This window comes from Geospiza fortis, unplaced genomic scaffold (assembly GCF_000277835.1).
Source record: "Geospiza fortis unplaced genomic scaffold, GeoFor_1.0 scaffold41, whole genome shotgun sequence".
Classification (NCBI taxonomy): domain Eukaryota; kingdom Metazoa; phylum Chordata; class Aves; order Passeriformes; family Thraupidae; genus Geospiza; species Geospiza fortis.
Window position 1 is genome coordinate 1,183,908 of NW_005054299.1, and position 72,089 is coordinate 1,255,996.

At 38.4% G+C, this 72,089-nt stretch overlaps 1 protein-coding gene across 1 annotated transcript; it reads right to left on the minus strand.

Moving 5' to 3' along the window:
• Positions 1-32,048: 32,048 nt before the first annotated feature.
• LYPLAL1 (lysophospholipase like 1) lies at positions 32,049-54,688 on the minus strand. Its single transcript, XM_005416147.2, has 5 exons — positions 54,679-54,688; positions 54,284-54,383; positions 43,271-43,440; positions 32,929-33,044; positions 32,049-32,307 (listed from the first exon to the last, which is right to left on the minus strand). The coding sequence occupies exons 1-5, from the start codon at positions 54,686-54,688 to the stop codon at positions 32,068-32,070; spliced, it is 636 nt and encodes a 211-aa protein (XP_005416204.2). The 3' UTR covers positions 32,049-32,067.
• Positions 54,689-72,089: the final 17,401 nt, after the last annotated feature.

Genomic DNA, 72,089 nt, shown 5'->3' on the forward strand with positions numbered 1-72,089 from the left:
GGAATTATTTCCCTCAAAGCCCTGACCTTTTTGGATCGTGTTGCCTTCACAGCAGTGCAGCTCTCCCCCTTAGCCCTGAGGCAGGCGTGCTGCCCTGGCAGCAGCTGGCACTGGGAGCCCTGGTTTGGGCAGTGCCACTGCTCCAGCACTCCAAGGCTCGCTTTGAGTTCCAAGAGGGAACTCACTCTGTGCAGAGCAGGCGCTTTTGCAGGACCGCAGACACTGGAACAGCTCTTTGAGCAGAAGCATGCTTGACTCCATAGTCACAGAACCAGAGAGTGGTTTGGGCTGGAAGGGACCTTAAAGGTCATTTAGTTCCAAAAGGCAGAGTACCTCACTGCAGTGTCTGCAGCCTTTGAAAATGAAGAACTAGGGGCCCTAGCCCTAACTTCAAGATGGGTATGAAAATGATTGCAGCATAAGACAATATCTTCTAAAATGTGTTTTTCACCTTTTCATGAATCTGCAGATCACATAGAGGTGCAGAAGAGTGGATTTCTCTATTAGACAGTGCAAATTTTCTTTAATTTATTTGCTTAGGAGAGGTGAAATCTGATTCAAAGATGCTTTTGCCATTAGTAAGTGCTTGGCAGTGGTATTTCAAACAGCTCTTTTCTATCTGTGGCAGCTTTTACCTTTGCTTAAGCTGCACAAACCCAAGATTTACAAGCAAGTGAACACTAACTACAATACATAGATGATACCCTGTGCACTGGCTCTTTGGTGTAGATAACTAAGTCTTGTGAGTTTACTCTCAAACTGACTGCCTAAGCCTGGATATCTGCTGAGATACTTTATCCTTTTATGAGGGTGAATCCAGAGTGCACTGAGTAATGCATAATAAAATTACTTTGAGAGGGGAAAAAAGAGAGCAAAAAGATAAGCACAGTAAAATAAGCTCAAATGACTTCACTGTTCAGTAATGACTCCTACCAAATAACTGCATTGTAGTTTTATCTTTCCAACCAAGACTGTGTTAATGCTCTAAAATTAAATCTCTTGTGAAAGTTATCTGGAATTTCTCAAACAAGTTTTAAAGGGGTTTATTTTTTCATCAGAGGTCATGCCTCAAGAATTCGTAGGAATTCCGCCTGGAAAGTAATAATCAGTGGAAACTGGCAGTCAAAGCTAATTTATATTACTCTTCCAGATAAAAATTCCTTCCGTCTTAGACCTGCATTTCAAAAAAGATGATTATCACTCTTGAGAGAATACATCAGTGAAAAAAGAGAAGCAATGACTTAAGAGATGTCTCTCCTGCATCTGTAGATTTGGGGTTTAGGGTGGCTTTTTTATAATCCTTCCCTCTAAAATGTATGAAGGACAGACAAAAGGGCAGGAAAGGGAGAAGGAGAGGTGTGTATGAGAAGACACCAAAGCAAGCTTAAGAAATCAGCTGTCAGGTAATTCCCCAGGAATTTCAGAACAAGGGACTTCAAAGCAGATTCTAAGACATTTCACCAAATAGAGATAATAGAGCCTATTCTTTGTGGGTTTTTTTTTGGTTCTGCTTGTGGTGTCATACCATGTCTGTCACTACTGTATCTGCCTTTCTGGCAACACTCAGTTGGATAGGTAAACTGCTGCTAGAGGAAAAGTAAAACAATCTCTTTTTGGCTTAAAAAAGATTCCAACTTTGCAGGCTGATGGGACAGTTGTCAGCCACCAGCTCTTGAACTCCCCCTTACACCACTGGCACTGGGCAGAGGCTGAAATGCAAAGCTCCTGATGCATTTGGAGAGCAGATCCTGGGCCGGTCTGACCCTAGGTTGATGAGATTCAAAGGAGTGTGCACTCACAAGAACAGCAGAACAGGTGTTGGGATGAAATCAAAATGAGGGCATCTTTGGCAATGACACCTTAGGTGTCCGTCATGTGCCTTTTCCAAATGCTGGCCCTGCTGGCAGACACTGCTGCCTTCGATGTCCCAGACTGTCATCAAAAGTGGCATTAGTGCATTCTGGTGCTTGATGTTCATCATCTCCTGCAGGGCAGCACAGAGTGATGGGCAGAGCAGCTTGTGCTTGGCTTGTCAGCAGCCTTGCAGCTGAAGCACAGATCAGCTGACAGCAGCACCAGCTTGCAGGATCTGCTTGCAGAAAAGCATTTCAAACAGCCCTCCACAAAGGCAGCACGAGGCTGTTTGTTAGCTGGATCTCAGTCTGAGATGCTGCCAAGTGCTACACAGCCCATATGCACATTACAGAACAACAGGGTTTTGCTGTTCTCCTGCACAGTCATGCTAGATCAGGTATTTCCCTGCTCAATCTCAAAGAAGAATATTTGCAAATATAGGAAGCCATTTATTTATTACAAATTTAATCTTTTTTCTATTGTAATAGTTCAACAGTGTCTTTTTCTTTAAATCTGTCAGTGTCACACACATGTGAATTTGTGTGTATTTATTTTTTTCACAGAATTCCAAATCATAATTTTGGTGTAAGGCCATCAATAACCCCATGAGCTTCAGAGAGTAGGTAATCCTTTAGGAGTGGAAACAGAAGACAGATTTGCTTCCAATGGTGAGCTCATTCCTAGGTCACCATTGAAAGCAGAGAGAGAAACGTGCTCCAAAATAAACAATGGCTTGAACTCGAAAGCATTTTTCTTTTAGGGTGCCCAGCTTTGCATGAAGGAATTCCTGTGAATTCTCCTCAACTGTTTTGAGGGTTGTTTTGGTTTCTCAGGTCATTAGTGTGCATTTCCAAAAAACACTGCAACAATGCACTGACTCTGTGATGCACTTTGAAAAGGAGCATTTAAAAGAAATATGTAAGCAGATCTTTCACAGGTTTGCAGTTGTAGCTACTTGGAGGAGTGGAGAGCAGAGGGTGGACACAAAACTAGTTAAGAACCATGCAAAGAAGGACCATGACATAGTGAATGAGACAAATCCCAATGAGTGCCGGACAGTTTAATTTCTTCTAACCTAGAGTTCAGCAGCACCTATTGGCTAGCAGATTACTGTGTAGACTGCATCTGTAGAATCCTGGAATCCTTTTCCAATAAATAAACTATTAAATAAGCTGTATTAAATAAAATACAGTCCCAGGTAGGCAGCATAGAACCAATTAATGAAAATTCCAATTTGGTTGCTCTTAATAAAGCAAGAAAAGGCACCTGCTTGAGAAGGCCACACATGTGAGGAGTATCAGGTTGAATAGCACCATGTGAGGACTTCCTGGATGGACTCCTTACCAGACTGAGTGATTTCTGTGGCAAAGGAAATCCCAGACATGAAAAAACAGGCAGTTTTCCAGTGACATGGCTTTCATTCAAAGGGTTATGTGCCTTCTGGAATTCCAGGTCAGTGACTGGTAGGATATGGGTTACCTCTGATTTTATGGCAGATAGTTGACAATTATCTGCAGCAAGATGCAGCAGGAGAAACCCCCACCAACAGAATGAAGTATTTGGTTTATAAAGAAGGAGAATAAACAGTTGGATGAGGTCAGCTCTTCCCAGTGGAGTGTATTCTCAAATACAGAAAATGGATGGACTCATCTGCAATGACCAAGCAAACCCATCCTTGGTAAGTGAGGTTAGGCAGGAACCAGGATTCACCTCTAGGCAAGCACATAGAGAGTGATTGTGGTGGAGTTGTGTTCCCTTCTCTGAAGGGACAGAGGATGAAAAGGAATCAACACACAATTAACTGAGTGAAAGGTTTTATACCTGTATTTTTAGGCATTTAAAAATTAGGGCATTTTGCTGCTGTTGGGAAATAAGCAGTCTTTAATTTTTCCTTAGTGTTGGATGCCAAATTATGGGAGAGCTCCCTTCAGAAATAAAAGCAGAGGTTCAATATGATGGTGCTCCGCCAGTTTGCCTCGGCTTTATGAAATTTGTCTTGCTGATTTTTTCTTTGAAGTTGATGTATTTCTTTCCTGCATTTTTTGAATGAAAATGTTCTATTATTTGATAAACTTTTGATTTCAAATATCACCTCCTTTTAATAAACAAACCCCAAAAAAGTGATTTTGAAACAAGAGGAAAAGAAGAGGTCAATGAATAAGAAAAGTTATTCATACATTTGTTTCAGAGACCTGAATTTCAAATTACCCTCCTGATTCATGCTCAGCATTGTCCTGCTTAGGCAAAGGTATGCTCCAGGGGTTGAAATCTGGGTCCACTGGGGGCCTCCTTCCTCCCTCCTGAATGGAGGCACAGGAAACTTGTCTTAAATGCATTTCCTCCCATCCATCCATCTGCCTCAGAGACAAGAGGTGGCCTCCATCCAACTCATTCAGTGATCTGCTCTCAAAGGTCTTTTAAAATATGCTGTCAAATAAAGAAATTATTTAACTCCTGCTAATCAAATAAAAACCCCCTAAGTATCTTTAAAAAAGAAATACTTTCTCACATAGTGATCTTTTCATTCCCAGCTCTCTAACTACACCTACCATCACTATCTAAGACTTTATAACAATAACCGCTTACTGTCTTTACATTAATAATTGCCATGATGAAGATTATTTTAACAAAATAATACAGCTACAGAGAAGAAGTAAATCATGAATGCATAAACATTTAATTTAATAGGCAAGCCCTCACTGGAGAAATTCAGGAACTGTCTGAACAAAATCCTGTGCAATGTGCTCTGGGATGACCCTCTTTGAGCAGGGAAGTTGGACCAGTGACCCACTGTGGCCCCTTCCAGTCTGATCTATTTTGTGAAGAATTGTTTTCTTGCCTACTTGCCTGCTCCCCTTGTTGAGGTACACTGAACTGCTGGGAGGAGAATGGCTTGTCTTTGCAGTCGCTGCTGCGACAGGGATATGTGTCACTGGTGTCATAGCAGTCTGCACTGTCCTGGATGACTTGCCACCTTGTCCTAGACTTTTATTCTTCAGGGCTTCCTTTGTCACCAAGGTTCTGCACATTACTGCTGGTCATGATTAGCTGCTTTTTTAGAGCCTCACTTTAGACAGCAATCAGCCTTCTTTGAATCATTCTGATCACAGGAATGAAAACCTGTCATGGCAGCACTGAGGAGGCACACTTTGAATTTCCCAGTATATGATAATTGGTTGAGTTTTGTATCAGTTGCTGTTCTGTGGGGTTAAATGAAGAGGTCAGCCATGACTGATCTTTGTAGGCTCTTTGTATAGACCGACTTTGGGCTTGAGACCTGGGCTTCAACCCAAGCTCTCATTTCTCATGCTGCTGTGCAAGTCTGGTCTGCACCCCAGTGGGAACAGGCAGAGGAAAGCAGCTTCTCAGACAGGCAAATAAAATGCAGTTTTAGGACATGTTTGAAACAGATTGTTACTGCCACAATCTTGGGATGATCATATAGAGGATTTAAGAAGCCTGGTAAGTCTAACAAGCAGTACAGGCAACATCATGGTGAACACTCAAAACCCCATTTTAAGTATGTTTCTCTGTTTCCACAGAAGACAAAAAGTGGGATTTTTTTGCTTTCTAAATCTTTCTTTCTTCATTCTCTTCCCTGACTACTGTTAAAATACACAGAACTCTTACCTCTGTCTTGTGCTGGCCTCCCTCTCTCCAGAGTGTCCAGCCTCGACATTTGTACCTGCCTTTCAGCAGAAAGCTGGACATCAGCTGAACAACCCATGCTCCATGTTTATTTACTACCAGAGTGCTCTTGGCAAGGTCACCACTCAGGATGAGGGAAGAGAGGTTCACCCTGGAACCTCTGGCAAATGGCTTTATGGGTGATATAATCCAGTTGCAGATCCTGATTTATGGAAGGGAGCTGGGCTGTGATGAACAAATTACAGCTCCCAGCACGTATTCCAACTTCTGTGCTCAGGCAGGGATTTTTAGGGATTAATTTGTACTTTCCTGAAAATGGTAACATTTTCTTGATGGGGAATGGAAGAGGAAGAGAGGACCATTTTCTCTTACATTCAGATTTTTTTGAAAGAGGGCTGGTAAGATGAAGAAAAGTCACTATAGTTCAGTTTTGGGGTTTTTCTTCTGTCTTTTGTAAGTTCCCAACAGTCTGTTATTTTCACTCCTCATTTCTGCCTGTTCCTGAACTGTTCCTGTCTGCCCCAGAAGATGAATCAGGCTTTTCCTTTGTAATTGCATTTTAATAGAGAGTCATGGGTACATTGTCTCATACTGTCCAACATCACTCTGAATCAACTGGCAACACCTTCTGTAAAAACACCTGAGACACCTCTAGGAAATTATGGCATGACAATGATAATAAGGTGATTATGTTCCAGTTCCATTCTGAAAACTGGTGATACATAAGGGGAGGCAGATCAGATCCTGTTTTAACAATTTCTGCAACTTCAAGTTTTTTTCACAATTTGTTTCTATCTAGGTTCATGACCAAAGATGACATTACATCATGTAAAATTAACTTAAAGGTATTTTAGGCAAGGGAAACTACAAAAAAAAAAAATCCAGTCTCTTTTTAGCTCAATTATATATACAGTCTTAAAAAACCAATTCCTGGCTAAGGGCACCTGACTTAAAAGGAGATTTAAAGGGGTGACATAGTGACTACTTCAGGTTAGGGATAAGAGATTAAAAATTAGAATATTTTTTAAGATTAAAAAATCTTGTACATTCACATATTAAAAAAACCCTCTGAGAATTACTTATTGCTAGTTCTGACATCTACAATACCTGAAAAAAATTAAAATTTTCTACATAAATATAAAAATGTCCTTAAATTCAATAGTTATTTTCTGAAAGACAGAATTTGTAATGTGCTATTAAAAGCATACAAATGCAGCCCAAACCAAACCAGCAGAACCAAAGAATTTGTTATTGCCCAACTCACTGTAACTATATTTCAAAGCTTCAGCTTAGCTATTGTACCATTGGAAGGTCAATATCTGGATTACAAAAGAAAAGGAAAAAATTGAATAGTAAACATGGTTCCTTGAATGAAATTTTGCTTCAGATAAGAAAAGATTTTGTACTTTTTTAACATTTCTGTGTAGGAAGAAGTAAAATGATTACTGCAGCACTTGAAAAAAAGCCATATGGTATTTATTTTGAAAAGAATCATAATTTGATTTGAGCAATTAAATTGTGGTGGTAGCTCTGCCTAAGGTTAGTACATGGAGCTGTAACAAAGCTCCTGGTTTAAAAACCTGATTCCTCCTGTGGCTCACAGACAAATCCTCCCTTAGTATTTTTATTCTCTTGGGAAATTTTGTAAAACCTCCCTTGATAACAGCAGCTCTGCTAGCTGAGTTACTGGTATTTCCCAGGAGGCGATGCATCTGTACCTTATTTTCCTTGTCTGCAAATTATTAATATTATCATCTACCTCATGCAAATGCTTTGAAACTCAGCAGATTAATGATGGTATAAAAAAATGAGGCAAAACAGTTTTGAGTAAAGGTCAGATGAAAGCTACCACATGTGAGGTAGAAGGTGTTAATCATGTTTTATCATTAGTACTTCATGATTCACATTAAAGTTTTAATAGTATAGACCCCTCTCACAATCAAGCACACTATGAAGTGTTCAAACTGAGAAAGTCTTGTGAAAAACAGTTCAGGTATCATCTTTAAATGAATGGAAAGGTCTGCAGTGAGTGGCTAAACTGAGACACTCAGCCTGCCTTGCAGACCAGACAAACGCTCAGGAAATGACTAAAGTGGGACATTCCTGCTCACAGGAACTGGCAACAGGGACAGAAGTCAATGGGCAAAGCTTCTGGGGTTTGGATGACTGGCTGTGGTCACTTCACATTGTTTTCCATAGCACTCACCACTTACTTTCAAAATACCCCATGGCAAGCAATAAATAAATAAAAAATTGGGTTCAGAGCCTTTACAATAAATTCTAATGGTTAAACCAGTCCCATGAGGTTAGGAATTCATTCACATTCTTTGGGGGCTGAAAATCTTCAAATGTCACTCTGGTTTTCTGTAATGTCCTCAGAAAGATTATGAAATTGCAATTTCTGTAGGAAGAATGCAGTTTTTTGTTTTGCATTAATCCATTGTTTGTCAATATTGTACCTGTCCCCAGTAAACTATTTCTTTGACTCACTGTCCTTGAAAGGTGCTGGTGAGAAGACAGAACAAATCAAAGAAAATGAATGCTGTTTTTTAAACTTTTTACATTGTAAGAAAATTCATAGCTCTGCATTACCCAAACAGTTTCAGCCTTAATTTTGAGAGTTCTTGAGAGTACTCCATGGGGTGGGTATTTTAGAATCTGTATCACCTAAATGGATTTTTCGTTTACCACAAGCATTATAGAGTTAAACTCCTGCCAAGGCTGTCAGATTTGCATGAAAGTTATGCTGCTTTTTTATCAGACTTTGTAACAGCTCCAACATTTATTTGAGGCATTAAATACATGCTTGCAGCAAATATACTCCCATTGAAACAAAACATGTTCTGTTTGAAAGGTGGCAATTTTCTGATCCTAGAGAAAATCAATGCTACATTTTCATGGAAATATATAGTGTCTGTGGGAAATAGATTTTGAACATATTAGAAGAACATATTAGAATTAAATTTTATTATTTTTAATCATTTTTTAAGGAGGCATGTTGGAGCAGGTTTTTCAAAAGTGTCTAAGCATATAGGATCATTTCTCTGACAGAAAGTTTCATCAGCTAGTTTTCACTATCTCTGTCTCTATTAGTGATTGAACATAAAATTTAATCCATAAAATCTGGATCAACTGGCTCTCCACATAAAATATCTGAAAATATTTTGTAAGATACAAAATATCCTGTTCTCTTCCTCCACCAAAATTTCTTAGCTTCTGTGAACAGCAGAGTGAAATTTTGGGCTGAAAAAGATTTTCGTATTTATTTTATGTTGACTGGGTAAAAATTCTGTTTTTATGAAAAAAAAAGACAGTGGCATTTAAAAGCCTCAGTCTCACATAAATCTTATGTGATTTCAGCCTCTAAGACCTAAGAGAATCAGAGAAGTGAGATGTGGTGTTTTCAAATTTTTGTCTTTAATTCATTAAATTAAACCTATGGGTGCCTGTCTTGAGACATTATGGATGTTTTAGAAATATTTAATCAGGGAAAAAGGTTTGTGGCAATAATCTAACTGGATCTATGACATGTTTTATTGTCTCTTATTTGTCACTGTCTCACTCCTCCTTGGAGCTTAAGCAACACTCTGCAGTGCTTTGTCAAAATCCTGCCTGCACAAAGGCAGCTATGTGCTATTGACTGAGAGGCTGCAGATCTGTTTTGTGTGAAGCTACTAATGAGCTAATGTGTTGTTGCTGCTTTGGAAAGCTGATATATGTGCCCTGACACAGGCTTCAGCAGAACAGCCATGGGACTGAAGCAGCTTTATTGCCCTGAGCAGAGGTTTTCCCAGGAAGGAGGCAGGCACACAATGGGGATGCTAATCTACTGTACCTCTGATCTCCCCTGAATGACCTTACTGCTACAGACAAAACTCTCTGCCTATTAATCCTTGCCTATGCCCAAATCATGCTTGGTTTTGGCTAAAACTGCTTTGAAGGGTAAAAATTAGCATTTTGCAGATAACCGAGTTTGTGATCCTGCTATTTAGCCAATGAGAAAGAGGATTAGGATCATCAGACAGAACGCATCTGCCATACTAGATGGAAACGATCATCATTCACAATGCAAATACAATTTTAGTAATCATAGTGTAGAAAGTTTTCATTTCACACTCTGCAAAAAAACATAGGTCATGTAAATGTCTTTGACTATTTTTTTTTTAATTTCACCTTACTAAAAATTGAGAGCACTTGGCCAACAACACAGGCTCTTGGCAAGTTAACAAATATGCACAAGGAGAAGAAAAACTTGAGGGAAAAGAAAGACAGCATTCCTATCTTTTTTCTTCCTTCTTTCAACAAATACTTTTGTTCATTGTATCCTTATTCAAAAGTTTTGACTGTAAAATAATGAAGTACAGCGATTTTATTAATTTGGTTTTTTTTATTTAATAAAAGATAAAGATACATATGAAAAGCAATGAGAACATTGAAGAATGCAGTAGGCATCACCACCCCTGTTATGACATTGCTGTTGTTATTCTGCTCTCTTTAATACAGACCACAGACTGGGGAGGGACCTCCTGGGCTCTTGGGCCACTCAATAAATACATTATATGAGCTCCTTTCGTAACTAACCATGTTCCCACTGAAAGTAGGTCAGTGTTTCACCCATTTCTCCTGACCAAAAGACTGTTCCAGACCCTGTATTTAAGCTTCTTCCAAAAGCTTCGTTGATTCATGAATTGTTCAAGCTCATTTGTTCATGGGCTAAGAATATCCTCTAAGTAATTCTTTCCTTTCCCCTTAATCCCCATGACTGGCTCACCCAGATCAGTCATCATTCTCATTTTTCTGTGCTGGATAAACCAGGGTTTACCCTCCCTCCCACAACATGCAAGCTGTAATTTAATTAATCCTTCCAGAGCTCTGGAGTGCAATATTGATGTCAACTCACCAGAAATCTTCACGGTGGCGGTGGTGCTTCTCTTATTTTTGAAATCCTGTGAAGCAAATAAGGTTGAAAGCTTCCCAGAAAAAGTTTATCAACAAGGGTATCAATAGCATCCAGCTCCTTACAATCTAGGAAATTTTAGAATTGTGAATCCCTACTTTCTTGAAAATACTTTGCATAGGAAAGGGACATAGTCCTAACCAACCTGTATTTAACTAAATTACTACTCCCATCATAGGCAATTTAACACCTTTTTTCAGTCTTATCTGTCATTTAGCTAGGGGGCCAGGAGCTGGAAGGCAAGATTTGCTTCCTGATTCTGCAATGCTCCAACAGCAGCATTGTTTGGAACAAGTTCAGGGATTCATCTGAACGTAGTTGCACAGCAATACTCAAAATTCTCTTCTGCATCAGCTCTCCTCTTAGGTTAGCAGGTAAAATTAGGGACAAAAAATTAGTTAAAAGGTAAATATATTCCAAGAAAATATTAAAACAATCAAAAAAGTTATTAAATAAAAAATAAGATTCATAAAAATAATCCAAGCTCCACTGAAAACCTTTTCTCTGCATAAGAAGCAATGCATATTGCTTCATTCTTTAGCTAAGTTTTTAAGACATTATTTTCCTCTAAAAGCTGAGATAAAATTTTAATTGAACCTTACTGATGAGTTAGTCATGAAATGTGGCTAGCAATGTAAAATGGAATGTAAAAATACATAGTATTTCAAAAAAGTGACAGAAATGGTCATTTCTCAAAGGAAATCTTGCATTTGCCTGCATTTGAAAATTTCTCATTGTGAAGTACTTGGATGTTTGCTAAATCCTTCCTGTCCTCCTTGGTGTCTAAATAGTGTGTAAAAAATATAGCTGCTCACCTACCAAGAGGGCAGGAAAATGCCACCCAGCTTCAAGGTCATGGAATACACTACCTGACTCCAGGACTGACTTTGCTGCCATTTGAAGACCTCTGCAGCTGGAGAAGTTTGCAAATGTGGTTACAAAGCCCCCGGGCAGCTGCTTCTGCAGGCAGCCTGTACAGCTGGGGGTTACCCAGAGAACATGGGAAAACCACTCACGTTCTGATCAGTGAACTGCTTGCTGAGGCAGGATATGGCTTTTCTTCAAAGCCTGTAATTGAGAGAGCCAATTCTAGCCTATGATGAGAGAGCTAGAAAGATTTCAATTTTTAGTTCATTCAGGGGATTTAAAAATATTTGGAGGGGTCTGAAATTAGGTAGAACCCCATCTGGAAGACAATTTGTTCTTTCATTTCTTTTGGGTAAAAAATTGCATGATGTTCCTCAGTTAAATATGCACCCTTAAGTCCTGCAATCCTTTGTTAACACTCTTCTAATAGATGTATGATAAAAAACACCCCTAACCTGTAACAAGAAAAAAAAAAAACAAAAAAAAACCCCAAACACCCTCCCCCCCAAGTTTTCTATTTGGCTCTCTGGTGTTCATGAACACAGGTTTTATGAAAACTGCTTGGTCAGTATATAAGTCAGGTTTGATTAGGTGTCAATGAACAAATGGAAAAATGAACACAATTTTACACATGTAGAAATCAAAAATACTCACTGGCAAGACTTGTAGTTGCAGTTATGACTAAGAAAAAGAGGTTTAAATCATCCTCATTTGGTTTGGTTTATCTTCATCTTTATTAATCTCCATCTCAGATGAGGCTTAAAAATAGACAGAATTATATTTCTTCATAATTTGTAATTTTTAAAGCATCTTGCCCTTTGCCCCCATCTTTCTGAATTTACTGCAAAAAAAGCCACAGGAGCCATGGAATTCTACTCTGTTTATACTTCCATTATTTTCCTGGAGAGAGGCATTTCAATACAGAAAACTTTTTATAAGTTTCAAAACTTCACATCTTCAACCAAGGTGTTGAAATACCTGCTAAATATTCCTTTGTGGTCCTTGAGGAAAACACAAAACACAGACTTTCAGCCATAAACTCTAACACAAAGTAGGCTATCACAGTTTAAAAATGGAAGAGAAATGAAAGCCAAAATCAACCATGGCTAAACGCATGTCTAAGCTTGCCACTTGGTGAAATGAGGTAAAAGGACACATGACAAATTAAAGTTATGTCCTCCCTCACCATTTTTAAAACACAGGTCCTGATCACTCCTGGAATGATGGGAAAGCAATGGGATGCAAATTCAGCCTGAGGACCATCACCGTTGTATAGTCTATGGTGATGCTTCTGTGGTTGCCAATACTTTCTTGTAAATGTCTATGTGGCATCAGAGCTTAATGATAGAAGGGAGTGTGACTACTTTAACCTAACCAGGAAAGATCCTGTTCCACAAACCTTCATGTTTCGAAGGGTTGTTGTAAGTGGATGAGTGTGTGGTTTTTTTAAAAACACTGTTCCACAGTAATCAATAGATGAAAATTGGTTTTGGCCCAGAAATTAATCATAGAATGGTTTGGTATTGAAGGGACCTTAAACATCATCTAGTTCCAGCCCTCCTGCCATGGGCAGGGACTGCCTTCCACTAGACCAGGTTGCTTCAAACCACCAACCTGGCCTTGAGCACTTGCAGAGATGAAAGAAAACACCCAAGTCTTAGAGTTACCCCACTCGTGCTTAATGCTGGGAAAAGATTTCACTTATGTACATCTGTTTGGTAACATGGCTATTGCTATTAATTAGATTTTATTCTAATTTCTTTATTTGCTGGAGAAATCCTATGCTTAAACCATGACTTTGGCTTATATTTGTAAAACCAATGACAAAGAGAACAAACAATTGCTTCATGCTGACTCAAAGCAATTTAAAAAGTGAGATTCCACCAGTAAGCAAATGATGCAGCTAGAGAGAGCACACAAAATATTCAGTACAGATGGGTGCATGGGAGAAAGGGAACTGATATGGAAAATAGAGGCATTTATAATCCCTGCTTTTCAACAACTTTCAAAAAAAATGTGATGTGTTTACAGTGATGTTTTCTAATTCTTATTAGAAATATTTTTTGCTCAACTTATCCTTCATTTGCGCCACTTGTGTGTAAGTCTGTTTCAAAAATATGCAGAAGCAATGTTCTAGAAAGTTTTTTCTGCATTGTACCAAGCAGTTACAGAATTATGGTAAGGTACAGTGGCAAATCTAATTAATGATTTTGAGGGAACATGTGGATTTCAAAGGAGTCAGAAAGCAATGAGGGCAACCAGCTGGTTCCCAGGGCAACACAAGCTTATTTAGTTTAGAGAAGGTATTGCTGATATTTCAGAAATACAAAATGAAGGTGACTGATTACCAGTAGAGAGATCCACAGAGACTGAAAATTCTGTGAGGTTTCCAGAATTTTCTTTCTTTGGAGAAAGTTATTGAAGCTGCATCAAGTACACAAATCAACAACTGTCTATCACATCCAGGATGAAGTAAAATCCACTGAATATTAACCTAAGAAATACTCAGAACTAGTGAAAGAGATTAAGGAGCCAGTGCACATATTAAGCATTTTCTGAAACATTTCAGGGCATCAAAGCACACATCAGAGGGCAGAGTTTATCAGTGCCTATTGCTGAGGATCCACTTCCAGAACTTTTTTTCTGTTTATTTTGATTTTTGCTCCCTGTTGTCAAGAATGAACTCAAGCTGAGGTGCCATGGTTCTTCTTCACTGGCCTTTGCAGTAAGTCATCCTGTATTTCTTATTCTTCCATTCTGTCAACCCCCCCCATATTTATTTGTTCTCAGCCTTCATTCTGCAACTGAGGGCTCCCCTGTATGAAACTTCTCAGCCTCTACAACCGTATTGTTTCCCTTTCTCCTATGTAGTGCACCCACCTTCATTGCAACAAAATTTGAAATCTGATCCTTTTTCTAGATCATAAGCTTTGTCCTTCCCTCATCAAAAAGGCATTTGGCTGTATGCTACCTAAATTCATTCCTTTCTCAGTGACTGGAATACATACCACTAATTACTGGGAATAATCACAGCTACAATAATTAACTGACATTCCAGTCAGAGTTTGGGTCACCAGACTGTGAGATAACAAAAGACAAGTCTTGTCTGCTGGAGCTGAGTCAAAGAGTTTAGTGAATGACATAAGGTAGCAAAAACTGCAGACAGTAGGTGGAAGCAGAAAAGTGACTAAGATTGTGATGCTGCATTAGAAGCAGTAATCTCAGAATTAACATTTCTGACATAGAAGGACAAATCTTGCTCTTATAGTCACATCCTATGTCAAGACTGATGAACCAAGAAAAAATTTGTGGGAAATTCTATGGAGGAAGGTACTAAAGGGTCCCAGACTAAGCTGGGTGTATCAGCAGAGAAGCTGCAATGGCCACCAGAGCTGAAATGGGAAATGGTGACCTGACACCACATAAAATAAGGAAGCCTAGACACAGACCAAGCTTGCTCTGTTTGGTCTGGAATAAACAAAAGAGATCATTCCAAAGTATCTTACTGCTACCAGGTAAATGCTTTCAAGCCACAAGATCATTCTTTGGAGAGCATAAAGGCAATAAAAAAATAGAGAGAAAACTCTGTTGGCCTGTCCCACTGGTGTCTTAAGCTGACAACAGGCATGCTACAAATACCCACAAATTATATGAATACCACCTTTTATAGAACACCTTTTGCTGTCTGAGGGAAAAGTGAAATCACAATGAGGATCCCCATCATGAATGAAGGGCATTGAAGTGGCCTACACGTGCCCTGGTATTGCCAGATGACATCATAGCATAGCTCAAGATGGATTTCACATTGATGTAAAGCACTGTTTAATTTCAAAAGTGTAGGTATCTAACAGCTCTAAGACTTGCTTCATGGACGTGAAAAGAAATGTTTACTTTTGCTAGCAATTACTTGACTTTCCCAATTATCCAGAAAAAATGACCTCATTGTAGCGCATAAATGTGCATTGGAGACTCTGTATGTAAGCTATAAAAAATATGGCTTTTAAAAACAGATATGCAACAGGACTGAGATACTTGAGCCCTAGACACACTCAGTAGTGCGAATAAAAGGAACTTTTCTAGGGTTGGTACCAATCAAACCACACTGAACACTTACAAAAACATGAGAATATCTCCCAAAATGTTTATAATGGTATCTGGTTTATTTGCAGATAACCAACCAGGAGGGAGGAAAAAGACCAAGCTTTTGCACTGAGAAACAAGTCTTTACTTCCAACTTCCTTCTACAGCCCTTAGACAGCTCTCACTGTCTGCTTTGTGCTGGCACTTTGTTCTGCTTCACCTTGCCAGCACATAGATAAGGTCGTGGGATGGGCCTTCATTGTATCAAAAGAAAATCTAACCTATTGCCTCTCTCAGGCTCTAAACAAAACATAAATAAATAACCTGGGGCTTTCATTAATTCAATTTACCTTTAAAACTTTCTGCAGGTGACATTTAGTCATTCCTTGTTGCAGGTTCAGTAGGAAGGCAACAGCTGTAATGTTCTCCTGTGGAAAGGTATTTGGTGCCTCATACACAGTTTGAAAGGTTGACAGGGCTTCTGTATTTACCATCACAGCAAGCACTGTTTGAAAGTACTTTTTCTGGACAAGTGGCTTGTGATAGAAACTATTATAAGTCTAAGTGAATGCCTGCCTAAAATAAAATGAACTTACCTGCGTGTGAGCTGCCATAAAGTGAAGAGGTTAACAGACATTTCCTATAAATTTCTTTTTCCTTACTTGCAACCCTCCATCCTCCTCCATTCAGCCATGGCCTGTTTTGTAAATCCTATGAATTTAATCTGTGCAAATTAGGAAAGAGTAGGCAAAGGCTGAAAGACAATCAGTGATGCCAGCTACAAACTATTTCTCATGGTCCTCAGCAGCCTGAGAGCCACGTAGGCAGTAGGTGCATGCATGCTCAATACGTGTGTGTGAAAAAAATGGGTTATGAATCAGCCTACTAAATATTTATAGGGTTCAGATCAGTCCTGTAGGTATTCGTTCTTGCATGAGACATTGCATATATTTTCCCAAATAAAATAATACAGTGGAGACTGACGGGATAAACTCATGGGTGGCACTGAAAATATGATGCAAACATAAGCTTTCACTACTGTCACCTTCTAATGCCTCTCTGTAAAATATTAAAGGAAAAATTATCATCAAAAGAAGTTTGCATGCAAGGTTTTGACAGAGCTGGTTAATATGCACAGTTGTCCCAATAAATCATTAAGTGTGTTTGCAGTGAATTCGTAAATCACTATGTGAGGCATTGAAATAACTGGCACTACTGTTTTGGCTCAGTTACCAGTTTTACATCAGGGAATTATTTTCCAGTTTTTTTCCTCTAAGTTGCTGTAATCATGTGCTGCAGTTGAATCTAAACTGAATGGCATGCACAATAAATGTGCTCCCTCAGTGAGATCATGCAAGCACTGTAAAATGTAAAAGAAAACAGTGGAAGGCACTGAAGTGGTTCACACTGTGACCTTTCATAAACCAAGAAGAGAAAAATAGCAGAAGAGCAAAATTTGTCAGATTTATCTGCTCCTTTTGGCTCAGTAACAGAACCTATGTTTGCTTGTCTTCTGAGGACATCTATGGTGCAGGAAGAAACCTTACCTGAGCAGAAAAGAAATCTCAGCTCAAAGTCTTCTTTCATCCACCCACAGATGCAACCCTGCTGTGTCTTTTTTTACAGACTCTTCCATCTAAAGTCATGACCCTTTATGCAAAAGGAGTCACTGGAGAGAGCAGGCACTGACCTGCAAAGTAAGCAACTTGCTTGGAGCCTGAGTTCTGTACCTCAACAGCAATCCTGCCTGTCACAGCTCTGTTATTGCTTGATCTTATGCTATGTAAAATCCACAAATCTTAGAAAACAAAATATCTACAAATGCCAGAAGGGACATTAGCATCTCTCAGTCTCTTCCAAATGTAAACAGCTACAAATCAAAAGCTAATCTTACAAAGTGCCCTTATCAGTGTTTAAAAACAATCAGGATCCTATAACACAAGGTTATCTGCTTTCAGTTGATTTTGGTTCTTGTATTAACAACAAATACACAGAGTAGGCCAGAGGAAAGTGAGTGGGACCAGCACAGAGAAGACCTGGCTTCTGCTCCCAAATATGCTTCCTGGCTTCCTGTACAAGATAGGCTCTACCATGAGCACCACTGAGCAACCATTACTGTCCCCAGTTATTTATTAATCTGGTCAAGCCTGACTGTTTTATAGGACAGGTGATCTCTTTGGCAAGCTTTAGAGTAAAACCAATGCAAAGTGACAAGGCTGATTGCTGTAATGAGGAGGTATTAGCAAAAGCCCAGTTCTCCACGTTTCTTACCCTCCACAACTGTCCTTTAGCTGAAGCAAACAAAAAACCCGACCTTAGCTTTTCATAATGCTATATAATCTTCTGAGAGTTCTATTTACCAAAACATCCTATTTGACATCTCCATGCTCACAATTTTTAAGATGTAAAATTATGTACATTGACTGAAAATGCATACATCAGTTTATTTATATTTAATACACACACATTTACACAAAAGCTTGCAGAGTGTTGCCTTTGTAGTTTTCACTGCATATTAAAGAACATACAATCATTCTCTGCTTTGCAATGAAAATATACTCTTCTAAAATAATGGTTTACTTCTGAAAAACAGGGGCTAAAAATATTAAGCTCTTCTGATTTAACTGTATTTCTCTCTTTCAGACTATTTCTAATTTTATTTTCCAAAGGAAAACTAAACCACTAAAAGTAAATAGTTGGAAGCCTGTTTTTCTCATTTGGTCATATACATACATGCCTGTTTCTCAAATCCTCAATTCTGCTACTTCTTTTTCTTCCATACTGATGCTTCCTTTGGTAAAATGAATTCAGGTTCATAGGAAACAAATAGGTTGGAAGTGACCTAAGGAGGTCACCTGCTCCAACTTCCTCAGAGCAACACCTTCTTCAATGTGGGGTCTGGTCTGGTTGAGGTTCGAAAAGCCCCAAGGAGGGATAGATTTTTCATGGTGCTTTGCCACTCTCATGATGAAGCATACATTCCTTGCGTCCAAACACGATTTCCTTTGCTAGAAATCATGATCATTGCCTCTTGTCTGTCTGCTATGGTGTCTTTCAAAGAGTCTGAAAAAATCTTCAGAAATTCCCTTAGATAATGAAAGATGGCAACTGCACCCCTCTACACCCATAACTAAGCAAACCAGGTTCCATCAGGAATTCCTAGAACCTCTCATTCTCTAGCCTTCTAACCATTGTAGCAGCTCTTCTCTGGACTTGCTCCAGTTCATCACTTTCCTGAGGTCTCAACACTACACAGCTTTTCAGATGCAGCTACTGGAATTCACCTACAAAGTCGGCTGGAATAGCTCAGCTCCTCAGTGAGGGCTAAAGAACTTTTCCTGCAGCAGATTATGCATCTCTCCTACACTTCCATTCAGTGAAGACCTACAGGTACTGTAACTTCTGGCAAAAGGTAGGTACAACTTTCAGCTACGTCTGGACAGGAGTGTTTATCTCCTGATCTGGTTCCTTTTAAAAGGGTCTTTATCTATGATGTTAAGGCTAATTTTCAGGCACCTGTCCCTCATTTTTAAAATCATGAGGTCCCTTGATTTAAAATCATTCCCATTACAGTCCAAGGAAGTTTACCAGCTGCTCAAGGAGAACTCCAGAAGTCCCAACTGCCCCAAGAGTCTGGGGAGTTGTTACAGGGCTGAAGGCAAAACTGCCCATATAAAATAGCTAAATACAAACCAGCTAGGAATATACCATGTCCCTGAGTTTTTCATGCCAGAGAGCACCACAAATCCATTGGAATGCAGTAAAAGCAATAATAATAAACAAAACATCTCATCTTCAAGGAGGGACCCAAACCAGAGAAGCAAGGCTACGTTATTTGCCTGTGCCCTGGCCCCATAATTTGTAACAGGAATACCATGGGGCCAAATGAATGGTGTTGCAAGTCTTGCCCTAAGGACTGAAGTAGCTAAACAGATCATTTGCAAATGGCTATAAATAACCCACATGTTGATCTTCAGCTTCCTGCAGCCTGCGCCAGTATGAGAAATGGCTCCAGGAATAATTCCAAAAAAAAGCCCTGTCCACTTGCTGACTTCCATTCTGCCTTTTGCTTTCACATCTACTTTCAGATAAAATTGCTCCTGTTGGAATACTCTAGCATATTGCAATGCTGTGAAAAATCACATTGCTGCTCTGTTTCTTCTGCCTTGGGAAAGAAAAACAATCCTGATATTACCATCTTGAAGTGCTTTTTCATCCACTTGGTCAATGGGTTTGGATGGAGTCTGACACAATGTTTCTATTCTGCAGAACAATATTGTAAGAACCCTTATCACTTCACAAGTTTTGTGAGTCCCATAACACTCATTCCAACCCCATTTGCTGTAAACTTCCTCCATAAATCTTCAGTGTAACTGTCCTCAAGCCAGTATTACATTCCCCAACACCCTCTGCCGTAGAAAACAACACTTTGAGCATCGCCATTGGTAAATCTACCGATTGAATGAAACCAATTGCGCAGTCAATATGAAAAAGTGCAACGGCAATATAGGAAGTCAGGAAACACTGGACAGATCCACCAGAAATTACTGGGGGGAAAATCAAATGCCTGTATGGAAAGTGTTGTAATTTAGTTTTATTCCAGGTCTAAAAGTGGAAAAACTTAAAGCTTCATACTACTTTACAGCAGTGCCGTTCAGTGTCTGCCAATGTTTCCATTATGAACTGCAATTTTCAGGGGTTTATAACTCAGCCATAAAAATTTGCTTTGGTATGAAGCTAGAAATAAAAGCTCTCCACCCAAAAAAATAATTCTCCTGCCTGCCTCCCAACCCCTTTTTTTAAGCAGAGAGTTAAATTGGATTTTGTTATTCTTAAGCCAATTCATTTTAAAAAAGGTAAATTTTTTTGTTACTTTTTGTACTATCACAAACTATAGATGATCTTGGGGGATTTGGAGTTACACCATATGACAAACCACATACAATTCACAATCAATATGCTGCAAGAGGGCAAAACTCTTTTTGGTTTGCATTAAAAATGTGAACAACATTCCTAAGAGGTGGGCAGTAGTTATTCTGTGCAACTTTGCTATTGCAAGATCTCATCCAGAGACCTCTAACCCAGTTAAACATTGAGCAATAAAAATTATATAGACCTACAAAACATGACATAAGGCAAGGCTGAAGAACTTAGATTTCACCAAAGAACTGAATATCAAGGAATAAGTGACAACCATTTCCCTAATATGAAAAACAGAAAAAAAATTGAGAGGAGGATGGTGATCAGATGCTTTCCAGGTTCACCTCAAAAAGTGTAGTTTAAAAAAAGGTTTATCTGCAAGAATGAAGTTTTAAATTACATGTTGGTAAATTCACATGGCAGTGAAGTCATGCAGTGGAATCACCCTCATATTGACCTGGTTGTATTACTTAGCAAATATTCCTCTTGAGGCTGGATAATCACTTTGAAGTTGGTGACGAAATGTAGCACTCAAATACAGGTTACTCACATATAGCACTCAAGATGCATAACCCCAAGGTTTTATGACCAGCTTAAAAAATCCCCAAATTATCTTTTTTACTAAAGATAATTAGTGTTTTGCTTTTTCTTTGCTTTGGATTTCAAGACTTTTTAGAGCATATTTTCAATGTTCATGCAATTCAGATTAAAAACTTGAAATGCTAATAAGTAAAAATTCTCAGAAAGTCATGACTTTAAATGAGCTACAGCTTTATGAAATACATCACAAAATCATGACATTTGCAATGGAATGGTACAAGCTTTTAGCTCTGCATTTAGTCCGCTCTGCAGCTGGTTTACTTTCCACATTTTATTTGGGACAGAGCAACTAAACAGAGCAGTTTTGGTTGTTTTACAGTGTATCTTTTGTTTCCCTTTGCTAAACTAACATATCTTTCAAGTGTTGTTTTACCAACAACTTCCCAACCTTTCCCCAAAGAATTATACCCTATATATCCAAAGCAGCAGTCATCCACACAAGTTGAACCAAATTTGGGAATCAATTTTTTCAATCTTTTGGGAAAGAATGAAGAACTTCTTCTGAAATTATTAGCAAGAAATATTTGCTGGCTTCTAGTCCTTTATCTGGTGGCTTATCACAAAGGCTGGGAGTTTAATACAGTGTATAAACACTGATTTATAATTTGAAAGATTACAAAGCTTTGAAAAGCTTCTGACCATGTTTAAAATTTGGCTGAGGGATCAGCTGAAAATGCACTTTATTTAATGCACATCACATAAATTTTAAATATTTCTGATTCTTTCCTAAAGAGAAGCTTATTTCCAAGTGGTGACTGGGGAAAAGATTGTAACCTTCCGTCTCTCTCAAAAGCTTCTGACATTTTCTACTGCCCCTCTTGCTCCTTAAGTATTACATCTTCTCTGAAATGTGGTTATGTCCCCCAGAGCCTTTCCTCTGAAGGTTATTCACCATCTCTGCTGTCCTCCCTCACCCCTCCAAGCATGTCTCATTACATTGCATCATGCCTGATATCTCTGATTCCCAAGTACTGACTGCCAGCTTCAAACACTATTCTGGCTCCCCACATTATTCATTGCTTTTGATCCTATAAAACAAACAAATGAACAAGCAAAACAACAACAATCCCCAAACCAACCCACAAAACAAAACAAAACAAAACAGCAGTACATGTCATTTGTCTTCCAAGAAGGTCAAATCCTCTGGGATCCTGTTTTCCATCCGTGCATATTGTTATGACAGCTCACCTTTCGGTGTACCTCAGGTCTCAGGTTGCAACACCAGATCCAAACACTCTCAAGACCTAGAGGTTTTGTCTCTGCATCTGGGCTGTGCAAGGAAAGCCCAGCTTATCTCTGAGTGAATGGGCAACATCTCCACCTACTTGCAGCCACCCAACCTCAAAGCATGCTAACAGGCTAACATTACTCTGGTGCTGACCTCGCATGTAATACCCAGGTCATCCATGCGCCAATCCTGCCCCTGGAGGCAGAAGAAACTTCTTGAACATTTGGCTCCTGCTCTTCCACTCTCAATTCTACCCTGAGTCCAAAACACCGCTCACACAAAACAGCCATGCAGAGCCTGGGCTCCAAGCAGAAAAACACTTTGGGAAGGGACTAGATAACTCTTCCCAGATAAGACCAAAGGGAACCCAGGGTGAGCAGCTAAATAATTTAGCTTAAATGATTTTTGACAGTACAGACTACACTGAAAGTTTGGGTTTGCCTTGAAACAGTTCAGTCAACTGGTCTGAGACCAAAGTTCTTCGGCAAAAACATGTGTTTAAGTATGAGGTGCCAGACTCGGTGCACTTACCTGGTAAAAACAGTGCACAAAGTCCATGTGCCATCAAACATATGGTGACTGAGCTTGGATTTACACAGTGAAGTCACAGAGCTGCACAGATTCCTCTGTTGTGGATCCTGCTCTGGACAGTGCCCCAGAGAGCACAGTGCTGCAGTACAGACACTGCTCCATGCTCCATGCAGGACTCAATGCCCCCAGGCTGCCCCCACTCCTCATTTTCCCCTTCCCACCACGATTTTAACAAAATAGACAGCAGGCTGTAGTAGCTGCACAAAGCTCTGATTTTTAAGTCCAACACTTGAGGTTCCCTGGACCACATCTCGCCTCCAGCTAAGGAATTTTCAAGACAAGTAACAAAATGAAGCAATACTATTATAAGCAGCCTTTGGGTGGGTTACAAGTCATGCTGCTGATGACTGAGTAACTTTAATCACCTTCAGAGCCCTGCAACTTCCCTGAAATAACGCAAAATGTTATTCTGAAATTGAATTTGTATGCAGAAAGCAAGAAAAACAGACTTTCTAATTTACCAGGCTTACAACTATGATTAGGACTATAATGGTGGGTCAGAATGTTCTCATTACATCAGTGGGTCTATAATTAGCCCCTAATTCTGTTTTTGAGGGAGTAAGAATATCTTTCAGCTTGCCAGTAGTGGTTATATGAATTTGAACACAAGTGCCCCCTCTCCAGCTGTCAGTATTATGCCACCATTTCACCTACATTTTTTTGAGGCTTCTAAGAAAATAATAATTAAAAGCATACTACTGAACTTTTTGACATCATCTGTACTATCCAGGAGAAGCAGATCCTCAGATGACATGGGTAAAGCCCCCAGTAAGTCCACTCATGTAAGGACATTGTCTGATGTATTTTGGCACAGTTCAGCTGGTCCTAAATGAGCTCTACTAATTTACAGAAGGAACTGGCACAGACAACTTTGCTCTGCTCTGTGTAGTATTAACACGTCCACCCAATTATTTATTGAAAAACCATTTTATTTTCCTGCTGCTGTCCTAAAACCAAGTCCCTCCAAGGTGGTCTCCATCCAGTGCCTGGCGCTGGATATTAAGCTGCTTTTGAACGCCTCAAAGTTCTGCGTGCCATCATCAGCTAACCTGACCAGGTCTGGCTGGCCAGCCAGAAGCTAAATGTCTTCAAAGCTCTGGAGATTATGTTGGGCACAAATCTAGGAACACAGTTTGTGCCATTTAGTTCTCTCAGTTAGCCAAAACACAGTTTTGACCACAAGAGACATCGGCACATGCAGATGTCCAAGTAAATTGTTATAACACACTCACTTGTGGTTGTAGCACTGGAGGGAATTTGACAAAGTCAAACGAAGCCCATCTTTCTTAGCACCACTTCAGCATTTGATTAAGTATAAAGGGAAGGTTTTAAAGAAAGTGCAGTGAGTTAAATTTAAATTACTTGAGGTAATTACAGTAATATTTAAAACCTACTTTAATAGTGACTACTATGGAGGAACACTGTACTAAGCTTTGACACATGAGTTTCACTACAGGAAGGGAAGGACACATTTCAAATAAGACTACATCCACAAGCAAAGCAAGTACACACAATAGCAAGATCATAGATGAGGATCTATGCTATAACTTCTGCTGTAAGTGTAATGTAACCTGTTGTGGAAGCCCACTAAAGTCCTGTTGTTAAAAATATGATGTCTGAAGCAGCTTTGTCAATACCACTTCCTGTTAAAGAACACAGACTATCACAACTAAAAAAAAGAGCCAATATTTTCTGAAAAAATAACTTTTCCAAAATATATATATTCCTAAAGTAATAATTTTAATTACTGTAAAGATGCAAAGACAAGAATATTTACCTGTATTACTCTGTCTTCCATTTATCTCCCGTTATATCAATTTTCCCTGGTAAAAGGGAAGAACTAGAAGAGAAATGAAGACAAGAATTCCCAAAGGAATCAAGAACCTTTGTGGCTTTTGAAGATAAAAATAAAACTTTTCCACAGTGAAAGGAAGGTTTTTGGGAGGGAGTGAGAGAAGAAAAACTTTAGTGAAACAAATTCTAAAAAAACATCCCAAACTGACAAAACAGAAATTGTTGCACCATTAGCTGCATTTCAAACCTCATATAATAAGGGCAGCCAGCCTGCAAATCTGGAAGGGAATTCGGCCCATGTTATTGGTGGATGATTTCAACACAGCCCCAAGGGAAATGCATTTAAAGATCCATATGTTTGCTTGGCACCAAACCAAGTTCCATTAAATAACACTGTGTTCAGCCACACAACAAATTTACTTACCATACATTTCATATGAGAACTAATTTGTTTGATAGCAATATTGCTGATGTTTATATTGGTTTACTGTAATGAAAACAGTATTTTCCAAACTACGAACAAATGCATACCAGTAGTTTTACAGTGGCTTAACCAAAGTACTGGTAGTACTTCAAGAAGGGAATTTATACAATATGTACATTTCTCAGTGCTTCTCATGCCAAACATAGTAAGGGGGTTCCACTATGAAGATGGAACTTGCTTTTGTCACCAGCAGAGCTGATCTAAGTCCCTTTGTGAGCCATGCGGGGAGCATGAGGCCAGCAGGACTACGGGCAATTCCAGGCTTGACAGCTTGCTGGGTCCAAAAATGACTTCCAAATATTGGAAAACCAAATATTCAGAGCTGGTGGAGCAGAGCATGACACAAGATTCTCACTTCTCATGACATTACAGAAATTATGAAGGCAATCACTTAACCGCTATTTCAACTGAATGTTAAACCCCTAATTGCAAATATGAAACCAAGGGCCTTTATATAAAATGTGAAATTCACATACCATCATCTATCTGGTCAACAAAGCTGCCAAATATTTTCATATACACAAAAACATTGACAACCGAGCTGTGCTATAAAAACACTAAAACATCTTGAGGATTTCACTCAGCAATTCCATGTGGTCTGGCATTAATCAGTTGGACATCTTCAGAAAAAATATATTTCCTTAATGAGGAAAAAATCTAGTTCTTCCAATAAAGTCACCTTCAGTGCTTCACATGTTTATATTTTTGCTTAGAGAAGCATCATTAAAAAAAAAAAAACCAACAACTGAGAAGGAGCCAAGGATGATTTAATGATGCACTTACTGAAACCTCTGCAAATTGCCCTTTTTGTCAGCTTTTGATACACAAAATCTGCCCTGGCACTTCCAATATTAATATCCATTATTTTCACCAGCACAGTTCTGACTTCTGGTTATGATTCATGCTAAATTATAAATACAAACAGAAGCAGAGGCCACATTGTTTCCAAAAAAACATATTAATATATTATTATAAATACTGTCAGCACTATTTGCCATCCAGTTAATTTCTCAGGAAATTATGTTAAATTATCATGTAGCACTCCACACCACCTCTGTACATGCTGGAGGTGGTCACAGTACAAAAATCTGTATGGTTCCAAGCGTAAATCTGATGTGATGTGTCATGAAATGAAATGTTTCTCCACAGGCTGACTGCCTGAAAGGAGAGGGAACCTACTTCTAAACAAGCTTCCTCTCCCTTCCCAAACCAGTGGTGAAGGAAAGGGGGCAGTCAGACCTGTAAGTCTTACAGTAAACTGAAAGTCCTAAATGAAAAATACTCTGCTGCAAACCAAAGAAAAGTTTAATCCCATTTCTAAACCCTGAGTCCCTCACTGACCATTTATTTAGCCAAGTTAGAGTGTAATCTGTTCAGTGGAAACAGTGAAAATGATTAATTTCTCTGAGAAAAGCAGGCTCAAGGCTTAAGTCAAAATAGGTCTATGGGTAAACCTGACTTAAATTGCCATGTATTTGGAAAAATCCTAGTGATGAAAATGCCATAGTTCTTGCCCAGAAGGACATCAGTCAACCATTACTATTTCTGGAGTGCAAAGACAATGAAGGGAAGCTCTGTTTTAAGAGTAGATGAAGTTAGTTGCCTAAATCATGCATTGCATTAACCTGCAAGGTATTCCAACTTCCACTTCATAAAAAGGCAAACACAAAAGAGAGTCTCTCCTCTGATACATAAACATACCTTATGTGGACTAGAGATTAGCAATGCAAACTATGGAAGGGGAGCATGGTTAGCACTCGACCATTCTAATTAGTCTGGAAGCATTAAATCACTTCCTTGGCAATTTTGGCATATTATTATGACTGCTCCTCACAACACCTTGGCTACATTGAGAAATTCACCCCGAATTGTCCAAATTCAAACAAAATAAACTCCATCTTTGAAGCCAGGCTTTCTACATAGATCCATCAGTGGGAACCATAGGCTCTAAGGCAGCAGAGTTCACATTCACATGCTTGAAAATCAGTATTTGGCTGGAACGTGCCCCAGAAAGCATTTTTTCTACTAAGATCAACTATGACAGCAGGTAATGCTTGCAGTCTGATTCATTTCTGCATATTTTAAAAGTCAAGAAGCAGCAGAAGTAATATTTTTATAAATTTTCTACTGTATGCATGACATAAGATCTTGATGGCTTGCTTGATTCAAACTATGATCTGACATACTTGATGCCTATCACTGTACATTGTTTGTGGTGACAAACACCTTCAACCAACCAAGAGAGTACAAGCAAGCAATTAATTCTTCTATGCTTTCATTAGGAGTCGCAGACTATTAGATTATTACTGCTTCATGTTGCATTTAATTTTACACAGTAACTGATTTTAAGAAGGAGGGTAAAACATTCACCAACCACAAAATACTGGCCCTTAGAAGCGGTGGAAGGTTCTAAGCACGCTCTCTGGGTCTATTTTGACAATCTCCACTGTGTATTAAGACTCAGGTTACAAAGCCTTATTGGCTTTGTTGTCTGGAATCATGACAAATGACAAACTCCTTGTCATTAGCAATTAATGGTTCAAGAGTAATGTTTAACACTCATTACACAACTTTTTTTAAGCACTTAATAAGGAGATACCAACTTCTCCTTGCATTCTTAAAGGATCCTACATATTCACACACTGAACCTACAGAAGATTTTAGGTGCCTCCTCACCAGAACAGTGACTACAGCCCTCACATACCTAACAGAAGAGCAGGATTTCTGTCCTTCAAGCTCACAAAACTTACCTTGATGACAGCAGATTTGGAATGGTACTCAGGCTCAATGCCGTGCCATGGGGAATAAGAGGCCTTCCTGGATTGATGCCACTGGCTCTTCTAAATTATGATTTTTTAATCTAACTGTTCAGTAAACACAGAACTCACCCAAGGCACAGCTGGGTGCTGAGGCCCAGTGCAGTGTGCCGAGAAATATTTGACCAGATGTGATATTGAAAATAGAACTGCTAGTTTCTCTTCTGAGTAGTGATATCAGGTTCACACAGTGGAAGAGGATTTGGAAAAGAAAGAGAAGTAGGAAACTGAATTGGTAATTATTATTTCCTTTCTCCAGAGCACCCTTAACCAGTTGCATCTCAAATGAAGATTGAGTCAAGCTGAAAAACTTATGGAACAGATTTCTCTTCTATGATCTCCCAAAGAATCTTCACGGCTGCTCTAGAACATGTGTAAACTGCAAAGTAAACTCATATCCACTTTCCTCCATCTATGTCTTAAAAAATTTTGTTCTAACATTGTCCACTAGGTTTCCATTTCCATGCTTTGCCATTTGGATGTCATAGCTATAAATACAAGTTACTTTCACCCACTTGGCTCACTTCATATGTAGAGCCTTTTCAAATGGCTTTAAAGGTGATTTACTAAAAAAGCAGCGAAAGATCTAACATGAGAAGAGATTAACTTAAGTAGAGAATTTCTTGCTTTAATGACAAAATTATGTTACCAATGACTTCTGGCTTCCCACATTGTTCAGCCAATTTCTGCCTTATTCATATTTGTTCTCTGACTTTATATATCTATACAAGCACATTAATTACTCAGAAGGCACCCACATTCACAACAATGATCTACTCACAAATTTTAAACATCTGAAATACAAATGTGTAGTGTCAGAAAAGTAGAAAGAAAAGGTTGAAACACTACTGCTTTGTTTCTGAAGCACTATGGAACACAGTAACTGAGTCCCAGAGTTAAAGACTTTTAAAATGAGCTTTCTTTTGCCTACTGAATTATGTATTTCACCAAAACAGAACCAAGCTCCAAGAAAATAATATCAATCTGAAAGGACTTAGTCAGTTATTCCAGTTACATTTTTAAATAGTTTTAAAAGTTTCTACTTTAAAGCCAAACTCTTATCTAACTTTGAAAGGAAAGAAAAAAGTACCTCAAAAAGACGTACAGTAAGAACACAAACCAGCATTGCCAGCTAATTGCTCCTGCCTTTTTCCTGGAGCAGGACAGAGCCGCCCTCTTTCTAGTTTATGTGCTCATACCTTCAGTAGGTCAAGTGGTACAGATCCAGGCATGGCTCTTAAATTTTGCAGTATCTTCCTCAAAATGCTGTTCAGGGCTATATCTTTAAACAGTACAAAAACAGGACAAAGCTCATGGACAAAAGGGAAAAAAAAAAAAAGGAAAGCACCTCAAATTGATTCCTCCCAAAAGTGAACGGCATCTTTTGCCTTAAGATTTTTGTATGATCAGGAGTGAAATATTAGGGATGAACCAGAAAGGTTGCATTCTTTATCATTCTCCTCATGTGAATCTAAATTCAGCCAGTAAGACATACCAGTTCAGGGCTCTGTATGCCCTGGCACCTGGTATAGGAAGTCTGTCCCAACAACAGGCAACCATTTAGGCAAAAGAGAAGTCTTTTTGATTCTTACCGTCTCTAAGAAGCACTTTAAACTCTATCCAAAAATTAACAGGCAGCTGCTGGAGCTGCAGTGCCATAAGCATTGCAGAGATGCTGTTTTGGCAAATAAACCCCCACCCTATTTCCAGTATTAAATTAAAAAATCATTTTTAGAAGTGTAGTAAGAAAGGGCCAGGTTAAAAAAGGGGCCAATCAGTCAAAAAGCTGTCTGAATTACTTCTGAAACATGCTGTCAAACAGCTGGGCTAATTTTTGACTATTAAAGTTTTCATTTGACTAGAGATCTAACAACAGGCCCACTGTCTTCAAGGACTAATATTGCCTCTGGATGCTTCTCAATACCAACCAGTAACCCAAATTTTTCTGGGCTAAGCTTCAATCTGTTTGTCCAGTATGAGCTTGGCACCATCTGGAACACAGAGCCACACCATCTTCAGCTAAAGGGACAGGCGAGTCCCACTGTGCTCACTTTCCGCAGACTGAAGGAAATCTATTGAGTTCTCCAACATCCCAAAAGTGACCTCAGAACCTCTGAGATCTGGGGCTCAGTTACAGCATATACCTGATGGATTTCCACTGTTATATCACAATGCATCTCCTGATTGGTTGGTGTTTCACTCACAAGCCAGGAAGATGGAAGAAAATAGATGCAAACTGGGGACTTACTGTTTTCTAAGGATGTCATGACATTTGGAATTCCTTCTCAACCCATAATAAGTGAACTAAGCCAAACCCTGTATCCACTGTATTTGCAATTATTCACATTGCAAAAGCAATAAAAACAGCTGGGTTTGGCTTCGTAGTATTTTCTATTTTCTCCATGGTATTCCTTCAACTGGTTTATGCTCTTCTCTGACCCTGTTAAAAGCCAGCTTGCCAGAAACCTGCCACTTTCCCATGTGAATGCACTTGTCACCAAAATTAATTGCCACCTTGCATTAGTGGTTCAAAGAGCCTCCTGATAGGAGCTCAGGAAGAACAGAAAATGGGGCAAAAGTGATGCATTATCCCTAAAATGCCGCTACTTCACTTGTCAGGGATTGCAATTAGAGTTGGGCCAAGGCAATGTTAGCTCAGCTGCATCTGAACACACCTGTTTCAATTTAATTTGCAGTAATTAGGAAGCCTAGGGCACCAGGAAAAACTGCTGTTCACTCACTCTTTCAAATAGCTGAGTTTTCATGTGCCATTTAAAATGCTGTTTTTCAGAACAGACTGCTGACTTGCTAATGCTAGGAAAATGAAATACAGCAAAATATTTTTAGCAGCAGGAAGTTGTTACTTGCTACTGCCAATTACATGGCTTGTACTTGAACAGTGACATTTTTTCCCCTTGCTTACTCTTCAAGATAGGTAAAAGCTGGCTGAGGTCTCAGGGCATGAGGATTTGAATAAAACTTAGTCCCTGGGAGCTGGCTGATATTTCTGGAGTCATAGTCAGTACTGGCAGCAATCTGCTGTGACAGAGCAAACAACAGTGTCCCAGATCCACTCCTCAAAAATGGGAAAAGGAGAGGATTAAGCAAGAGACTTGGATCTATTGGCTTTGGCAAAAGGTTGAATAGCTTGTCATGCTAAAAAAATTACTGAAATTGGGGAGTAGAAAATGGGGCAGAGGGGGGAGAAATAAAGAAAGCATTACAATTACATAAGAATAGATATTTATACTCTGAGTTAATTTATCAAACTGACAGAGAGATGAATCATCCACCATTAATATAAGGCAATACAAGTTTTCTTTATATCACAATCATTATTTACAACTTTCAAATATTCACGGAGGAGTCAAGCATCCTCATCTTTTAATTTAAAATGTGGCCATGCAGGCCAAAAGAAAACTCTTGGCAAAAATAAGTTTCTACAGGAACAGGGCCCAAAGAATGATTTTTTCAAAAACAGGATAGATCTTAGCAATCATGATGGTACTTCTTTTTTTTCAAATCTACACTGCAAACCACAGAGGGCTCAATAAACTCACACAAACCTAGAGCTCTGTAACAAAACAATGAGAAAGGACAATAACAAGACCCTGTGGTATAGCTAGACACAGCTACTTAGGACTTTTTAAAATATAACACAAACCTATTTTTTTTTCAGGGGACATACAGCTCTGCTTTGAGGCAAATTCATTCCCACATGCGGTGAATCCAGGTGAAGCCAATACAGTCCCTCTCACTAAACTAACTTGAATAGATGCATGCATTTGTACAAGTAAAACTGTATTAAATTGGCCTTTTTGTTGCTACAATGCCATTAGAAACTACCATGCCACTGTATCTTTTTCCATCTTAGAACACTTTCCTGCCCAATCCTCCCCACCCAAAAAAAAAAAATTATCTAGGAGATTCACAGCAATGCTTTCTGAATATTGCTTTGACTATTTTGGAATGCTTTTAATATTATCACTCAGTATTTTTTGTAGACTGGCATGTGCTTCAAAACTGGACAAGAAAACAGAAAAAGAAATCCATATAATAAAGTGAGGTTTAGCGGTCAGCACCTTTTTTCACCTCTTAGGTGAACTTTATGGAATATAAAAGTGTTTGCCTGAAGCTGTGCTTATATAAGGATATGGGACACCCACATATATGTCACACATGATTTTAAAACTATGAAAAATCACAAAGTATGAGGCTGGATCTTCATTTATTCATTAGCCTTTGGTGCTTCAACAGGCAATTTCTTTACAATCCAGGATTTTAATTTTTCTATTTCAGTTCTGTTCAGCTCATGATTGAGGTTTGGGAAAGTATGAAGTGATGCTGATACTCCCAGAGACTTTAACATCTTGTTGGTCTCTTCACCCCATGAGTAGAGAACTAGATCATCAGCAGTTCCATGGCACTGAAATAATTCTGGAAGAGCACTTTCATTTCTTTTCAAAGCCTAGATGGAAAGGAGACACTGTCAGACATACTGCCAAAAATTTAAAATGAATATTTACAATTACATGGTGACAATTATTGCACTTACTGATCTACATTTTAGGGGTCATACTGTACTATCTCTATAGAAGTAAATAAGGAAATACTGGAAAAAATTGCCCTTCAAGAGAGCCTCCTGATAGGCTCAAGTTTCAATACAATAACTCTTGACAAATGGTAGTGTTTACTTTAAGGTCTATACCCCTCTCCAAATAAGAGAAACAGAAAAAACTCATGACAGCAAATAGAGCTCGCATTATAATGCATCACACATTTTAAAAGAATACTTATGCTTACACAGTCTCTTTAACAATTAAGGACAACGAGTAAAGCATTTCATTGGTTAATCTCTTTCTACACTTTAATATTGTACTGTCTGTGCAAAAAAGTGCAATAAAACATTATTTAAAGACAGTTTTAAAGCCTCACTTCTCTAATATTCTGCTTATCTATTTCCTAGAAATGGCATAAGTTTAGAATGTGAATCAACTGCCTCAGACGTATAAACATGTATATTGAATTTTAATCACCATGTTTTCCATGTAGCTAAACACATTTTCTATCATATCTACTACACACTCACCTGGTAAACAGCAGAATCTTTATTCAGAAAACTGGACAAGGCAAAGACTCCTGCCAGATCCTGATGAAACCTAAAGGCCAAATGCATTGCCATTCCACCTCCCATTGAAAAGCCTCCTAGGATGCACCAAAAGAAAAAAAGATTTTTCTATAAGTCTTTGTAACCCAATGTAAAATTTATTATCTTCAGACTTGTTTCTTTTATACATAACACAACAAAAAGCCATCTTGAGTACCATAAAGGTTACAAAGATTTTAGAATTACAGAGTCACTTAGGTTGGAAAAGATCTCTAAGATCATAAATCCCAACCTATGACTCAACACCACCTTGTCAAGTAGACCATTGCACCAAGTTCCACATTCAGTCATTTCTTGAGCACCTCCAGGGACAGTGCCTCCAGCACCTCCCTGGGCAGCCCATCCCAAAGTTTAACAACCTTTTTGTGAAGAAATTCCTTCTGACATCCAACCTGAACCTGATGTGGCATAGCTTGAGGTTTAAATCAAAGCATGATGCAATTAAGATAATGGATACCTAAAGCAGTGCTGAAGATTCATTACTGAGAGAGGACAAAAAATGCCATCATGTCATTACTTCAGAAGCCATTTGTGTATGGTCCCTATCAGGTAGCTGAATACTGTGGCCATGCATACTCTGACATAAACAAAGTAAAACTCTGTGAACAGGTAATTCTCACTGCTTTTTGTATTCAAGTTATTTCTCCCCTAGGCTAGCAGCATTCACACATGAAAGATCTCTATTTTACATAATCAATGAGCATTCACATTCAATTAGCATTGAGGATATTTTTGCTGTTATACCTTGGGATATATAATAAATAGGGAACAAATGCAATGTACGACTCCTGAGCTCCAACAGGATCTCTGAATTAATAGCCCTCTGTGCTCCATATGTCTCTTCAACTACACTAATTCCTTACCAAAGATAATTCTTCAGGGATGATTTTTATAAGACAAATGCTTATCCAGTAGGAAAGAAATCCAGACTACTACATTACTTCACAAGGACACAGTACATAGGCCATTATATTGACTGTATCCAGATAATTAATAGAGTGAAGCTTCCTTTATTTTTTTATGCACAATATGGTCACTTATTTCATTTCCTTTTGATCATTCTGAAGAATGCTGTCATCTCCAAACCCCAAAAGAAGTACTTGTACTCTAAGAGACCATTTTGCATTTGCTTACAAATAAATACAGACAATGCTTTATCAACAAATAAAATTAAGTCCATTTTAAGTATTTCAGATTACAGGAAGAAAAGCTGCATTGAAAAGTCATTACTAGTTTGTAAATGATTTAATCTTAAAATTTTGTACCCAGTTAGTCACAATCTGGCACACTGTCTGCAATTACTCACCAGCAGTCTTTGACAATGCAGTCACCTTCTGTTTAGAAGAATATTAGGTAATGGTTCTTTTATGTGGCTCATACTACTACAAGAAAGTGCAATACAAAGGACTAGCTCTTTGAATTTGATTTGCATGGGAATACCTGAAGTTTATCACCCGATACCACAACAATCTCTGAGTAAATGCCATATGCTAAATGCTTCAAAAATGACAATTTGAATAAGCATTTATAGATGCAGACTATTTTTTCAATTAAAAGAACCATTTCAGTATATGTGCATGTTTGACATAACACATAAAAGACACTCTTAGTCAAGAACTTCTAAATGAATTCAAATTTTGGATGAAGGAAAAATAAAAGGTAGGTATAGATATTACACAAAGCCAATGTATGAAACGACAGATTGTAAACAAATCACAAAAGTACATGTATACAGATGATCTCACCATGAAGAATACATAAACTGTACAGCACTGTTAAGCAGATCGTGTCAGGAGTGTTAGATAAAATCAAAATGACACAGCAACATTTCATCCTTAGATGGGCAGAACACTGCAAGGTCTTCACCAATCTACTTCTCCACTTGAGACCAATCTACCTTCAAGAAACACAAAGACTGTGCACAGAAGTTCAGAATTTGCCAGAAGATTTTAAATTTAGAAGTACGTTCACTTTCCGTTTTCCCCTCATGCCTATTTAAACGAGAACTGTGATTAATGCTTCACAACAGTTAAACAGGGTTAGCTCAACAATGCTCAGCATGCCAGTCCAGGAAAGCACCTAACTCTTTGTGTTAACTTCCCTGACTCACAAAGGAGGTTTATGTGTGAACTAATAGGGGAGCACACACAAAAGATTCCATTATGTAAAACACTTCCGGTTGCAGAGAAAGTTCACTCAAGGATGCATTTATGACCTCAGATCTGCTTCAGTGTAGTGCTGATTTTTAGGTGGCAACCCCTCTACAATAAGAAGAAAGCTGCTTGTGACTCACCCTGACAGCTGAGAAAGATCTGCTGAAATCAGACAATCATCACACTTCCAAGTTAAAGAATTTGAATCAGAAGGAAACTCCCATGCAATACTTTACTAAAACTAAAACATTCTTTTCTGGAATATAATCTGTAACTAAATTCAGGTGATCTCAAGCACAGGATGATGTAACACAATGTGAACAGAAACAGAATTTCTCAAATGGAATTTATTCCTGATTGAATGAGACAGAAATCTTCACCACAGTTGCCATTTTTCAGTGATAAAAATATTCCTTGTAAATGGCCTTAGGAGCCTTTTAACAAAACTCCAGTTCATTTTTGTAAAAGATCTTGATTTGTATTAATTTGCTTCCCATTTGTATTTCCCTGAAATGATAATCTGGTCCATGATGACACTTGAACGTTATACACGGTTCAGGAAACCAAGTATTTATCTACTGTCAAACTTTAGCTTTATTTGTTTCTTTATACTTTGTCTAACAATGTCTGTGTTTGCATCTCAGAAAAGACAAACCTTTATTTTGTATCTCCTGTCCTGGATACATAAGAGAATGCTAAAAACTGCCTTCTCCCCTATGCATCACTTTAGTGGCTGCAATGAGCTATTCCTGAATTCAGAAAGTTCTTTAGGTGTTCAGTCTTCTTCACAGAAAAAAACAGCTCTCTAGCACACACAGGTTTGACATTGCCAAGTGCATCCTTAATCATACAAACCTGATTGTAAAACGCCTTAGTCCATTTGTTATAATTATTATGGAAATACCACTTTTTCATGCTTTTCAGTAAAACTTTAACATGTGCTCAAAGCTACTTGCCATACTAGAAATCACAGCCATGGGGAAAAAAAACAGTTATGAATCATATCTAGTGCACAAATTTTGAAGAGAAAAAAGAACAGGAGAAGCTAAACCCCAGATTTTGATGAGATTAGGATTTGGACTTGGGTGTAGAGGTGCAGTTCGAGGTGTTTGTTTTAAGCAATATTTCTTCACTAGTTTCTCTGTATTAGTTGTTCTTCATCTTTCCTGTATTTCTTCCAATTTGTCAGTACAGCTTTGGTAACAAAGTGGCAAGAAATGAATCCTCCAGCACACAGTGCCTGTGCCAGCACAGCACAAGACAAACACTCTTCTGTTGTATAAGGCTACACCAGCACAGTCAGAAATTGTCTTGGCCTGTTCTGATATTATTACAATACATTATATACTCTTGCCTCCTTTTCATTCCATTCTCACAGCATTTTTCATTCTCAATTTCTCCTTTTTTAGTATTTCAGCTTAGAGTTGCTTTAATCAGTTTGTTATCAAGAATTTCTCCCTTAAGTTACATTCCAGTTTACTTTCCCTCTCCCTAGGGACTAAGTGATTTACCTTATATTAACAGTAACAGCACAACCTTGTTCTACACATCATCTGCAAAGAAGCTGACTTTCTGTTTTGACCTTCCATTTTCATCAATGAATGGAAGTATTATATACATTTAACAGTGTTCACAAATGAATATCAGCAAAGAGTACAAATGCCAGTGGAACAGCAAACTCCCTTCTCCACAGAACTCCCTGAACACTGCTCCTGTGTTAAGTACTCAAACACTTGCTTTGTCTCAAGTGAATTTCCTCACAGCAGTGATTTTCTCCTTTTAATCTCTTCATGAAACTTCATCAAACCCAAACCTTGCACAGCAGCGGAACTGCAATGAACGATTTCCACCTTTGATAGCCTTGTTATTCTGGTTGTTACTTAAGTCTTTACAAGAGCAACAAACTTGAGAGTCTTTACAAGAACAAAGGCAACTTCCCTTGAGTGGCTCAGCCACTTGCTCTTGTTAGGAACGTGAATTAACTTGCTCCCCAGCTTTCTCACCAGTCAAAACACATTTTGAAATGCATATTTAAGTGGTATGACTTTTACCACTTTCTTGTAAAAACAAGTGTACTATTGTTTCTAGCATATCAACTCGCAGTAAAGCCAGAACCAGTTACATTTTATTTTCAACTATTACAGGTAATAGAGGGGAACCCAACATGTGTACCTAAGGGATCGTAATTTTTAGCACTGAAAGGAAAATAAAATCCATTAAAAGTCTTGAATCAATTTTTATTTAGATGTTACTCCACCAATCTATGGCTTGCCTCATTTATCCAGTGTGTGTTGGCTTGGTTGTTTCTAGACGACAGCAGTGTTCTGCTGCAACACTTACCAGTCATTTTTACAGTCAGCATAACTGCACAACATGGGAAAAAGGAAGAGAAAAACCTATCCTTTATGCTCACAGTATTTGTGACTCTAAACTGAATCACAGGAAGGAAAGGGGAAAATAGTTCTCTAAAGCAAAGAGTAGCAATGCACAGAAACAAGCTGCTGTTCTGCAGAGCTGCGAACCTTCTGTTAGCAGAGGTCTTTTAGAATTCAGAAAAGCAATGGTAAGGATTTGCCTAAATAGAGCTGAGCCTGCACTGGCACATGACAATGGAATAGCAAATGTTGTGAAGTCTCACTTTTCTATGACTCTGTTGGCACAACTGTGAAAAAAGTACAGGTTAATTTGTACCCTGAGGCATGTCTGCACAACTCTCAAGCATTCTAAAAGCCCATCCATCCATCCATTTAATTTTGCACTGAATTCAGGTATTTATTAAAGAGGAGTAAAGACAGGTCTTCAACAGAGTTCTTAGTAAGGCTGAAAAGATCAGAACTTGATTATATATAACTATTTTCTTACCAAAGTCATTATCTTATATGCAATATCATGATTGAATTATTTTTGAATTATTTTTGAATGATTTTATTCGTTTACTTCTGTGAGTCTTATTTACTCCTAATCTTCACTATCATTTGCTAAACCTGCCATTCCCCACACTGAGAATGTGTCATTTTTCAGAGTCTTTAGATACATTAATATTGGCACCATGACATGTTGGGAAACAAAGTAACAAGTAATAGTCTAGTCTTGGTTAAAATTAGCATTGTACCTCCTACCAAAAGACTCACAATGGAAACAAAGATTAATTTGTTAACGCCTCTTTTTACTTCCTGATGTGTGAGCTAGACTAGCAAGAGATCCAAAAGAGACACAGGTCAGTTCAGATACAAAAAAAACCCCCAAAACCAAGAGGACCAAACATCTACCCCAAAGTATAAATGCAAGGCAAATTTACACTGATGCACTGAAAATTAATAAAATGTTGCAGGTATTATAGGGCAGATGGACTAACAGTACTGCTTTCAGCCCAGCATCTCAGGCACAATTTAGAGAAACCACAAAGCCATGTAATGGGAGGTACAGAAAGAGAAATCTCAGTTGAATTGCAGAGAGAAAAAGCAAAATAAACCCATAAATTTCCTCTGTAAGAACAAGGCAGTAAGTACCTCTGAATGGAAGACAATGTCCTCCTAATAAAGACAGAAGATACAAGATAGGATGAGTGACAGCAAAAGGCTCAGAAGCCAAAAGCATAAAGTGCTAAGACTGTGGGTGAAATAGATGGCTAAACACTTCAACAATTTATTGTTGGAAGTTTTTATCTCCACATATTTATAAAATCTGTTCTCCGGGGCATCAAAGCCAAGATATTTCCCCCCCATCCCATTCTCACACACACTGAGAGAGAAGGAAATGCTAATATTTACAAGAAGCACAGAGCTTTCATGTTACTTCCACTGTGGTTCAGTAGCTATGTAAGAAGTCTAGCAATAAACAAAAAGTGGTTGTGTGTCTTGTGTTATTGTTACAGCACAAGGGGTCAGGAATCATGCATGTGTTTTTTGGCATTTAGTCAAATCTACAGGACTGTTATGGAACGTTTATTTTCACTGGCTGCTTACACGAGTGACTACAGGTGGCAGAGACCAACACGCTTGGATCAGCACTTATGCACTACACAAAAAGTGACCTCTGAAAGCAGGAAAGCAGTGCTAAGAACAAAAAAATTAAGAACAAAAAAAGAACAAAAATACTGCCTTTCACAAAAGTGTAGTTGACTACAGTAAGCCCTATCAAAATGATCAAAAAACAAGAGGACCATTTCTTTCAAGAGCTTCTAACATATTCTTGAATAATATTGTTGAAATTTTAAACAATTTTCACTGAAGTGGACTTATTTTACAGGGCACTGTCGCTATGGAAGCAGTTAAAAACCCCAAAACACAGGAACAACCAGCAGAAGAAAACAAAAAACAAAAGCACCACCACCTGAAAAACCAACTTAGCTTTAGATAGAAAAAGAAATTATTGTCCCACATTTTAAACTGTGGCTTGTTTGGCCAATTTAGGAATGAATTCAGGCATTTATAAAGAAGAAATGCATCCTGTTTTTAAAGAAAGGATATTATCAAAGCTCTAAGTGTCAAAATTTGACTAAATTTATATCACACTTTTATCTCCAAAGTCAATACAAACCTACTTACAGGACTATTTACAAAAAGTCCTTTAGCCAGGAAGACCAGTAAGAGTAACTCAATAAGAATGTCTGGCTAAAAACGAAGTGCCATTATCAAATTCTGGGGATGATATAATTATTTTTTTGAATAATTATGTTTAGCTGCTAGTCTCACTTCCTTCCTCCTCCAAGGTCAGGGGAAATAAAACTTAATCAGAAGTCTACTTTTTTCAAAAGACTTGTGTTAAAAGGAAAGCAACTAATGAAACTGTTAGGAGATAAGAATGGGTAGATAAGCCATGTCACAAAATTAATACGGATGTTTTAAAAATAAGACTTCCTTCAGATCCAGCAAACTAAGTAATTTATTTCTTTAGAAGTAGATTCATAGAGCAGCTGTTAAAAGCAAGGCTGCACCAGCATTTTCCTTGATAAGGAAGAGAGGAGTGGCACTGTACAACCTGGACTCCATCCTCAGCTTTAGAGTTCTGATCTGCAAGCAGTCACTTGTGAATTTCAGAGGCATTGAAGCAAACAATGCAGGCTACAATTTCTTTCAGAGAAAATGCTCTTACTGTCCCACTATCTTGAGCTTTGTGGAAAGTCTGAATGGCTCAAGAAGGGGAATCATCCCTCAGAAGACCAGGTGCTGGGCTTCTCATTTTCCATGTTTGAGAGCCCACTGCTGCTCCCCGTCTCTTCCCACTCGTTCACCTTTGCACAGTGCTCTCTCAGATCTTGCCTTCTTATCCCACACCTCTGAGCTGTCAGCAGCTGCCCACCTTCCTGCTTGCCTAACACCTCACTCACCCTCATCCAACAATATCTGACACTCACCCTCAGCCTGTAATTTCTAGTCCTCTATTCCATATAAAACCATAACCTTCAATCTTGTTATGCTCCTCATACTCATTTTGTTTTCTTTCCAGTCATTAAAACTCCCACTTACTACAAAATGGTCACTCAACCCAATTCTCCTTAACCCTTTAAGGAGCATTTAATTCCCTGTAAATACCTTCATATGACTGCTCTGCTCTTTGGTTTCTGTGACCCTACCCAAAAAGGCCCCCACTGTTCTTCACAGACTCACAAGTTCTCCAGTTGTTTCTCTCAACTATTTTGTCTCTGTTTTACATAATAAGATATGTACCATTACGGATCTCCAGTATGACTCAACAACACTGAATGCACTATGAATTCATAGCAAAATTTCACCCTGGCTTCCCCTGCTATAGATGCCTTATTTTTTCCCTTTACCTCACAAAGGCTGCCTCCTCCAACTCCATGGTACCAGCAGTGACAAATCTATCTGTTACCTTAGGCCTCATCTTATAGTACCAGATGGACATTCCTGACATTTTCCAAGAGAAATCTAAAAAGATCTGAGAGAACTTAGTTATCTGACATTCGAAGCAAGTAACCAAACCTTCCATTATCTCCCATACACTCATCTTCTAAACTCAGAAAAATTTCAGGCCACATATTTCTCCTTTTTGAGTGGACATTACACTATGGTGCAGACATACTGACTTGGCCTCATATTTTCTTTTGATCAAGAAATCACAGAATGGTTTGGGTTGAAAGAAATTCTAAAGATCATTTGGTTCAAACCCTCTGCCATGGGCAGGAAGTCCCTCCATTAGACCAGGTTCTTCAGGGCCCCATCCAACCTGGCTTTCAACACTTCCAGGGATGGACATCCCCAGCTTCTCTGGGCAATCTGTTCCAGTGTGTCACCACCCTCAAAGTAACAAATTTCTTTTTAATATCTAATCTCAACCTACTCTCTTTCAGTCTAAAGCCATTTCACCTTGTCCTACCATTACATGGCCTTGTAAAAAGTCCCTCCTCAGTTTTCATGTGTGACCCTTTTAGGTACTGGCAAGTGCTGCAAAATCTCCCCAGAGCCTTCTGTTCTTCAGGCTGAATACTACAAATCTGCAGAGTACCTTTACAAAAGTCCTAATTTCCTGTAAGAAAGAATGCCAGAAGATGGGTAATTATTTGCACAAAGTCCTAGGACATTTAATGTCACCTTTATGCATAAAGACCTTAGAGGATCTCTTAAGTTTCATTCTTCACTGCATCACACACTGGTTAATCATCAAAAATAGCACAGAAAAGGCACAAAGTTCTTGTGGAAGAACACTTAATCTTGTACAGCCACAAGTGATACAACTTTCCACTACCAAGTTCCTTATGCATCTGCATGAGTCCCCTTCTGTACTTTGGACAAAGTAACTCAGGGCTTCTTTATTTTGCTTCTTGCATAATATTGGACTGAACCACGAGGATGTAGGCTTGTAGTCTCTGTCAGGTGGGGAAGCAGAGCTGTCAAGAGTGACAAAACAAGTACAGTTATTTCTGATTTATATGTGAGGAATGCAAACACACAGAGATGGGGACTTCCAAAGAATCTACGGGATGAAACACTCAGTGCATGCCAACTTCCTTACTCTGCTTATGACTTGGAAAACAACCTTCATACTTTGCAGTCTGGCTATTTCTAATTTTGAAGGCTACAGAGGAAAGGAAAACAGCCTAGTAGCACACTGGATCTGTACACAGAGCATCTCTCAGCTCACTCAACAGCGAAGCACCTGCACTTCTCCAGCTGCTTCCAAGCCAGCAGGTATAACAACACAGGAAAGACAGATCAAAGGGACTCTGTTGACAGCCATCCAAAACAATGCACTCTGCAGCCAGCACAATGAGCCAGGAAGGGAAAGGAAGCACAGGCCTTCACAGAGCGACATGGGGCTAGATCAGGAAAACACACCAGGCTGAATAGTAGTGGCTTGGCCACACAAGATTTTGATGGCATGACTTAGCTGGACATACATTTATAAGATCCCACTTTAAGAGTTTTTTCCCCGACTTGAAATAGTTTGTGGTCTAGAGATGGGACAAGGAGCCATAGACTTGTGAATTCTCATTCCCTCTCTGCCCTAGACTATTTCATCACCCTCAACTCCTGTGCCTCAATATCTCACCATCTATTTCACTGAAGTACTGTGAAAGTTACTGGAAATTTGTGGAAAGAGAAATAAAGATAGACACATATGAACTATTACAGCTAATACTTCATTTGTTATCAAGTGTCAACCTTTAGTGCTATGTAACATGCACATTTTTCCTGCATGAATTAGTTTAACCCAAAATTATTAGAGCAGTAAGGAAAAGTTCATGATTATTTATATGCTACATCTCCATTCTCCAAAATGCACGTCATTTTTGGAAAGCGTACTTTTCCATCCTTAAAAAGGGCTTAAAGGAAATAGTAAAACTATGTACTTCTCAAAGTAAATCACTGCCCACTCTATTTTAAATGATTACAAATGACTGTTGAAAATAAAAACAGTTTTACATTTTGAGGATACTGCTTACAGTTAGCCACATTCTCCACCTGATATGGTGGGGAATATAGGGTTTAAATAAGGATTCACTATTGCTGAGGATAGGCTACTGACAAGGCTGTTCAGCAGTTTCAAGCCATGATCATGACCCTTCAGGATAGAGCAAATTCAAAGAAGTTAATCTCTTAACCATTAAAAAAACATTAGAATAAATACATTATAAATATATCTCTTACCTATGAGTATCCTGCTCTTAGCAATGCCATTCTTCACCTCATCATTGATCAGGTCTGTAAGGCCCCGGCACATGGAATCAATGCTTTCAATGTGTTCAGGACAGTCATTACAGATCTTATACCTGTCAAACCACACATTGGAAAAGGCTCCTTTCATGGGTGTATATGGCCTAGAGTGGTGGAACAAAAGAAAACAAAGATTAACAAAGCACAGGATCAAATGCCTTGATCATATGTATTAAATCAAAAAAATACAGTGTATCTCCAGCAAAGGAGAGAATAAACCTCTTTGAGTTCTAACTCCATTTACATCCAGTCACATTGCATTTCCTTACATTGAAGTCATGGTCCTTCAAGAATGAAGCCAACATTTGGAAACTATGTAAAATGCAATTTTCAGCCAGTTCAATATTAAGGTTGTTTAGGTCAGCTAAACATTTTAAATCTTAAACCTGTCAAGAAGTTCTTAATCCTAAACAAAGTTAGGGTTGAAATCCATGATGGAATACGATAAACTGAAGTAACTTCTAAACAAGACAGCTTTGCAGGAGCTAACTTTTTGTAATTCAATTGCCTAATTCTTGACAAAACTGACAGGGGATGGGTATTATGACCCTCTAGGTATTAAAAAAAACCTGCCAATTTTTCTTTCTGTCAAATAAATACAGCCATACGCATCTTAATGGGGCAGGTATCTCATAAACATAACTGAAAGAAATGCCATGTGCTTACTGGACTGGTGCACAAGCAAGAGCTATGATACTCCTCACCATAATACTTTATTGTCAGAATGTTATTTTAAGTGCTTCAACAGGCTGCCCAAATCCTAGATAATCAAGAAACCTTCAATTCAAAGAAGCTTTTCTTTGGTTTTAAATAAAGATGATTAATAGAGCCCTGAAATCCCAAGAAAGGTGATCTAATTGCCTTGCAATGGCTCTACAATATATTACAAAACATACTGTTATGAGATCGATCATCTCAAACAAAGCCCCTTGAAACCCTTATTTGCTATGTTCAACCAGGGCAAATTCTTCACTTTTACTTAAGCTTAGATCAGATTACAATCTCTATCCACAAAACAGACAGTTTTTGATACATTTCTGGATGGGAACAGACTGAAAATGCTAAAGTTGACTTCTGTGCTGTCTCTGGAATTTTTTCAATGCTAGGATTAAACAAAGCCACAACTAACCTAAAACGAGAAAGCCACTAATTCAGTTATTCTTAATGAAGGAACAAATTCTGCCTTTATTAACACCAGAGAGGCCTCACATATGCAAACAGCTATTTCTAAACCAGTACTGCAACTAGGATGAGTGTTCAAGATAATACTATTTGGACTATTCGGTCATAAAAGTAAAAAATGAGAGAACATAGGTTTTCTTCCGCCTGTTGTCCTGAACACAAAAAAAAAGCCATGACTTAAAAATTGGTAAGAAAAATGTACTGAAAGAGGCAACAAACAGCAACAGATAGGTACAAACAGAAACACTACAGGTTCATCTTTTTCAGCAGAGCTTCAAGGTACCTAAAATGTACTGTTATTGAAAGTGCCATACATTATGTGGTCAAGTGCCTTAATAATCCCTCATTTCTTTAATTCAAAACAGAATTTTGAATTAAAATTCATTTCTTTAATTCAAGCACCAGAATTTTAAAAATTGAGCTATTTGTTTTCAAGGCAGCCCTTACCTGTCTATTAGAAAGCTAACTCCCAAATTAAAGGAAATTCAGTGGAAAAATCTTGTATACCCAGCAACTTAAAGCTGTGTTTAAAAAATAGTACTAAAATTATTTGCTTTCTTGATTGTCTTTTCTTTGGAATTCTGTCTCCAGAAATAAATTGATCAACACTTAAGAAATAAGATTACAAATATCTAATTCACAAAAGTCAGTTTCTAAGAGCAGACATTCCAGTCAAATCTATCAAGAGCAGAATCAATGGAGTTTCTGGAAGTCACTTGGACAATGTGACATACAACAGACGAAATGCCTGGGTAAACAGCATTTAATCCATTATTTTAGCTTCTCTCAAACACTTTTACATCCATCCTGGTTAAAATGTTTAGTAGCAGATTGCTTCATTTTCTAGTAAAGTCAGGGTTCCTAATATCTGTGTAAGAAAAGATGTAAGGTTTTAGCATTACTACAGCATGTTGACCTGGATTTATTATTACAGCAGGTTAACCTCCAGGATTTATATGGAACATAGATACACACATATACTGCATTACAGCAATTTACTTTTACATTCCATAAATATTAAAACATGTTTCCCCACAACTAAATTACAAGCTTATGACATTTAAAACAGATCAAAATTCATCATGAGATTATAATACTTGATCAGATGTTGAAACTCAGGACTTCTACCTGATGTTTCTGCTAATTCTTCATAAGACAGATGAAATACCAACATCTTTCAAGCCCACAGGAAAGACCCCCAAGCAAACAGACAAGTGGCTTTCAGCTGCCCCAAAAACATCCTTGGAAGCACTCTTGATTTTTCAGAAATGCATTAAAAATAACCTTTACATAAAGCTGAGAAGTAAGATTCTTTTAGTGGTTCACCCAACTGGCACATCTGTTTTAGTCATTCACCTTTTTCTTTAAATAATCCCTTTATTAGCTGGCACACTACAACTCAGACATTACCACGGTAAACAAATATGTTTGGCATGGAACCATCTGTACAGCTCCAAGAATACAGCACCAATTTTTTTCATACAATTAAACCACAAAAAAAAATTCCCTGTGTTACAGTGACATGAGAAGCTGGATTGAAATATACAAAAACAAAAAAAAATACAGAGTGAAGTGGAAACTCCATCCAACAAGATCAACATGGTCAGTTAAGGACAATGTCAGACCAAATAAGCTTTAAGTTTGGAATTGCTTTTGCTCTCTTAAGTTTAATTAAAACTCATACCATCAGTCCATCTGTGCCTCACTTTCTTTATTCTCTTTTAAAAATGATACTAGAAATAAAGCTCTGTCCCTAAAACTGTGTGCTGTTGAAAGTGGAAATGAAAATATAGAGTCCCCCAAGCTGCGTGGACATTTTTTCTTATTTGGTTTTAAGGAGTGTGTGTATGTTTTGCTTTTTCTGGAGCACATACAAGATTCAAATCCATATAAGAAAATAAGAATCAAGAATCCTCTCTCTGTGTAGATCAAGCTTCCAAACTTGTATCCATTTTTAAGAGACACTTGAAAGAAAGTTCAATTTGTATGAATTTCTTTCTTAACATTTAAACATTAGGAGAATGGACAGCAAATGAGACACGGCTAGTGTCAAACATTGTTTAAGAAACTGCAGGATTAGAAGGATTAGAGTATTAGGAGCATTAGAATCTTTAAAATGCTTCCCAATACCCCCAATCACTCTAAATCATGTTTTCTGATTACTTTATAGCTCCTATTTGTAAGGGTCTTGTTGTAGATTAATATACCTCTTGCATGAGAGTGCAGTCTCAAGAAGATCCTACCCAACACTTCAATGTCTTAAAAGGAAAATATATCCTGTAATATCTTTGTAAGTATTTATCATCCTTTCCATCTCAGACAGAAGTAGTTTTCACTGTTGACCTCACTGCAAAGTTTCAAAGCAATACATATCACTACAGATTTTACGAACTCAAGATAGATTAGCTTCTGCTAACCTGAGTTCTGTAGTAATAAAAAAAAACCATGACGAAAAGTAGGTAGTAGCAACACCATCTATCTCCACCTTTCCAAAGCACAAATATATCCTCTCGACCTTCTTACTCATATTTAGAATTGTGCCAGCTAGTCCAAAATTATCTTAACAGAAGTGGAGAGCAACCCAATGATGCTACACAAGGTTAAAATTCAGATCTCAAACCACAGCAAATTCCATCTCCAAAATGATGCTATTAGCATAGTGATTCACATAAAACTACAGGTGGTTTCGTTCATTACCCAATAAATCACTGTCCCTATCCAACATTTTAAGTTAGAAGACAAGCCAGCAGCTCTAGCTGCTTTAAATGAGACAGGATATTGATAAATGGCAAGTATTCTTCCCCCAACTCTTTCTCCTGATGCATGATTGTATCACTGCCTTCATGCTCAGCACTATGATCACTCTGCTTTAGCAGACACATAAACCCAGACCTCTGGTGCTGGCTTACAGGCTTCCAGACAGAACTTCCCAAAATGCCAGACAGAACTGGAAATTTATAGTGAAGTTGGGCTTCAAGACTGAAATAAAGACAAAGAAAGATAAAAAATTACTGAAATCCTCAATTTTTCCTGCTTCCCAAACCCATCTCCTCTCAGTTAGGAGGTAAGGCCTCTCAAATTACACTGTTGTCTTTTGGAAGACTGTGCACCCCTCTGAAAAAATCTACAGGGCACACTACCACAGTAGTTCCACATTGCTGTGCTGAGACTCCAGCTGGAGAACTAAATCCAGTCCTGGAATCCTCAGAACGAAAAGACATGGACCTGTTGGAGCAGGTCCAGAGGAGGGCCACAGAAATGATCAGATCACCTTTTCCCACAAAGAAAGGCTGAGAGAGGTGGGTTTGTTCAGCCTGAAGGAGACAAAGCTCCAGGGAGACCTTACTGAAGCCTTCCAGTACTTAAAGGGACCTATAAGAAGATGGGGACACACCTTTTAGTGGGACCTGCTGCAATAGGCAAAGGGGGAATGACTTTCAATTTAAATTGGTTGTATTTAGACAAGATATAAGGAAGACTGGTTTTTACAAGAAGGATGCTGAAACACCAACACAGGTTAAATAGAGGTGGCAGATGTCCCACCCCTGGAAACATTTTAGGACAGTCTGGATGGGATTTCAAGCCACATGATCTAGTTGAAGATGTCCCTGCTCATTGTTGGGGGGGGGTTAAACTAGATGACCTTGAAAGGTCCCTTCCAATCCAAAATATTGAGTGGTTCTAGAAGCAAGTCTTGACTCTCTTAAAGCTGATGGCAGGTTTTTTGAATGAAAGCATATTACTCCCTAATCCCAATTTCTCTCATAGCATAATGTCACTGCTGAATTTCAGTACTACATTTCAATAGAAAATTTAGGTCCAAAACATGATTTTTAATTCCCACTGTCTGCTTGAAGCAGAAAGCAAATTTTAAAAGAAACAGGGAGGAAAGCAGAGAATCCAGCGAGTCAAATAAGAAGTATAAATCAGAAACTCTAGTCCAAGGTACATCTTGTGTTAAAACTGAGGGTCAGCATATCTTAAAAATGAAGCTTTGTGGTATGGTAACAGAGCACATGATGTGTCCAAAATTCAAGCAGCTTTAACTTAGAACTATACTTTAAAAAAAAAAATTACCAAAAGGAAGGCAAGAGTCATCTCCACGAGGAGCAATTTTGGCTGTTCTCCAGAAAAGGCTGTGCCTGTTCACACAACCACATGCAAATGCTTTTGATAGAGTTGTTCTGGATGCACATCGTCTGAAATGAGAGCTGACTGAGCCAGTACAGAACGGTCACCTGAAGAAATACTATGCTGACAGCTCTTGTTACTTGAGACAAATCTTATTCATTCAAGACAAAGGGAGCTGCAATAGAGTCTGGCATAAAACTCAGTGGGAGAAATTAAGTTTGTTTCTGTTTCTTTGTTTTTGTGGGTTTGCTGGGTTGGTTTTGTTGTTTGGAGGATTTTTTTTTTTTTGGAGAGAATGGTGTAAATTCTGGGGATCGGCACTAATCAGAGAGCAGCAATAATTTTATGGTTGAAAAGACCATAAAAGACCTTTTATACACATTGCCAGTTCCTCAGCAACCAAGAGTGGCTGCCTTACAAATTCACTTAAACAAAGTGGCAAGGGGCAAACCAGGGTCCAATCTGCATCAGTTCTCCATTACAGGGTCTGAAAGGCAATCTGGGATTCAAAGTGGCATCTTTCACAAGCTGGTGGCAAACAACACTGAGGATGGATGAATGACACTAGCTAAGCACAGAAACCTTTGAAAAGACTGTAAAGCAAGAGCACAGAATGGCACATAACGCAGAAATCCACAACTGCTTGCAGGAAGGGTGATATAAAAATGACTGTCTCCAATTCTTCTGTATTGGAAAAGGGTTGAGAGAAGAAAAACAAGCTGAAGGATGCCTAAGAGCACAATGCAGTAAAAGGGATTACAAATCCAAGATTATTTCTATCGTGTTCTAACTTGTTTTCCCCAAGTATGACTACAGTTATCTCTTACAAGTGTTTAGTGCGTCCCATGTGCTATTTAGCATCTGATGCGAGCATTAGATATATGCAGTTTTCCTCACCTAATTCCAGACCAGAAATAAAAGGAAAATACAAAGTTTATCCAAGCATACTTCAAGCATTATTATGCAGAACACGTTGAATTTCTACTTAAAGGAGATGAAAGAACCACCCCATGATACCAACCCAAACCTTTCCCATTTCTCCCTCAAGCTTCCACCTTTAAAAAAAGACTCCTTTGTGTTAAATTTATGAATGAGGTTAGGGCTTAAAAAAGTCAAGGATTAATAACATTTGCTTGAGCCAAAAACAGTATGATAGGCACTGTGCACGCTCCCCTCCAATCCATCTCAAGTCCGAGCTGCAATACTCCTGCTGCTTTTCCAATCCAAGGCCTCTCACAGGCAGAGGCTGCCAGAGGAGCTGAGTGGTGCCAAACTGTCTGGTGGTTTTGTGATGGAGCCAGATGGGGACTATGGTGAGATGAAGCTCATTTCCACCCATGAGCTGAGCAAAGACGTGAATTTAGGAGAAAAGATGGAGCAGTGGGCCTTTTAGTCCTTACCAGCCACATAATGATAATGGAAATTAGAATAAATTGGGGCCCCCGCACTCCAGACAACAAGTTCTGCACAGAGACTTACATCCCACAGAAAGGTTTGTTGAGCGAATGTCAAAAAGATCCATAAAATAGCCAAAGTAGTATTTATAGTTGATTTTCTGACTTGCAAAAGAGAAGGACTGTCAGAATGGAATGTAAGACAATGCAAAGAATCTTTGGCCTAGATTTTTTCAGGGAATTATAGAAGGCAAGGTATATGTATTAAAACAAGCAGAGCCTAAATGGTTTTAGATTTACCACGTTAGCTCCTGCAATGCCAATTTAAACTATCACTTTCTATTAAAAAAAAAAAAGTTTAAATTGGGTGGTATTCAGTTCTGATTTAGAAACTCAATAGAAACCTAATGTTTAAGTCACAATTGTAGCAGCTGAAACAGTATTTAAAGTTGTAGGTATCCTGACCCAAATAAAAAGGGAGAAAGGAAACCCTTTCCTTTAAAACTATTAGTGTAGACGTGGCTTTAGGGATTGCATCAGCTACTAGGGCTCCAATTTGAGCTTGGTTTTTTTTTTTTTTAAGATATATATTAGCATTACAATGGAGAGAAAATAGAATTCTGTTGTGTTTAACAAGTTTAATCTATGTACAGAAGCACTAATCTTGACAGAAAGCTAGACACAGTTAAAACAAGTTCTCTACTAATTTTTAAGTATCTCAGTATATTACAGAAAAAAACCCCCAAACCTCCAAGCAATGTGTAAAACTTTTAATTTGTAAAGCAAAATTTGTATACCCCAGGTAAATGCACCTAATTTCCAAACATATTTCAAATTCAGGTGTCAGTACTCTCACTACATCACATCAAGTCTTGGAATCCACATATTTTTTTCCATTTTTATCGAAGCATGCTTTTTACCATATGCGGTTTATTTAGTATTTTTGCAAGTTTTTCTTTTTTAACTGTAAATTTCACTATCCACATTTTGTTATTTTTGCTCAAGAAACAACCAAATATGAGACTCACTGCACTTTCCAATGGGATGGCGAATAAGTGAGACAAAATGCTGTAAACACTGCCTGTCCAGGGGGCATCAAGTGATTGTTCTCTGCAGAAACCTTGAATATCACAAAAATTATTAAAGTAAATCTCTAAAAAAAGAAGTGTGACTTTTTACAGATACCTATAGAGAAGAGTAAAAACCAGTTTTATAAAATGTAGTTCAGTAACATTCCACTGCTTTTACCCATAATCTTCTTCAGCGTTTGCCGAAATCAATGCTAGTGAAGCCAAAGAACATATTTCAGAATTCTTCCCGATTATATGCTGGACTGGTTTTCCAAAATCATTTTCAAATACATTGACTCTTGAATCAAAACATGTCTAAACCTCTGATGCTGTACAAATAAAAATATGCATGTTTCAGCACCTGGGATAAAATCTAAACAAAACATAAGTATAACCCAAATCCATCCTCCAAAAAAAAAAAAAAAATCAATGTTGTGTTGAAAAATGTGAATTCCACTGCTTTTCAAAACTCTGTTGAACAGACGTGAAGAATGTATATCTATGGATCTATAAATTTCCATCAAAAATGTGAAGAGGTATTCCCAACCTGCACTTTATCCTGCAAAAGCCCCCAGCTTTGCAGTTATATCATCATGCTTTTACTGGCATAGCTACTTTCACAGAGAACTTCACTGTGCATGTGCAAAGTTATCCCGGAAAAGACAGGAGCTCAGAGTATGAAGCACATCCACATTAACAGTATTTTGCCAGAAGAGCACATCAGCCGATCCTAGGAGGGTGTTGCCAAGCTTCCAGCTTTTCTTTGATTTCATCATCAGCACAAGAACCTGCAGGAAAGTTTTGCACTGACAGTGCAGCGGCAGGTTAGAGACCCACAGAGGCTCTCTCTCAGCAGCCTGACTTGCAGCCAGCACATTCCTCAGCCTCTGGGTGGGCAAAGAACCTGGTTTCAGAATCTTCTCAGCAGATCTGTATGTTCACAACCACCCAGCTATAGGTCTTATTAACAAGGATGCTGAATTTCCCCCCTACTGCCAGAAACATTTTGAATTCTTATCAAAATATATATGCATATAAATATACACATAATTAAAACCAACATATATATACTCAAGTTTAATTAATGTCAGCCATTCAAGTTTGGAAAGTCTAGGCCTTTCTTTTATTTTCTGTGAAAGAAAGGAAGACAACTGTTACAAAACCATTTCAAAAAGGCATAATGTGGTTTGTTCTTGAATACCAAAACAATATGAAATAGGTCTGTAAATGCTTTGCTATTTTGGTTTCAACCAATGACATGTATCATCACAAACTTCAGCACTGTTGCAAACAGTGGCAAGCTGCTTAGGAGCATCTGTTTTATTTTACTGTGTCAGCTAGGGCTGTTCATCAGCAACAAAGGGCTATACACAAGAGTGCCTTGCCAGTTAAAGACAAACAGTGTGGGTACTTTATATTCTTTGAATATACAACTTTTCTGTTTTGCTAAAAGCCACTTAGTCAGCTCATGCATGACTCTACCTGCTCTAGAAAACAACAAGAATAACCTCAACTTAAAAAAGAAAAAAAGAGAGTGAAATAAACTGTTTATTCACATGTTTTAATAACAACAGTATCTTCCCATCTGTTTAGCAAAGTACTGAAATTTGAACTCATAAGATAAAAACAAATTCCTTCATTTGAGTCAGGAGATGTTGCTGCTTAATCATTCATACATCATTTACACCTGTAGTTACCCAAAGAAACAAGAATAAATAAGAAAAGGACTGGATCTCAGAAGTGCCATGGGATGGAAAAGTCAAGCACTGGCCCACCAGATGTGGTCTGAGGTGCTCTGGCTGCATATAGCAGAAGGGAAAAAAAATAATTTTCCAGGAGAGCAGCTCCTCCTGCATTTCCCCAGTACCTGCTGTGCTGGGAGGGAAGCAGTAGAGCCACTCAGTGTGTGCGATGTGCCGCTGATAACTCTAGTATCACTTCAGCCTGTCATCAGGCTGAAGTAACAAGCACATTTTTTACAGAAAATGGGATTCACTCCCTGCTAACCCAGAACACAGAGCTTCAAAAGCTTCCACTCATGGGCTTGATTTTTCTGTAACACAGCGAGTACATTCACTGCAATTTCTCAGTTGCTTTTCCTGCCCAAGTAGACCATAAAAAATACACGGTCAAGGAAAAAGGTCTTTTTTCATGTTATAGTAGTGCCAGACAAAATCGGCGATTTTATTTGTTTATACCCTCCAAGAATTTTTCCTGACTTTGAAACCTCTGTACCTCAAAAGCCTATGTCACAATTTCCTTTTCTGTTCAGCATTCATCCACACTTATGCACAAATTCAGAAAGAAACTCAACCCCATTACCTTTCAAGGAAACATTTTCTTAATTTAGACTCACAGACACCTTAAAAAAATTGTATTAAGAAAAATTAAACACTTTTGAAATTTAGTATTATATATTTAATGTATGTTACATACATAATATGTGTAATTAATTATATATTCCATATTTAATATTACCTTTGGATAGCTATGGGGGTAAGTGTCCAACTTTTACCCTCTAGGTTTGACCGCATAAACTTTCAAATTCCTGCAGGAAAAAAATTTATCTATATATCCATCTACCACTGAATACACAGTGTCATTTAATAACAAGACTTGAGCTCACAGTAAATGTTGAACTCAATTCTCTTTGAAATAGTTGGGCCAGGATTCAAACAAGAAGTAATGTGCACTTTCGAATTCCCAGTCCTTTCTCAAGGAGCTGAGGATCTTTGACATCCTACTTGCCAAAAAGACTGACCACCTTCAGTACTGAAACCTGGAATTAAATATAAAACAATATTTTAATAGTTAATATGTGGGAGTTATTATGGGTAGGATTGTGATCTGGATCATGACTCTCTAATGCCACTACAACACACATTGCAGGATCATCCTCTACTTATATGAAGGAAATGGAAAGCTACTATGAGGACAATATCCAAATTTCAAATAGAGGCTGTGACTTCTGGGAATCCTTTAGAGTCTTAACCACTTAAAATCACAGTTCCTGGACAACAATGCATGTTGAGTCTCAGTTTTGTCAGAAAGCATATACATGAGAAAGAAGAAAGAATTGTTAAGACAATTTGTACTAATATCCAGAACTGTATTTTATAGCACTGGAACAGAGGAACTTAATCCAACAGTTACAATATATTAAATGGTACCTGGCAGGAGCCGTTGGGTAAATTACTTTTATATGTTGGAATGCCATTTCTTCATTCAAAATTTGTTTTATCCATGCTCTTGCTCCTTGGCCAGTATCACCTGTATCACACAGAAAAGTACAAGAATTATTCAGTGCATTTAGCAAGATAATGATACAATATCAAATATACTTCAGATTGACTGAATTTCAAATTATGAAGTTAATACACTAAAATGCTAAAACAGGACTTTCTAGAACAACTTCAGTTCCCGATCCAATGGATTCAAAACTTCCTAGAAAAAGACTACTTAAGAGATGCCACAACATAAGTTTAATCAATACTTTACTACATTCCATGACTTAAGCATCTCCCAAGCAGACACAAGGTTACTTGCGTCTTACTCTCTTACTTACAGTTGACCATATTTGCTCTTAAGTGATAAACAAAAATCTTGATGAACATCTTAAAAAGTGAGGTAAAGTAACTGTTGCTCCCCTTAAAAAAGTTAATTACTCTTACTAGAGAATTTTATGTAACCCACTTCAGAACCCAGTAAAAAAGATCTTCACATTTAATTATGATAACATTGCACTTAGGCTTTATGGGAAAAGACAATTTGTAAAGAGACAGGTTCAGCTAAAATACCTAGCAGACTCTTAAAGAAACTTTAACCACACAGTTCTGTTTGAAAACTAGTTGAGATCCACTCCCAATCTGTTTTTTTCCTAGTCTCGCCAACACAGCCTATGGCCAAACCCCCCGAAGACTGAAGTACTACAAACAGGATGAATTCTTCTGTAGATAGCACTTGCCCCTTTTAAATAAATATACATATATACACCAGGCAGTGTCTACAGCTTGTCTTTGTACCACTGCACTGTATCTTCAGCCATAATTTCACTGCCATGCCTCTCAAGAGCAGGCACTAGTAAGTCCTCAGTGTATACAATACTTCAAGCTTAAGCCAATCGGTCCATCAAGGAATATATTTTACAGTAGCAAGGATGTTTAACCTAAAAAATTGAGTGGTGGCTCAGCAAACTGGAATTTCACTAGTGCCACTCATGACATAGGACTTCAGTCTTGCTTGAAGTTAAGGTTTCCACATATTATCAACTCAAAATGCTAAAATTCTCTGTTATTTTAGCACAAGTTGTTTGGTTTGACTTTAGAACTTGCCCCACTCTTTTCAATAAAATGGCCAAACCAAAAGAAAAAAAATACCACTGTCCTTAGCCAGGCTTATTGGGCTAAGGACAGTGAGCCCATTACATGGGCTCATCTGAACAATGCCACATGAATATACCAATGCATTGTTAAAATTATTATAATTCCCCAATGGAGAAAACCTGCTCTTAAGCATTCTAACAAAATTCAGATGATTTTTATTTACAAATATAATTAATGTATCTTCAAAATTAAAACAGAAGGCAAGAAAGATTAAAACCCAGCAATTTTCTTCCTGTTAAGCACAATTAGCATAACTAGAACTAACTGTTCTCTGACCTAAATACTCCACGTGACAAATAAAAAACAGGGTTGCAAAACTGACACAAATCTTACCCTATGCTAAGTTAAACAGTAAAATCAAAGTTATTTCCTTAACTAGATGCTTCCAAACACACCCCTGCAAGCACTTTGCTTACGCAAGTACTGCGATCTTAAGTCCAAAAGCACCTCTGATTCTTCTCAGACACTCTTGACACACAAGGGTTTCCTCAAGGCTCTTGTCCCCTCACTTATAAACAATGTATCTTAGGGAGGCTTGAACTAACACTTTTTTTCCCCCCTATACACTGCTTTTGTTTTCGGTTTTTTTTCAGTTAGAAAGCCAAGGTCTAGGCCTTGCAAATACTTGCACAGAATGAACCCTCAGGTAACTCAACCAACAATCTAAATTATAAACTCAACCAAACTAAATGATTACAGAATTGGGACTCAGATCTTCACAAATTCCTTAATGATGTAGGATAAATCATTATTCTAGTATTTATTCCCACCTCTTAAACTTCACAAAGATCTTCAGAAACCTCTACTGTTATTGAATACAATTTGTCCATGAAAAGGTCACAGAAAACTCAGAGAAAACTTAACTATGACCTTCTGTGTCAAGAGCTGTCATGGTCCAAATGCTACTCAACTGTGAGCACTTTTATGCTCAGATAATGTATTTTGATTTGCTAGGAACAGAACTTGGAGGAGAGGGAGGAGAAGAGGAGACTGTGACATCAAACAAAAGCCAACAAATCTCCTGAAATGCTAGACTTTCAGGCTCTTTTGAAATTTTAGCATTATATGTTCTGAACACTAACAAAAAAAGCAAATGATGGGTGATTCTGCTTTGAGACAGTTCACAAAGTGAAAAAGACTGATGGCAGCTCTATTATCTTCTTCTCCCTCCTTAAGTAAAATATTACTTTCTTTCCTTTCAAATATAGGCTGTACTTCCAAGTTTCTTTCTATGCAAACTTTAAATTTAACGTGTAACATGTAGACTGGACATTAGGAAAAACTTATGCACCAAAAGGGCTTTCAAGCACTGGAACAGGCTGCCCAGGAAAGTCACTGAGTCACCATCCCTGGGGGTATTTAAAAGATGTGCAGATGTGGCACTTAAGGACATGGTTTAGTGGTGGACTTGGCAGCGTTTGGTTAATGGTTGGACTCCATGTTCTCAAAGGTCTTTTCCGGCCTATGATTCTGTGCTTGTTACAACTTGCAAAGTTGTAATCCTCAGACTAAAAAGCTATTACATACTTGCTATGTCCAGTTGCCTTCCCTGCCAAGCTACAAACGGAACCTCTACCTCAATGTGATGTATAGTACCAGGGTTGTTCTAATAGTTTTCTATACCATTTTGCATTTGTATTCTGCACTTGCTATAGTTTGTCTAGAGCAAGCATTATGTACAAAATGGATTCATGCCATTTGACCACCACTTTCCATCACAAGTGCTGTACAAAGGTTTACAACTCAGGTTTACAGGCCAGCCCACAGCAACAGCACTGTGGCGACTTCTGTTTTAAATTCTATTATGGAACTGCTAGAAACCAAATAAAACCACCCCATTACAAACATTATGAACAAAATAATATATATTAAAAAAAAAGAAAATTGTAGAGTACTTTAACCACATGTGGAATCAACCTCTAACCATAATCTTCCCTTACTCCTCCAACATTACAGAAAATTATTTCCTCAAGCATTAAAGCATTAGCATTAACAAGAGAGCTGGACACATAAACTCTTTCACTTTCATTCTTTTACTCACAGAATTTTTAAAAAAACTAAATTAAACTAGATTATAAAAAAGAAACTAATTTAGTAAGGACACACATCTTTGTTAAACTAAACAGAAGCACCAGCTAAAAGCAAAAGTAAGCAAAAGACAGAGAAAGTGTTGAGCATGTTACCATATGCACATGGCCAGCTCAGTAGTATCAATTCTCAAGGCCTTGATCTAGTAAACCCAAGATTGCTGGTTTTCTTATTTTCTTTTTTTTTTTCTCCACGTCATGTGTACCTTGTTGTTATTTAGCTCATTAGAAACAACTTTTAAGGAATTAAACCCAACAAAACACATGTTCCCCTCCTGCTCTCAGACCAGTCACTGATGTAGGTAACTCCCCTCTGCAGAGCATGGCCACGAAGCCCATCTGGACATGGACAGGGCCCTTCTGAACAATCAGAGGTTGATAAATGAACACTGGCTTTAAAAGGGTGCCTCATGCCGATTCTAAACCAGCAAGAAACACTTTAACTGTGAAAGTGATCCTCCGAATGCCACTACTCTCTGAGAAGGGAAATTTAGGGAGCAACAGGACTCGAGGAAAAGGTACGAAGTGTAAGGTCGGGTGTCCGGAAAAGGTTCTTCACCCAGAGGGTGGTTGGGCACGGGAACCCGCTCTCCAGGGCAGTGGTCACAGCACCAGGCAGCCCGACAGAGCTGAAGAAGCCTTTGGACAGTGCTCTGAGGCACACGGTGTGACTCTCGGGGTGTCCTGTGCGGGGCCAGGAGTTGGCCTGTGATGATCCTGATGTGCCTCTTCCCACTGAGCACGTTCTGTGATGTCCCGGAACGCGTGTGTTCTCACAGAGCTCCGGGCGCCCGCACACGGCTTTGCCGCCCACCGCGGGCCCGACGAGGCAGAGCCGCGGGCCCGGGTCACCTCAAAGCCCTTCCCAGTCCCAGCGGCCGCCGCGGCCACCCCGCCCCGCCGCTCCCCTCCCGCAGCACCCGAGAGGCCGGCCCCGCCACGCTCCGCTGCACCGCTGCGGGCGCCGCCATGCCCAGCGCTCTCCTCCTCCTCCTCCGGGCCAGCCCTGCCGGTTCCGGGCCTGCTGTCGCCCTGTCTCCGCCCCCCGCTCCTCTGCTGAGGTACCCCGGGCTCTCCTGGCGCCGGGCTAGGAGATTTGTCACTCCAGGCGCTGCGCTTGGTTAGCAAAGCTTGTTTACAGGCAGCGCGGCCTGGCTCCGGACGCCGTATTTAGCAGTGCTCTGTGACAGGGACCGATCCACCCCTTTGGTGTCACACGTGAGAGAGAGAAAGCCCTGCGCGCGTGTGCCCCAGTGGACTCTTTGCCTTTATACGAATTGAGTTGCAGGACTCCTCTCTCTCCTTTTTGGACATGAACCTCTGGTGTTTGTGGGTTTTCCTGGCACACGTGTGCGGGGAGGTGTCGGGCTGCAGCTCACCAGGAGCAGCCCTTCGAGGGCAAGGCCTGGCTGCAGGAGAGCCGAGGGGAGGCGGGTGGCACTGGGGGCTGCTTCGAGCTGCTGCGGAGACTGAAGGACCTGCAAGGAGCGCCATGAAAAAGGTCCCGCCGACATTTGACAGCTTGTCCGGCCTTAATCCACGTCTAAGCACAAGTATCCTGGTGCTCTCGCTAGTCTCTACTGAAATGCCATAAGAGTATAAGGAGTAGGAGCTTACTTTTGCACTTTAGGTAACCTATACACGTTCAAGGTCATAGGGTTTTTTTTTTTCCCCCACTAGTGCTGTGCAGATTAGCCACTTGCTTTGGCGCTTTGAGGTCTGCGACAGTGGGACCAGGATGGACGGCCATAAACTGCACTGCTGCCACTTCACTGCCCAGGTGCAGCGCGACCCGGGGTGAGCGGCAAGTGCACGGATTAGTTTTGCAGTTCATCACAACGCGTTTTGGCAAGGCATAGGGGCACACCTGCTAGTTCTTAAAAATGTAATGAAACCCTAGCCTCTTGAGGTAGCACGTTATTACCTATAGAATGGCCTGTGGGTTAAGTAGATGAAACATCAGTGTGTGTCTGTGTGTAGTAAGAGGAGCATGCTGTGCTTGTATTTCTAAGTTCAAATTACTGTCCTGACTACTCTATTCCTGTTTATTTAGGCCATGAAATCTTGGGGCACTGGTTATTTTGCCCCTCTAGCAAAATACAACTATGCAGCTGTATTTTTAATATATTGAAAGTGTTCTGCAGTGAGGCCAAGAAATAAAGAGAAGGAAAAAAATCTGATAGTTGGGGAAATGAATAAATTGCACGGTGGGAAGAAATGAAAGGTATATCTAAAGTTTTCTATAGTGTCAGTTGTCCAGTTGATGAATACAAAATCTCGGCAGTGTTGTGCCAAAATGAACAAGTCAGTATTGATGGTGTTTAGTAGCTAAGGCGCACCTCTCTTTTCCTTTGACTTCCAGTACCCTAAACTGATTTTGGTATTTGAGACATTAAGGCTCATTTATTTTATTAGCTTAGAAGGAAATTTAGCTGTTATTATTATAGGACAGAGTCACTCATTTAATTATGCTTATTTGCAATTTTTTAATTAATTTGTCTTACCATCTTCCATGAGCAATGTAATTTTTTGAAGACTATTATTTGTGAAGAGTTACTAAACAAAGGTACATCAGTGATGTGTGGCTTTGGAAACACTCTTCTGCACAGTTATGGGAACAAACTGTGATCAAGTTTTTTTAAAGCTTATAAATTCATTCCCTGCCTCTGAGTTACAAGCTTGGAGGTACAAGATTTCTTTGTGCCAACAAATAAGGCTTGATGCCAGGAACAAAATAAAGAATAAAATATCACACTATGCAAAAAGAGTACTCAAGGTTTGGAGGATTTTGTGTATTGGTTTTTGTTTGTTGTTTTTGTTTGTTTGTTTGTTTGTTTTTAAAGAGAAACAATCCAGACATAAGATTTATCCTTTTTTTTCCTGTCAGAAAACAAAGAAAAAGCTAACTTAATTTTTCCCTGAATAGAGGGGGCTACAGGGCAGGCTCCAGGGAAAAGACTAATTTTTTTTTTTTTAAAGGACAAAGCAGAGATCTTCATAGAAACTTGTGAGAGAGTAAGACGTCTGAACAAACATAAATGGAAAAGTGGTGTGTTACAATTTGAATGACAACAAATATATTGTAATAACTTCTTATTTATACCTGAGGAAAATGTTTTCTTGGGTTTCTCTTGAAGTGTATAAATTATATTGAATATTAAAAATTTTAGATGACATTTAATGATTTATGAAATTTAATTAAATTTTTAAAAAGCTCCCAAACCCACCCTTCATACAGTAATGGGTCTAAATCAAGTTCTCAGACTTGGCCAGTAGATGATTCTATTGTTTCTGGGAGTTTTCTGTTGTTAGAGGAATAAGAGCCCCTTTCCCTGCCCGTTTTGCCTTCCACGTAAAGGAGCAGGAAGGAGGAAACATGCCTGGAGTAAGAAGTAGAAAAGGCTTATAACTCTTTTCCTGGACCAGAGCTGTAAAGCTAATGAAGCAGAAAGATGTAGCCCATAGAAATCATGGCTCCTAAAAACTAGCCTTACTAACTGAAAGGACTCTCCTGAATGAATTAATAGTATGTTAATAACTGTAGAAGATTGTAGGCAATATGGAAATACCTTGCAAATTTTGTTAAACTAACATATGCTTAAGTTCTAATGCTTGTGGTGTTTTACAAGTCTTTCACTGCTGACATGAAACATCTCCAAAAGGAATTTATTACATTTCACAGCGTTAATAAAATGTGATTCCACACCCTTAAAAAACATATTCTGTTGCAATTGCTTCTCTTTTTATTTTTTTCTGGTCTTTATGAAATAAATGGGTTACATTGTGACTTAAATGTGAAATAAATATGGAAATGTAAATATGTGGCCTTATTTAAGTTTTCCAAGAAAGTAAATGTTAAGTGTGAGCTTTGTTTTGTTCCTTAGGATAGGCCCTTGCTCTAACTGCTCACTGATTAGGTTCTGTTCTCTCTCACTGACTCTGCTCAGAAAAAAACAGAAGACTTTAATTTACTTGAAACCATTTTGATACTTTTTCTCATTTAAAATGGCTTTGCACTTTAGAATTTACTTTCGCTGAAAGCAGTATGTTGCAGAGTAATTTTTATGTTCAGCATGTGTACATATATAACATCCAGAAAAACTGCTACAGCTGTATATGCAGAGCTAAGGTTCCTGCACTCAATATTGAAAAATAGTTTTCAGGTATTGTACAGTTACTGTTGGGTCTTTTTAGTAGGTGAGTTAATCCATAGATGCTCCACTGTTACAAAGAATTATATCTGATTCCTAATTGGTTGTATTATTATATAATACTTATGATTATATTAATATTTTATAATTATATATCTAGGTGATTTTGACAGAAGCAGGGATTGTGGTGTGGAAATAAAAGTATCAAATGTTTGAAGCTTTTCAAATCCCCTCTTTATTTTCTTTCTCAGTAGTGTGGGATTGTCATCATCACCATATCAGGAGATGGCATAATTGAGTGAAGCTACTTGTATTCTTCATTATTGAGCATTAAAATTAAACGTTGAACTTGACTCCTTTGTACATTTCTTCCCTCTCCTACCCTTCTTCCAGGGCTTAAGGGTCTGTCCCCTATTTTTTAGAACTTCATGCCACTTACTGTGATCTGATAGAAACAAGAAACTGTCCTCTAATTTGCAGGTGGTTTAATGTATTGGAACCCAATGGCAGTGCTTTGACATAGAATTTATATTTTTATTTTTCTGCTTTCTGTACATCTTGGCATAGTTTATTCTGAAAAGTTCTTGTCAAGAGCTCTTTGCTCAACTGCCACAGTAGAGGTAGGAAATGCCACATAAATTACTATTCAGGCACACAACCTAGTGGTCCATTTATCATGCAAAACTGGTCATACTCAAACCAAAACAAACAAAAATGTATTTCCATTCATACTTTTTAAATAGTTGACTCTTTAGCAAATTATCAACTTTCAAAATACATAGATTTTGAAAAGTTGTTTTCTGTCCAGTCAGGAGTATGTTTTGGGGCTGCATTCTCCTGTTTGTTAGAAAAAAAAGACCCATGGCTGGGCTGCATCAATAATATTGTGCATCATAGATAGGATTTAGTGTGGAGCTGGGTAAGGGTTTTCAGTCCACAAGAGAAAAGCAAGTATGAATACTGTCTGACAGCATGAGATCTTGACCCAATGTTTCTAGTTACCAGAACAAGGTAAACAAGTAATAAATAAACAGATCATGTTCTTGGCCCAATACAATCAGTATTTAGGGTCTTGAGAGATAATTTTGCTAGCAGGATCCAGATATTTACTGTGTGCCATCCAATTTATTTAAAAACAAACAAGGGCTCTGTCGTAGGGACAGCAGGAGGCTGTTCCCTTCTTCAGGAATCTGAACCTGCACCTAGCCAACAGGCTGCCAAAACAAACCCAGGCTTGGCTATGTTTGTGGTGCCTGTGTGTTTCTTCTGCTTGCTTTTTGCAGCAGGTTTGCTATTTCTGATTCATGTGGAAGTCCACTCAGCTGCAGCATCTTCAGGCACCATCCAGGCAAGCTCCTTGGCCCATCTCGTTTAGCTCAGAGCCTGCTGGAGCCTGGAGGGATGTTCCTTGACCCAACCTCTCCAAAGAATTTCACTGACATGCTCAAGGCTTACCAAAATCATATTAACAGTGTTCTCAGCAAATAGTGAAGCTACTTTCTATTAATATGTGGACTAGTGGTGTCTGCCATTTATTTAATATGTTGTTGTGAATGGTTTTACATGGATTTGAAAGTTGCTAGCAGAGCTGCTGTATGTATCGGACCGCATTTCAAACACTCTCCTCCTGGATTGTGAACACACCTGAACGTGGGATATCTTCTGCAGAAGATTGAAGTGCTGTGGGAGGATTTGGCTCCATGGGGAATGAAAGATCCTTCATCAGTTTAACCTGTTTATGTGGCAAGTTGGTTACACCTCATAATTTTGTTGTGTTTTGGTATTTCTCTCAAGGACCAGTGTTCTTGCATATATGTTACTGAAGATAAACCTCAGGTTCTTGTTGCCTTAAAAGGACATAGGCACTATAAGTGGAGAAAGAAGCTGTGAAAACATGAACCTTAAAATCCAGACATGCATGAAAATATACTCCCAAGACTGCTATTTTAAAACCCTTAAAATTTGGATTCTATTTTTTAAGTTCGGATTTGCAAAACAGAAATTCTTGAAATTAATAGGAATATTCTAGTGAGGTTTCTGCACTGCAGTTCATAAATGAATGTGCCCAGAGCACTGCTGCCCCATTTTGCTTTCATGTGCAGATGAATCGAGCATATTGAACATGCCACACTCTCAAATAACACAGCTATGCTAGAAAGCTCTCTCGATTTCTCCATAGAAATTCAGTCTATCCAACTGAAGCCTCTTGTGCCAATGCGGAATGCTTTTGCCAATATAAATTGGAAGTCTGAAAGAGAGCTTTGCTCATATAAATATATTGGCAAGGCTTAATACAGTCACGAGAAAATCTACATTTGCTTTCTTACTGGTAAAATCTGGTTTTGGTTACCTTACTGTCAGTCTAGAGTAACTCTCTAGTTGATCCAAAGGTAAGTTGAATACAACAAAAGAGTCTTTTCGACTCACAGTCTTGTGATGCCACTGAACATGGAAATGGCAGAAGGTGCTTTTTTAATATGCGAGTAGAAAGTAATTGTGTTCACATTGGTTTTGGTTAATTTACCTTTTCTGAGCCTGAGCAGGTGAAATCTAGAAATTTATATCAACACTGGAAACATATAATACAGAACTCCCTGACAGAACTGTTTGTTGCTTTCTTCTTACTTTCATACCAGTGGGACTTTATATGGCTACCACATTTTGGCTGTTATTTGTAAAGATTGGGGCGTAGGTGTGACCAATTTTTTGTGCCAATTTACATGATGCCATAAAGCAGCGTTTTCCTTTTTTTCAACCCTTGTTAGCTCAGCTCCTCAGCTGTGCAGCACCACACCCTGGGGTCAAACTTGTAGGGGGATAATTCTGACAGGTTTACGTTGGCTTAAGTTTGTACCATTTCATTTGGGAAAATTTACATTTTGTTCATATTTCCAGTACAGTGTTGTGACTATTTGACAAGCTTAACCGCCAAGACCTTTGGAAGACTGCAAATCAGAGGATAAAGATACAGTTCCACTTTCAGACAGTGCATTAATGGAACCCCCATTTCTTTAAGTTGAATGTGCTCAATTTTAAATTACTTTTGTGTCGCTGCATCAAGTTCTTCCAAAACAGTGTGCAGCTTGTTCATACAAAAATATGTATGTAATACTAAGGTAGGATGAAAAGTGCAATATTGTTCTTCAGGTTTTTGAGGTAATGTTTATGGTGCTTTGGAGTAAAACACTCTGGTGAATCTGTTTTGTCACAGACCAGAGGTTACAGAAGGGTATGCACTATGCATCAGTGCATTTTTCCTATAGATGGTTTTATGCTTGAATATAAAGCAGGATGCAGAATGACTATGATATATAGATTTTTATATATTGTATTTAATTTTGTAAAATTAAATGTCCCAAAAGAGGAGTTCTGTAACCTCTATTAACAAGTTCTGTATCTACAGTTTTTTTCTGTGTGCTGAGGATAAAATCTGTGGCTGGTCCTTACTCTTTTGTTTAGTTGGACTTCACATATCTTTTTCTGAATGTGTAACATTGTCCCTTTTCTGTAGTCAGTAGAGGCAGTGAATCTTTTCTGTTGTCTGTAAAGAATCCTGGTTTTAGCTATGGCCATGAGCTCAGCTATATCCACCTGAAATATGGACATCTTAAGTTAGGTGAGATTAAACACATCCTAAATTTCGGCTTTGGTTTTGTATTGTTGGATTCCATGTCATGGGCATAGTATTATTAGCAGGCCACTGAAAATTATGTCTCTCGGAAATTCAATTGGGTCCCAGTTTGGATCTGCAAACACTCTTGGTTGGAGTGTGGTGGCTGAGTGGCCATAAAATAGTTAAGAGCCAGTTATGTCATATCTGAAATGTACCTACATTTTTTAAATCAGCACCATCAAGCTAGCAATAACAAGGTTTTGTTTTGTTTCCTGCAGCAGAGAACTACGGAATTGGAGTATGAAAAATATGAACGGGTCACTGTAGAAAGGTTATCCATGGGGTGTTGGATCTGCACTGAGCACACGTAGCTGTAGGGCAGATTTTCCGTTACATATCTGAATGAATTCTCACACATGAAATCTGCAAAATCAGCCACCTCTGGATAATTCCATTCTGAGCTGATTAACAGAGAGGATTATGTAGAAAATTAAAGAATTCTATATTCAGACAATGAGAAATGTTGTGGGTTATGTTTGCATAACATTATCAGTGTTTTTAGAAACAATTGCAAAGAGACCTAGGCATGCATTATATGAACAAATCTGGCACAAAGTGTTCTGTGTTATATGAGTGCAGATTGCTAAATGTTGTCTTGAAATGTGGACTGTATTAGATACCTGTGAGTTACAATAAAATTTGATATATTCATGACATTAGAACCACATTGGTTTATAAGAACTGACTCAGAAATAATGAAATGTTCTCATTAAGAAGTTCCTTGTTTGGATTCCTGTGTTTTCCATTATGCAAAATTTAGACAATATTTTAAAATTAATTGTGTACTCTTTCAGATTCAAGGGAATTACTCAGTTGAATAAATCCTGCTGTAAGTAGGTCCTGTCCAAGTGAAAGCCAGTATTATGTGAGAGCAATTACTTTTCATTGTCCTTTGCCTAAACCGTGGGATGTTGGGAAGTTCTGCGTGTTTGAATATGCTAATTATTCTTCCCTTTGCTCTGTGGTAGATGCTGTTTTGCTATACAAATTGGCTCAGGAATCTGCATGTTTTTGTGATGTGCTAGTTGCCATCTGCTTTGGAGATATTCCCATGCGTTTTTGTAGATGCAACAGCTATAATGTTTTCAAATGTTGATACTATGAAAATGCAATGTGATTGGGCTTGGACAGGTGCCTTAAACAGACCACCCATCATATTTACTTTGCTGCCAGTCAGAGCAAGGCAAACTCTTGGGTAAAATGTTAAAATGCTTTGAACTTCCCAGATAGATAGTGATGAATTTATGATTCCTATTCAAAGAGATTTTGATAGTCCTGAAAAAGTCCTGCTAGACTAAATCCACCATTAAGATGCAAATTTTCAAAGCTTACTATTTAGTTTGATTTGATTCTTCAGTTTCATAACTATTTTAACAAAAAATATTCAACTAAGGTGCCTTTTTTGATGGTAGAGGAAAAAAACTTGTGAAAGAGTAAGATGGAACAGTATAAATTGATTAATATTATTACTGTAAGTCAAATGCAGAGCAGGCAGCTCTGTTTATACAGTGACTAGATTTGGTATAAAAGGCACATCAAAGATTCTGTATACATATATATATATATATATAAACAAGAATGTTTAATGTAGGAACAGATGCTTAGATATGGTGTGGACACTGAGACATAGATATTTTTATGTCACCAACAAATTTGAAAAATCACTGGATTTAGATCCAGTAAGAACAGTTTGCCTCTGCCAGTTCCAGAAAATTTACAAAGTCAGGGTTCAAGCCACTACTACAAACTACATGCATACTCATGCATGCCTTAACCTATTTAGTGTCTTGGTTTTGCCTTAATGGTAAACAGAAGCAAAAACTTTGACTGGAAGTCTTAACTATTCAAGCATTAATGACTGCAGGTGACTGCTGGAAAATACCTGTAGAAATATAGGGTAGAATACAGGTGGTTGAAGGAGATAGAAGAGATCACAGTGATATATAAGAGATCACAGTGAAACTGTGTTATCATCACAGACTGGAAAAATTATGTAATATTGGATACAAAAAAATGTATTTCACAACAGGAACGTTTCTTGTGGTAACTGATATCACTATTAACAGAAATGGAGTAATGGAATGGCAAACAGGGGAAAAAAAAGATTGAGTGAAAACTAACATAGCAGAGAGACAGGATCTTGTTCTCTGAAAGGTTAGATGCAATTAAAAGTAATTCACTTAAATTATGGCACTGGAAGATTGACATAAATGAAAGGAGGATTTATGCATGGTCACTCCTGCAAAAATATGAGACTTGGAGTTTAATTTTTAGGTGACCTTACAAAAAGAACATGCTTCTTATCCCATAAATGCTCAGCTATCATTCATGAAAAAAGTGTGCTGTAGGAAAGGTTTTATCTGTGAAGATTCTCATGAGGAGCAAGTAAATCTTTGAGGAGCAAGTGAATCTTTAAGGAGCCTCAGAACTGTAACAACATTTTGAACTTCAAATCGGCTGGTGTTGTGCCAGACAGGAAGCAAAGACTTAGGTGTGGCTGTTTTTTTTTCTGAAAAAGAGATAGTGTTGACAATTATTAATAGGAAAAATTAAGTCTCAAGAGAGGATGGCCTAATGGCAGAGCTATTAGCTACATCCAAAAAGATGGTCTCACATCCTTGCTGAAATGTTCAAATTACATGAGAACACAGTGTGCTTTCCCAGATGGGTGAGAGAGAAACATGATCATCTCTGCCTTTAAAAATGATGACAGAAATAGCTAAGAAAATTATACCTCAATTATCTTGATCGATCTTGTAATAAACTCTGCACACAATCTATGTGTCTTTTCTAGGAAGAAGGTCAGGATGAAAAATAAGCCCTTTTTTTTTAAAGAGGACCAAGATGAACTTGGGGTGAAATTTTTTCATGAGTGTATCTATTTATTAGAGATACTGTGGAAGCAGATGTTGCTGCTATAATATTTTAAGCTAAGCAAAAGTTCAGTACAGGATCAAGTAAGAGATTTTTGTCATGGTCTTGTATTATAATGAACAAAATCAGCATTTTATGGTGAAGAGTCTTGCCCAAAATATTGCAGTAACATCTTGCACAAGCAAATCCCAATTTACAATTACTCAAATGTTGGTTTGAATTTGTAAGGATTTCAATTTAGTTTTGGTTACTAATCATCATGTGGCTTTTATATTACATGTTTTGCTATTCAAATACAAAGAATGAAAAAGTCCTGAGGCCCATAAGATGGTGCAAGCATTTACCTTGTGTAGGCAAGACTGTTGCAACTCAGATTCTGGTGTACTTTGTACACATATTATGTACACATAACACAGTGACTGTAAGTGCAAATTTTCCTTGTGCTTAACTTAAAGAAACACTAGGTTTTGAACTCTTTGTAATCTTATCATAGGTGGTTGTTGGTAATTGGTTGGTGGGTAGAGAAGTGGTCCAGAGAACTTTGGTGTGAAGACAGTGCTCTTCTCATTGAACAGATGAATTAGAAAATATCTCAGAGAAGTAAATAAGGAGCTTGAAGTACTGGAAGGATTTTACAAACCAGGTAAAAGCTGCAGATGAGAATGAAATGTCCTGTTATGTCTCTTTTAAACTGATATTATAGGCAGTGAGCTTGAGAAGATAGGATTTCACAGCAATGGAACATGGAAAAAAATACCTTCCTCACATCATCACTTTTGCTTACTTTTGTTCCATGAGATCATGTGTGAACTTAATTCTACCAATTGAATAAAGAAATTAAAGATTTAAATGTAATCTTTCTTTTTCAAGAGAATGGGCTGTGAGACATTTTTGCAGAAGAATACTGCAAACACTTGTCTCTCAGACCCTGATTCAGTTAGCTCAGAACGCTGAAATTAGATTGTATTGTCCTCAAATGGGTAACGGAGAGATGCAGAGTAGGGATGTCGAGTACACACAATCATTGTGTGTTTTTCTTTTTATTTGAAACAATAAAGTCCTGTTGGATAGATTTTGGAGTGAAATTCTCTTCTACGCCTCTCTGTTCTGGTCACTGCCATTCCATATGGGAAATATTCAAAATACGAAATGGGACTGTTTGGCAAAGGTTTTTTGCTGGTTCTTACATTGTATGATTCTTTGTAGTTCTGAACTTCAAGTTTAGAAAGGCTCCAAAAATCTGGGCCACAATTAAATTATTATCAGCTGAGGTGTTCAGTATTAGAACTTTTTTGATAAAAATGTGGGAGAATTGCTGTTTTAGACACCCCGATTTCCAAGTTTTGCCAGCATCTTTCCACCTATATGAAGACAGGCATTTAGATTTACTAAAGCTTTCACTTTTACTATGTTTTATTAGAGGAAAAGCAAGAAAATTTTAGTAATGCTCAATGTTGAGTAATGCTCAAATTCTCTACTGCCTTCTCCTGTTAAAAAGATGGGGGAAGAAGGGGGAAAGAAACATAATGGGCTGTGAGTCAAAACCGTAGGTTTTGATCTACTTTATGGGGCATAAAAGTATAACTTTTTAATATGGTTTTGTTTCATAGTGGCATAGAAAGCACCTATTGATATTTTTAATATTAAAGCAAAGCTCTTGATTAATGAAGTCACACCCTAATATTTTAGCAAAACAGGAATACTACAGTTTGCATGTCACCATGTACCAGAACATTTGATAACACTACAAAGGAATCTGTTTTACCAAGCTGGTTCTGATCCATGAAATCTCTGACTGCAAATCATTTCGCCCTTTTAAAATTCCTAGTGATTATTTTTTCTCAATACTAGTGTTGTTATATTTGTTTCCTAAGGGTATCCAGGTGTTTTCACTGGAATAATGCAATTTTGAGAGATTTCATTTCTGCATGCCAAATTCACTGAATTAATCACTGTGGGCGAACGCAGCCCAGCACTGTCCAGCAGCAGTAATGAGAGGCAGCTTCTCAGTGGATGGTTTCCAAGCTGGCAGAGGGCAGTGGGGAGTGACAGCCATCACCATCTTCTACTGGTTTGGCTGCTGGACATGGGACCAGAGCTGGAGCACCCTCGGGCCAAAACATGGCCCAAACCCCCACATCCACAGTGGGCGGTAATCAGCACTCTTCCAAGCAAAGCACTAATGAAACTCTGTTGCTTCTTGCTCCGAGACACAGTCTGTTGAGAAAACATCTTCTGAAGACTGGGAAGAAAGCTTGGGCTGAGGATTGTCCTCTGTGTAAACAGAGGGCTGTCATCCAGCATGCTTGGGCAGTATCTGAACGTGTGAGCACTGTGCTTCAGGGCAGAAATTAGGAGAACTGAGGAAGCCTAGAGCTGTTGAAGGAAAAAATGTAATAAACTTCCATATTAAATGATATTAAGGATTTAATACTCTTTTCAAAGTCTGTGTCAAAATGTATGTGTATTGGGTATGGGGTACATGGGCTTTTTCAGCTTGTCTTTAGAGAACCACACACTCAGCAAGTGTAAATCAATGTGGCTTCAGTAAAGCAACTGAGAACCAGGCTCAGAGAAGGTGCTAAGTTTCAAAACTAGGGACAGAACCATTCCTTTCAGGTTTTGGATTTGGGGTTCACAGCTAACTTTAAGTAGAGCAAATCTGTTTTGAGAGGTCAGGCAGGTTTTTCAAACCAGGAAATATTCTTGACAACAGTGGTCTTATTTCTGAAAGGTTATCCTCCTTCCTGAGTGGTCAGGCATAATATGTGCCAACATCTTCCACAGTGGTAGCTCATAGTGAGACATCAGGACTTGCTCCTGCAGACCTTGTAAGCATGGATGTGCTTAATTCCACTGTAAGTATCTGGCTTTGATTTCATATACTTTTTGTATCAGAAGAATGAATAAAGTAACAATAATTAATAATAGTGAACAGTTGCTTTTTCACAGTTGCTTTTAATACATATGCAGCCTGCTCATGGATGTGCTCAAGTGTTTTCATTTTCTGGTTATATTTATCAGATTTCTGCTTTTCAGTGGTTTATATTTTTGTTTTCAATACAAAAATACTAGGAACACAGTTGCAATTTTTTATTGTCCTGTGCCACCATTTATTCCAGGTGTTTCATTATCTTAGTGAACTAGGTTTTTACTGGATTTTATTTGTGTTTATGTTTAGAATGCTTCTGCCACATTTCATGGTGGTTGGGCTTCTTGGATGGGAGGATATTTTACCATATACATCATTATCACTTCCTTCATTGTTTTGTATATATCTATTAGGTCATCCTAAATGTTTTTTGTCTTCAAGGAAAATATACTTAACACACAACAGGTGTGGAGCCAGATGAGGAGAGAAGTGTGAAGGAAAAATACTGGTTTATCCACTTCAGTGCAGGCTCTGTCTCCATCAAACAGCACAAGCATATATTGATGCAAACGGAGGGCAACACCTTCAGAGCCCACTACCTCTGTAAATCCTCTGCAGAAATGCTTTGCTTTGAATGTCCATATGACAGAAGAGAGTAGTGTAAAATAAGGAAGTCTTCCAGCTCCAAAAATTCTAATCACTGACTGTCTATCTGCCAATTATCACTCTTCACAGCCTGTTATGTCATACTGATATTTAATATTTTCTTAATGCTTTGGTTTATTTTTTTCCTTTCACAGACAAAAGGTATAAACAAGGTAAGTAGGGACTTACCTAAGTGTTCCTGAGCTGCCTTGGGTTTTCTCTAGAGTATGGGGTGTTAAATAATGTTGTAATGGCTTTATAGAGAGTACCCTGCTATTTGGCATCAAGTGGG

Excerpts from the sequence above, each read along its gene's own strand:
- LYPLAL1 (XM_005416147.2), bottom strand. Across the intron at positions 33,045-43,270 it reads TAAGAGCAGGATACTCATAG|GAGGCTTTTCAATGGGAGGT; the intron begins GTAAGAGATATA and ends GGTGCATCCTAG. Across the intron at positions 32,308-32,928 it reads AAGATTCTGCTGTTTACCAG|GCTTTGAAAAGAAATGAAAG; the intron begins GTGAGTGTGTAG and ends CTTTCCATCTAG.